Source organism: Osmerus eperlanus, chromosome 3 (assembly GCF_963692335.1).
Source record: "Osmerus eperlanus chromosome 3, fOsmEpe2.1, whole genome shotgun sequence".
In the NCBI taxonomy this organism is placed as follows: Eukaryota; Metazoa; Chordata; class Actinopteri; order Osmeriformes; family Osmeridae; genus Osmerus; species Osmerus eperlanus.
Window position 1 is genome coordinate 13,461,569 of NC_085020.1, and position 72,089 is coordinate 13,533,657.

Here is a 72,089-nt window from a genome sequence, read left to right on the forward strand (position 1 = left end):
AAAGTATAAAAGTGAGAAATACCAAAAGTCATAGCCATCATCTCCTGAAGGAGCTGAACGTTTTGATACAAAAGTTGTAGGAATCAGTTAAAGTATGCAGAACGAGTTAAAGGCCAAAAAACGGCGGAAGAACTAAGAAGTTGAAAAACAATAGTGAGAATGCTGAACAGCATTCTCACAATAAAGAGAAACAGGAAAACAATAGTGAGAATGCTTAACAGCATTCTCACAATAAAGAGAAACAGGAAAACAATAGTGAGAATGCTTAACAGCATTCTCACAATAACTAGAAAGGTACATTTCCTGAAGAAAATGTGTGTGTTTTCTGAAAGCAGTTGAAACGATTGTTTTGATGGCTTGAATAGTGAAGGTTTTACAAAATGTTTAAAAGAGGTATGTGCTTTAAAAAGAAAATGGTGAGAAAAAGTGTTAAAAGTATATCTGTCATTGTTATGCATTGCGATTTTTTCTTACTGCTGAAAATGGAGAAAAAACTGTGATGAAAAGAGTATCTTATTGACTTTCATACATTTTTAAGCATTAAAAGTATTAAAGAATGAAAGATTGAGAAACAGAAAAAAGTTTGAAGTTAGAAAAATGAGCAAATATAGTGATGAAGAGTATATTGCATAACAGTTATCAATATCATAGCAGACAAAAGTATGTCAGCAGTATGAAGGTGAAAAAAAGTGTTGCTTTGAAACCAAAATGGTGAGACAGTGTTAAAAGTATATCTGTCATTGTTATGCATTGTAATATTTTCTCACGGTTGAAAAAGGAGAAAAAAGAGTGATGAAAAGGGTATCTTATTTAATTTCATAAATGTTAAAGCGTTATGTTAGAGCCATTTTATATTTTATTTCATTCTAAACCTTTTACATTGTTAAACCCTTAGTATTAGTTAGACTTGTACACTTCTTATTTAAGATTCTTATATGTTTAATGTGTGCACCTTCCTGCCACAGTAAATTCCTTGTCTGTGTGATGTTTCTTGGCGAATAAAACCCATTCTGAAAAGTATTAATAATTGAAAGATGTAGAAACAGAAAAAAGTTTGAACAGTGAAGAGCGTTGGCCAATCGGATTGGTTCCTTGTTTCTTGTAACGTAGCAACTGTTGGTCATTGTCAACATTTCTAACCTAGAATCTAGGTTTTAGGTTCAAGATGAAGGAGAAATTTATCATGTGTGCCTGCACAACCAGTCCTGTTCAGACACTTAATTTAAAGATGACATCAACATAATAATCCATAGTGCAGGGTTGCCGATGTTGTCGTTGTCCCTGGTGAGTTTTTTAAATTCAATCTCGTCACATTATGTGACTTTGTTGTGCAACTGGAAAAGCTAGCTACTCTAACTCAGAATGCTGCTGCAAAAAAAGCAGAACTATTGTGGGTGGTAAATAAGATCATGCTACATCTAGCCAGCGGATAATTTCTTGCAAGTGTGTCAAAGTGGTATTTTTACAGACTGTATTAACACCGTAGGCGTGAATAATGCATGCATCGTCATTGTCATCCATCTTTAGCCGAAGAAGCTAGAGAGGATGCAATGGGAGATTTCCGACAGTAAGGTAGATACTGCTTCAAATTGAAAACGGAGACGATCTTTTGATTAAAGACAAGTTCCTTAACCTCTGTTGTCAATATCGCCGATAAAAAGTAAATACTGTTACGAAGCATTTGTTTGTAGGTAACGAACGATAGACGTAGCTAGTTTCGCCGTTCTATGGCAGCTAGTACAGTACTGTATGATGACAGTCGTAGCTAGAGTTGTAAGCACTCGTCACTAGAATGACCAGAACTTTAAAACAAAAGATCATATTTCAAATCTGTCTGCTGTTCTACATTGCCCACACAATTTATGTATATATATAAACTCTAACATGGCCTGTATCTTGTATTGAAAGTGCTCGAAAATTAGCTCGTCTAATGTATGGTGGACTGAGAAAACATATTTGTCAAAGCAGAGCGAGCGGATGTCGTGGGAGAATTCCTAATGTGTTAGATTTACTGCTTCAAATTGAAAACGGAGAAGATATTTAGAGTAAAGACAAGTTTCTTAACGTCTGTGTTCAATATCGTCAACTAAAAGTAAAAAGCTTTCAGTTACGAAGCTTTTGTTCGTAGTAATGCCAGTTGCAGTAAACCTTTCGTGACCCCGGTTTAACTGTTCGTGACAGTCGGCTATGACAGTGTTGAGCCTCAATTTTTGCAGATTTCTGTGAAAGTTTCTTAAAGAAAAATAATCTAGCTAGATTATGTACACTTTAAGATCAATATACATACCTTGTTTGGCCAATTTGGTCGATTGTGGAAAATAGTAGAACCGTTTTTAGTTATGGAGAGCCATCGCGCTAGCTTGGAATTGCGTTATCCCACTCATCACTTCAGTGGTCATAACTTTTAAACAAAATAGTCTATCTTAAATCTGTCTGCTGTTCTGAATTCACGACAAACGTACGCACATTTCATACGCTCTAACATATCCTCTATCTTGTAGTGAAAGTGGTTAAGAATGAGGTTTTCTAAAAAAGTAATGCAGACGGAGAAGATTTTTGTCAGAATGGCTCTGTGAAATCGTCTTGATAAAGGATGATTTGCCTAACATGATCATATAAATATTTACATCATTAGAAAGCCCTAAATCTTGTCTTCAAAATGGTATAAACAGTTCAGGTATATTATTTGAAAAAGTCTGCATATTCAGGCAGGAAAGTGTTAAACAGTGTCAAAAATTGACGCGGTGAGAAACAGTCAGTGCATGACGTCACATTTGAATTTGACTTGAACATTCTGAACCATTGAAACCCATTCATTTTTTTTTTAGCACTTTAAACTTTAATACCTTAAAAACTTTAAAAGTTATCAATGAGAAAAGTAATAGCACACTAGAGCAGTTCAGACTTTATCAAATGAAGTTTGAATGGTGTTTCTAGCTTAAACGGTGTGAAAGGAGTAGGCGACGGAAAAAAGTGGGAGGAAAAAAATAAAAATAAAATAATAAAAAATAATAATAATAATAATAAGTATGCAGAATAACAATAGTGTTTTTGCTTGCAGCAAACACACACACACAAAAAAAAAAAGTATGCAGAATAACAATAGTGTTTTTGCTTGCAGCAAACACACTAATAATAATAACTAGAGAGGCTACAATTTCTGGGGAAATTGTAGGGTGTGCTTGCTTGCGTCGGTTGCACAGGGGTCCATTTTTGAATGACATTTTTACAACTGATATTTCTGTATATTTTATATAAAAATGCATAGGGCCTACTTATTATTTATAAAGATTACATAGATTTAAAAGCATATTTTTTTTGCTGCTCATTTACAACTCAAAATACGAGTGAAGTGTAGAATGAAATATGATGTCTTCTCATTTCCCCTGCAAGAGGCAGCCTCGTGATATTTTCAGGCATTTAGCCTACTGCATTCATTCATTAATAAAGAACCCCCTTTGAAGATTATTCTACGACGTTACCGGCAGTAGAAGATGGAATCGCGATTCAAACAGTAGCCTACCATCTGCTAACTGAAAATATGGCCCCAAAAACGTAAATAAGCTTGACATTTATTTAGTGGAAAATCGCTCATTCATAAAAAGCTCACTGGTAGCGATCATTGTCAGTAACAACGCCAAATGCGATATAGCCCTGTGTGGAGAAGCTGCCCCGGTAAATTCTACTACAGTACAGTACTAGACTACTGCTGTGTTCGTCTTGGTAGCGATTGCGTTGGTTGAATTCGATTGAACGTTCCGTTGTACGGTTTAGGCTGAAATGAATTATTTTCATGAACAGATTGACAAAGTTTAGGCTGTGGCAATGAAGTTCAGGTTAGTAGTCCGATAGTTTCACCTATTGAAAGACTTTTGATTTAAGTAAGGGGAGTGCCGAACATGTTCTGTCGCCGTTTGACTTCCTAAACAGCTGTGTACTGTAGATGTTTTTGTAGTGTGTCTCGCGTAAGCTACAGCGTTGCAGTGAGCAACACTGGTTTGAAACCACAGGTAATGATAATTTCACCAACAAATCGTTTACTTGTAATGTAATGTCATAATAAATCCTACAACGAAAATGTATTTGTGAGGAATGTTTATTTTAACGATTGAAAACAGATGCATCATAGACCACTGTAGTAGCTATGTGTTGCCCGGGCAACAGAGGCTAATGTCATGCTAATGCTTCAGTGAAATAGTAGACTACCGTTTCCGAAAGTAGATGTGGGCCTACTTCCTTAATAATATCAGCTAATATTGTACGTTACATTTCACAATTGTGTTTCACTTCACAAAGTAAAATGAGTAAATAGTTATCACCCTGGCCTCTTTGCTTGTGGCGTTTCTGCAGCTGCCTTGCAGTAAAGCTATAGTTAGCCTAGCTATCCCCCAAGTTAACAGATGCGAAACGAATGTTCTGCTACAGGTAGTCACGCGTGTTTTCGTGACGTTAGTAACGTCAGTGACTGTGGCTAGCAAATTAGCCACCGTTAGCTTCACTTTTCGCCACAAAAACTTAACTTGAGCCTAAACCATGCAACGGAACGTAAATAAAAATACAAGCAACTCAATCGCAACTTTTGACACCTAGGTTGTCTATGTAGGCCAAATATTGACAAAGATTTAGGGGGGCAAAAATAAATAATAATAATAAATATATATGTGAGAGAACAAAGGTTGTGCTCTCGCCGAAGGCTTGAGCACACCCAATAACTAGAAAAGGCATTTCCTGCTGAAAATGCGTTGGAATGCTGAAATCTGAAATTATTCTTTTTAAATGGCTGAAAATACAGAAATGAGAAAATACCCGCAAGCTGAAAGCTGAAATTAATTTTAAAAATGTGTGATTCACACAAAAGAGGGAGTGTGGAAGCTGAACTGCATCATCTAACAAAGCTAAGAGCTTAAATAGCCTACAATGCGGGAGCAGCTGAAAGCTGAACTGTTAAACAGAAGAAGTAGGCTAGCTAGTCATAACAAGAATATTATAGTTTTAACAGCTGAAATTATAGTTGGGGTAGTAATAGCTGCCTATCATTGAGTGTGTTTACTCAGCTTTCTTAGTAGGATTCAATGTGTTGATTGAATGAAACATACAGTAGTAGGGCCGATACAGGAAGACACGGCGACACTTTGTTGCAGAAGGATGATGGTGCAAGTTTTGTCCATGGAGCATACAACGATTAATAAAAAGAATCATGTAGACGCGTTTATTGAGTAATCGCATAACTAATTACACATGTAAACGGAGTAATCGTATTATTGGCATAAACCGACAATTGCTAGTAATCGGGTTTCTCTTGGTCAAGTAAACGCACCAATCACCTGTGTGAGAGACTGAGTGGTGCATGTCTGTCGTTGCCACGGTGATGGTGTAGCTATGATTGCTAACGAGCTGAGGGCAGAGAATAACAGAAATGTAGCTAGAATCCACACCTCAAACAAGTTAACCTAAACGCAAAACTGTACGTCCAATCCCAAAAATAAGGATATTTTCCGAGACCCAAGACTCTGCCGAAACCAGAGATATTCTTTATATGTCTGTGCAGTCAGAAATACGACACTACCTGCAGTTTCAAAAACGTGTTCCTTCTGCTTTCCTGGTGCGTGTTTGTTTGGTTGCCAGGGCGATGGAGCAGCTGTGATCGCTAACGAGCTGGGCAGAGAGAATAACTAATGTAGCTAGAATCCACACCTCAAACAAGTTAACCTAGACGCAAAACTGTACGTCCAATCCAAAAAATAAGGATATTTTCCGAGACCCAAGACTCTGCCGAAACCAGAGATGTCCTTTATATGTCTGTGCGGTCAGAAATACGACTCTACCGGCAGTTTCAAAATCTTGTTCTTTTTGCTTTCTCTGACGATTTTGTCACCAGATTTGCATTGGTCTCTATGGGGCGAGAGTTGGACTTTGTCTCGCTTTCGTGGGGCTCTGAACAAATGTGTACGTCTGTTGGATTCAACAGACAACTGTCTACGACCAGCACAAAATTAGCTATCTATTGATCCAAAAATGAAGCACGAAGAGCGAAAATTGTGGCAATGCTGGCAAACTAGAAATATTTTTTCAACGACATCCGAAGCTGCCCTCCACTCTAAGCGTTTCAGTCTGCACTCTAGGGTTTCACGTAAACACCCATGTAAATCTCAGAAACGGCTTGAAAAAGTCATGAAACATAATCAGTGATATTGAAAAAAGTTGAATAGATATCAATAAGCTGAATTAATTTTAAAATAGTTTAGGGTTTTGTCAACATTTTAAAGTTTAAATTGTGGCTCTAGCTGAAAGATTGAGGAAGAAGAAGGATTTGGAAGTTGAAGAAGTTTAAAGAAGTTTGAGAGGATTTGAAAACTCCATTGGAAACCCATTTTAAAAATATTATGAATATTGATTTATATTAATTCAAGCATAAGAGGTACAAAGCTGAAAAGTCATAGCAGGAATGGCCTGAAACTGCTGAATTTTTTGATAGCTGAACGGTTTTAATAGCTGAAGATTTGAAGGCGCTGAAACGTGCCACGGAAGAAATAGAATAAGAAGAACTAGAAAAGGCATTTCCTGCTGAAAATGCGTTGGAATGCTGAAATCTGAAATTCTTTTTTTCAAATGGCTGAAAATACAGAAATGAGAAAATACCCGCAAGCTGAAAGCTGAAATTAATTTTAAAAATGTGTGATTCACACAAAAGAGGGAGTGTGGAAGCTGAACTGCATTATCTAACAAAGCTACCCAGCTAACACATGACGTTGCGGCAACGTTGCCAGTAAGTGCTCAGTTGGTAACCCGCGACGTTACCTTCTGGCAACGTCGTGGCAACGTCGTAGCAACGTTATAAAGGGAATGTTGCCAGTTGTTCCCATGGACAACGTTGCCACAACGTCGTACCTTGGTCAGCTGGTTACGTTATTTTTTGGTCCCCTGGACAACGTTGCCGCAACGTTGTACCTTGGTCGGCTGGTTACGTTATTTTTAGACCCGTGGACAACGTTGAGCGACGTCGTACCTTGGTCGGCTGGTTACTTTATTTTTTGGTCCCCTGGACAACGTTGCCGCGACGTCGTACCTTGGTCGGCTGGTTACGTTATTTTTTGGTCCCCTGGACAACGTTGCCGCGACGTCGTACCTTGGTCGGCTGGTTACGTTATTTTTAGACCCGTGGGCAACGTTGCCGCGACGTCGTACCTTGGTCGGCTGGTTACGTTATTTTTAGACCCGTGGGCAACGTTGCCGCGACGTCGTACCTTGGTCGGCTGGTTACGTTATTTTTTGGTCCCCTGGACAACGTTGACGCAACGTCGTACCTTGGTCGGCTGGTTACGTTATTTTTTGGTCCCCTGGACAACGTTGCCGCGACGTCGTACCTTGGTCGGCTGGTTACGTTATTTTTTTGGTCCCCTGGACAACGTTGCCGCGACGTCGTACCTTGGTCGGCTGGTTACGTTATTTTTTGGTCCCCTGGACAACGTTGCCGCGACGTCGTACCTTGGTCGGCTGGTTACGTTATTTTTGGTTCCCCGTTACGTCCCCGTTACGTTATTTTTTGGTCCCCGTTACGTTATTTTTAGACCCGTGGGCAACGTTGCCGCGACGTTGTACCTTGGTCGGCTGGATACATTAATTTTGGTACCATGGGTTAAATGCGGTTAAGTCGCTCTTTGGTCGCAGGACAACGGATCTCGAGTGCAATATAGTGGTTTATCCAGAGATGGAGAGATCACACTGGACTGCTCTCAGTTCTGACACTTTTGCAATGTAGCCATAGTCTACATGAATTTCAATCACACACAATATTAAATGTTGCACCCAGCACGTATAAATGTAGACAATGCATGTAATTCATGTGCAGCTCAGCCCCAGCATGTCATTGGTCATCAATTTTCTCATATGCAGAAACATAGCTTTAATAAATAAAAGACTGAATTTGGAATATAATTTAGTCTTTCATTCTTTACTATAAACATGTACAAAAGCAATCAATGTGTGATGTGTAACATGATTAAGCAAACATTCTTTGTATAGCACACCAAAGCTGTATGACACACAATGCAAATTTGTGCTCCAATAATTTTTGTGATACAAAATTGTTAAATGTGACCAAAAGGTAAGCAACTCTTAAGAGTTTCATTTCCAAAGACAAGTCATCACAGAATATTACAATTCTTCCTTAGCAAACCTGCCCCTCAGTCTGCCCCTGAGCAACAACTTTGCGCATGCCCATTTCAACGCATTGCTGAAACTGGGGTTTCAGAAGAGATTTTGCAGGGGTTCAACACCGTCTTGTACGCATTGGATTTCAACTGGAAATTAGCTACTTCAAAGGTGAGTTTCTTTACAGAAATAGTTTAAATATATAAACATATTTTCAGAAATTGGATGGGGCATGCTAATACGTATATGTTTGAAATTTAGGCCATTTAGCCTGTTAATGTGCTATCAGATTCACATTGTTTACGTTAGGATTTCGCTAGCTACAGTACAGTAGAGCTTAAACCCTCCAGAAAGTTATGTTGAAATACTGAAAATGCATAGGGCCTACATGTTATCAAAGTTTAGCGTCTCACAAATCACCCACAAAAGAATCAGTGAAAATAAACGTTCAGAACTGTTAAAAAACCTTGTCCCAAAATAGTTTATTTAGCCCGGAATTTTCAAAGACTGTGGAGCTAGCGTGGCTGATCAGGTTTTAATCACAGTCGGTCATGGCATGCACAGCAATGGCGTCTATAAAAGTATCATGTCACTAATTTTTCCAATTTGTACATGACATCTGTTTTTGGATAAGTTTATTCGTTTTAACCTTTAGATGCGTGAGTTCTAAATATTTCCGACGCTTCCACCAGTTATTTTTCCAAAACAGCAGCTAGGTAGCTTTAATTAGCTTCCGTTACCTAGCAACCTAGCATAATACTTGTAGCAATGCTACTACCTGCTAGTGTTACTTGTTAGCCTACTAATTGTAAATTTTGAAGCCATACTATAGCGTTTGTCATATAGTTTTTGTCTATCGGATAACAGTCGGTTGGAATGTTCAGAATCACACATGTGCGACGCTACGATGTGGGGCCCTGCTTTCGAACGATCACATATGTGCAATGCTACTCCTTTTATATCAATATGCTATAACTATGTACATAAACTACATTCCATTTTGATTTCTGTAGATTATCCTACCACCGTCACACGGCCTAGCACTGTGTCCCTGGGAAATGATGGTAAAGTAATGAATGACCGTTTAAAACAGTGACAATAATTGTATGAGCCATGGCAACCTAAAGGCTATGTTTTGAAGCAAAAGCATGACTTAAAACTTTTGCATCACCAGATTCCATACCCCTAGATGTCAACTCTGGTCTGGTGGAGGTGAACCAATTGGGGGCCCAGGAAACAGCTGGCAGCCAGGCAAGTGCAAATATAAGACACTCAAAAAAATATATGCTTTGTATACAACCATTCAAGGTAACATTTGTTATTTACATCAATGTTACAGCTAATCTAGAAGAACCACAGTGTATGCCAATCATGTTAACTCTTGTAAACTTGTTTTACTTGTCTTTAATGACAGACACATTACAGGTTATTCTCCGGAAGATGGAGACATTGGAGGAGAACCAGCGAGAGGCTCTCCTATTCAGGCGACTACAGGGCAGACACACTGAAGAGGTGCCAGTGATGGACCTACAGGTGGCCCAAACACAGGCTGAACTCCAAGACGCCTTAAGCGAGGAGCGCCTTAAGGTGCTGGAGTTGCGAAAGAGAGTGGTAAGTGTTTGGAGATGCCATGAACTATGGCTTACACGCAGCGTTCAACGTTCACATGGGTGCTTACAATAAGTTCATGACTTCTAATTCCAGACGCTGTGATGAAGTGGAAGACGGGACTGGGAGAGAAAGCTGTGGAGCTCCTCATAGAGGAGACACTCAAACACACCCCGGCAGCCCATTCAAAACAAGCCAGGTGAATGAATCATGATTGCAGCTTCCATATCCAACCTTTCACATGGCTATGTGACAAAAATCTAGAATCACATGTTTTTTTGATGATGTATATTATTTTAGATGTGATTTTTTTATGACTTGTATAGCGCCTTTTTACACGTGCAATTATGTTGATAGAATACTAACTTATTTTGTGCTTCATTGTCAGGGCCAACAGACAGGACCTGTAGCGGGGACTGGCAGAAGATTTTAATTCACTGTTTGGCACTTTGTTTGAAATAAAATGACAATGTTACATGGAAATGCTGCCTTGTTTATGATTAGCAGGAGTTAGGCTACACATCACACAAACCTCCTAAAGTTGGCTACCATGTAGCCTATTATACAAGAACAAGTAGCATTTTGGGCAAATGAGGTCTGCATATGAACCGCCCCAATATAAGCAGTAGAATTGAGAAATATAGGTTACTTAGTTAACGTTGCAGTTACGGACTGGCAACGTCACAAAATTACGTTGCTAGGAGGTCGCGGTTACGGACTGGCAACGTCGGAAAATGACGTTGCTAGGAGGTCGCGGTTACAGACTGGCAACGTCGGAAAATTACGTTGCTAGGAGGTCGCGGTCACAGACTGGCAACGTCGGAAAATAACGTTTCCACGACGTCGCGGTTACGGACTGACAACGTCACAAGATTACGTTGCGGTTACGTTCTGGCGTCCCACAGATGCACGGTCCCGCAACGTCGCCAAAGACGTTGCGGCAACGTATGTTTGGTCATCGAGTGACGTTGCGGCAACGTAAGGGCAACGTAACTGTGTTAGCTGGGTATGGGGCGAGAGTTGGACTTTGTCTCGCTTTCGTGGGGCTCTGAACAAATGTGTACGTCTGTTGGATTCAACAGACAACTGTCTACGACCAGCACAAAATTAGCTATCTATTGATCCAAAAACGAAGCATTAAGAGCGAAAATTGTGGCAATGCTGGCAAACTAGAAATATTTTTTCAACGACATCCGAAGCTGCCCTCCACTCTAGGGTTTCACGTAAACACCCATGTAAATCTCAGAAACGGCTTGAAAAAGTCATGAAACATAATCAGTGATATTGAAAAAAGTTGAATAGAAATCAAAAAGCTGAATTATTTAAAAATAGTTTAGGGTTTTGTCAACATTTTAAAGTTTAAATGGTGGCTCTAGCTGAAAGATTGAGGAAGAAGAAGGATTTGGAAGTTGAAGAAGTTTAAAGAAGTTTGAGAGGATTTGAAAGAAAACTCCATTGGAAACCCATGTTAAAAATATTATGAATATTGATTTATATTAATTCAAGCATAAGAGGTACAAAGCTGAAAAGTCATGGCCTGAAACTGCTGAATTTTTTGATAGCTGAACGGTTTTAATAGCTGAAGATTTGAAGGCGCTGAAAGGTGCCACGGAAGAAATAGAAGATAAATAATAATAATAAAAATAAGTTGAATAAAGATTCAAAGAACAATACTTGGAATGCTGAAGCAGCATTCCAACAATAAAGATTCAAAGAACAATACTTGGAATGCTGAAGCAGCATTCCAACAACTAGAAAGGCATTTCCTGCTGAAAATGCGTTGGAATGCTGAAAGATGAAATTATTTTTCTTAAATTGCAGAAAATACAGAAATGAGAAAATACCCGCAAGCTGAAATGAATGTCAAGAAATGTGTGAGTCACACAAAAGAGGCAGTGTGGAAACTGAACTGCATCATCTAACAACGCTAAGAGCTGAAATACAATGCGGGAGAAGCTGAAAGCTGAACTGTTAAACAAAAGAAGTAGGCCTAGGCTAGCTAGTCATAAAAATAATATTATAGTCTTATCAGCTGAAATTATAGTTGGGATAGTAATAGCAGTAGCAGATGTGTGCATTGAGTGCGTTTACTCGGCTTTCTTAGTAGGATTCAATGTGTTGATGGAATGAAACATACAGCAGTAGGGCCGATACAGGAAGACACGGCGACACTTTGTTGCAGAAGGATGATGGTGCAAGTTTTGTCCGTGGAGCATACAACGATTAAGAAAAAGAATCATGTAGACGCGTTTATTGAGTAATCGCATAACTAATTACACATGTAAACGGAGTAATCGTATTATTGGCATAAACCGACAATTGCTAGTAATCGGGTTTCTCATGGTCAAGTAAACGCACCAATCACCTGTGTGAGAGACTGAGTGGTGTGTGTCTGTCTTTGCCACGGTGATGGTGTAGCTATGATTGCTAACGCGCTGAGGGCAGAGAATAACAGAAATGTAGCTTCTGCTTTCCTGGTGCGTGTTTGTTTGGTTGCCAGAGCGATGGAGCAGCTGTGATCGCTAACGAGCTGGGCAGAGAGAATAACTAATGTAGCTAGAATCCACACCTCAAACAAGTTAACCTAGACGCAATGTTATATATTAACATATTTACATATGCATTTCAATATTTTCTTACTGTTGAAAAAGGAGTGATGAAAAGAGTATCTAATTTACTTTCATCAGTTTAAAAGCGTTAAAAGTATTCAAGCAAATATATTGATGTTAAAAGTATAAAGCAGACGGTGACCTCATCAAAAACAGGTTTTATTTGTTTACATTTAGAAAACATTTTGTGAATCGACAATTTTGAAATAATTAGTAGCAGTAGTATCAGCATGTCAAAACTAACATGCAGACAAGCCTCATATATTGCACATACAAACAAAAAATCATCACCATCTCTCCATGAGAAAAAAACAATAGTAAATATTTGTAAATAAATGACACAATTGTATGTATTTCGTGGCTAAAAAATTCATTTTTGCCAGAGTGACAAATTTATCAACACAGAGTTTTCTGAACATTGGGCCCTTTGTTTGATATTTATGAATAAATATATTAGAATTTCAATAGTTTACAATATTGTTCATTTCCTACAATCAAAGGCTTTTCACATTGTTTCCAGACCTAGGTTAATACTCACAGAAGTTCAAGACTTCAAGGACCAGTAGCCCTGGACTTACAGTCTTATCAACATTGTCATTTAACCCTTGTGTTATCTTTGGGTCATTCTGACCCATCAGTCATTGTGACCCACCGTCGTATTGCGACAGATTTACTGCATACAAAGACAAAGTGAAGCATTTTCTTTTAACAGCTAGGCTGTCTCAGACCCCCCACATTGCAAAGGTTAAAAGAAAATTATTTTAATTTGTTTTTGTATTGGGTAAAATTGGGTAAACACAACGATGGTTCATTATGAATCTTTGGGTCATGTGACCCGAAGGCAGCACGAGGGTTAAACTATACCAACATTAAGCTCAGTTTACTGAGGCTCACTGAAACACTTGGTTTTCCTTACTTTGATGGAACATTGGGTTAGAATCACTAGTTGACTCAAGATTAGAAGACGAGTTTTTGTTTTTCTTGCAGCAAACACACTAATAAGTATGCAGAATAACAATAGTGTTTTTGCTGGCAGCAAACACACTAAAAATAATAAGTATGCAGAAAAACAATAGTGTTTTTGCTTGCAGCAAACACACTAATAAACTAGAGAGGGCACAATTTCTGGGGAAATTGTAGGGTGTGCTCGCTTGCGTCGGTTGCAGGTGGGTCCGTCCCCTTAAGTTTTTCCCATCTAGTGATATTTTCAAGCATTTAGCCTACAAAAGAACCCCCTTTGAAACAAGCTACTGTAACAACGTTGTCACCGGCAGTATTTCAGATGGAATTGCGATTCAAACAGTACCGTCTGATAACTAAAACGTAAACAAGTTTGACATTAATTTAGGGGGAAATGGCTAATTCAAAAGAAGTTTGCTACGAGCAAGCTAGCTGCTGTTGCTAGCCAAACGTCAATGAGGGGATTGTTTGAAAGCGCCAGAAATGAGAATGTTTTTTTTTACATAAAGTTTAGGCTGTGGCATTGAAGACAGCGACGCACCACACAAGCTTGAGTTTAAATACATTATTTAATGTGACGTTACTTACTGTACATGCAAGTCTTGATTTGCTTAAATGTACATGTGCTGCTAGTACACCACAGCACGATACTGGCTGTGCAACTGCACATCAATCTATGTGTCGTTGCTAACGTGTGCTGATGTGGTGACGTAGCTAGCACTGAGTACCCTTCGTTGACTAAAGGCACTTTTTGACACAAAAACGTTGTAACCTCCTAAACCGTGCAACGGAATGTAAATAAAAATACAAGCAACACAATCGAGACCAAGACGAACATTTTGACACAGGCGTTGTCTATGTAGTCCAAATATTGATTGATCCTTAGGGGGGCGAAAATAAACAATAAAAATAAATAATAAATATATATGTGAGAGAACAATGGTTGTGCTCATGACAACCATTGTTTTGCACACCCAATTATCTGGCGCCGCCCCTGATGACTAGTGAAGGCTAACTACTTACTAACTGAGAGTGAGTTCATGCCGGGAAATATCAAACTGAGGCTTTAACATATCGACCAAGCTTTAACAAGGTTGATACACCGAAACCGAAGTTAGATATGGATAGTAAAACTCAGACTGATCGCTTTCGCTCATTTTGAAATTTTCGTCGGAGGGCACTATGGATCCGTATTGAGCTGTGAGTAGGTCACCACGCGGATGGCATGACTGCGCATCAGCCAATTGGAACGCTTGTACTCGTAACTTTTTGGAGTCTTTTGTTTTTAACTCAAGTGTTGTCTCATGTGAGGCAGTTGTTTTTGTTTGTAATAAATAATCGAGTGTGATGATGAAGTATGGTATGGTTATTTTGTACCATTTCTTAATTGAATTTACAGAACAATTACTATACCGTGATATATACCGTAACCGTGATATAAAATGACTCATACCGTGATAGAAGATTTTGGCCATATCGCCCACCCCTAGTAGCCAGTAGTCTGTGGTATTAACCTGTTGGCTTAATGTCCATAGTGAAATAAGCTAACTAGCTACAGACCAGTGTTAACCTACATTTCATTAACATTTATTCAGTACAGGGAAACGTTTAGCAAGATATTCCTATTAAATCATTGTCCCGTCTCCCCATAACTGTACTCCTCCCTGTGAAAAAGGTGAGCAACATTGTGTTAACGACATGCCAGTTAGCATCATTCCAGGGAGTCTGTGGATTTCTCTGTCTCTCTTGCTCTTTTTACCATAACAAAAATGAAAAAGAAATATTTATTAATGACAGAAATTCAAACAAATTCTTTTCTCACATAACGATCATTATGAAAAAATGAACTACTGTCTGTACTGGATGATGGACAGTTGGAAACAGTGAGTAGTTTACTTCAGCCTGCATGTAAGTTACAGACATTTAAAATAATACAGTATGATACGTTCATTTAGATTGAATTATGGTTGTTAAATGACATCTATAGATACAGATACAGATTATTCCCATCATGAAGGGCAATTCATTTGAGAAGCTTGCACACACACACACACACCAAAAAACTATTAGATCTAATGTATGTAATCAAGTGGTGGTGATACCGAACTGTACGTAATTTGGGTCAATGTTCTGTAGTGTCAGTGTCATTTATTGGTATATGGCATATTTTTATATATACTGTATATATGCATATATCACATGCATTGTGTAGATCCTACAGAGCCAGGGCCCTCAGGTAGAGCTAGAAGGAGGAAGAAGTGTGGAAGCACAGGAAGAAGGGAAAGAAAGTTACAGTGATGATGAGGGTGAGAGATGCATGGTGGAAGAAGACAGAAGTCATAAAAAGGATGTTGACCCAGGTTTGTGGCCAGCAGGTTTGACTGACAGGGACAGGGAGGCTTTTGTGAGGGCACTGGCCTGCAGAGATGATGATGATGTACGTACACATACAGACTTGCATTTACAAATCACCAGCAGTAAATATTGTGCTAGTACTAGTATTGAACTACAAGAAGCAAGACAGTTGCAAGCCTTTAATTAGAGTTATGTAAAGCTTTTGATGGGACAGTTAGGTCCTAGATTTGTGGTGACAACAGCTGCGCAGAGGGGGCCCAATTAGATTGTTTTGTCATGGGGCCCAAAATTCCAGGCAGTGCCCCTGGGTGCATGTAATTACTTCTGTTATGCACTTAATGTTTAGACGTTTGTGCTGGTAAGACAATTTAACAGAAAACCAATATAGTACATTTTTATCAACAAAACATAAAATATTTATAACATCTCAAGTCGGACAAATAGTCTGCCGACTGTCGGCCCCGCCGGCGCTGCATGAAGTCGAATACACCTATTGTCAACTTGTACGTCATATCCAGAGAGCCCGGAAGACGGAAAAGAGTGCGATGTTTTGTGCGATCAGCTGTCAAATGCGATCAAGTTGACCAACATTGTCAGAATGTTAAAAACTGTGATCCTAATCGGAGGCCCCCAGAAAGGTGAGAATACGATAAGATAAACAATACGCATGACGACGAGTTGTCAGCCAACGTGCTATGATGAGCTAGTTCTGTGTTTCTGTAAACGGTACTAGAGCTACACGGACACAGTTGAACTAGCTACTAGTTGTAATGAATGACGTGGCATGCAACACACCCGTACACCTAGCTGTACAGCTCGAATTCTATTTTCAAGAAAAGCAGAACAACGTGCAAGCTTAAATATAAGTATTTAGCTGCAAGTTATCCAAATACACGTTGTCTCAACGTGCAGTAACTAACGCATAACCGCGTAACAGCACTTATGAAATGACTTGGCACGTATGAAATGGCCTATCTCTCGAAACATCTTGCATGATGTCTTATCTTGTAACAAGTATTTAATACACCACTGTCTTGTGCAGGTACACGTTTTCGTCCACTGTCTTTTGAGGTACCCAAACCACTTTTTCCAGTTGCTGGTGTGCCTATGCTACAACATCACATTGAAGCATGTGCACAGGTGGGTACCAGGTACTCAGGAGAAACTATTGTTTTCTTAAACTTTTCAGAATAATAACTGACTGGGTAGAGTTGGTTATCCATTTTCCTACCGTTTTGTGACAAATAAATAATTAATGCATTATCCAAAGAACAGGACATGTTTCATTAATTTTCTAGGTCTCCAATATGAAGGAAATTTTGCTCATTGGCTTTTACCAGCCCAATGAAGAACTTACCAGATTCCTGACTTATGCACAGCAGGAATTCAAAATCTCAATCAGGTAACTGACTACACAAAATACACAGGAGTATAATAAGATCAGTAGAAAGTACAGTAGCAGTATTGATTGCATTGGATCTGTGCAGGTATTTGCAGGAGTATGCAGCCTTGGGCACAGGGGGAGGCATATATCACTTTAGAGACCAGATCCTGTCTGGAGGTCCTGAGGCCTTCTTTATAATGAACGCAGATGTCTGCGCAGAGTTCCCCCTGCCAGAAATGCTCAGCTTCCAAAAGGAACATGGAGACCCCAGCAGCTTTGTCATCTTGGCAACAACTGTAAGGCCCCGTCCTTTGAAATATAGAGCAGTGAAACGATTGATGGTGTTACAATACATGGTCATTACAATACAGTTTTAATGTTTCAATTTTAATGTTTCATTAACTGGTTTATTTTTAATGTGAAAATTGGTAATGTGAATGACAACAGTTGAGAAATATCCTACATTATTGTAAAAATAATGTAAATTGACAACCAGGTCCCCTCAGACCTGCGATGGAGGAATGAATGATGAACTGTATCTGAAATGTACTTTATTATATTTGAATTGTATTATTTACATTGTAGGCAAACAGAAAGCAGTCTATGAACTATGGCTGCATAGTAGAAAATCAGGAAACTAATGAGGTAATGTTGAACTCTTTTAGTTATTCTGTCACCTCACTGCCACCTTGCCCAGCTGAATACCCAGTTTATGTCAACCTCTCCATTCAGGTTTTGCATTACGTGGAGAAGCCTAGCACCTTTGTGAGTGACATCATCAACTGTGGAATCTACTTGTTTACTCCAGACATCTTCCAGCACATTGGAGCGGTGTTCCAGAAGAACCAGCAGGACCTGCTGTTGTGAGTGGGAAGGTTTCCCCTACGATCTGGGCCTGGGATTGCATGGCAATACAATCATTTTCCCCCTTTCTTTTTTGTTCTCTTCATTTGTATTTCTTTCCCCCTTTTCTCAACTTCCTGTCATCATTTCTGTTTCCTGCTCTCCCCCCTTCCTCTCCCATCACCAGATATCCATACGAGGGGTAAGTTAATACTATAAAGAGGAGAGTATGGTTGTAGAGTAGTCTTGTCCTGGTTAGCCTCCACAACGAGTGTCTTTCTAAGGGGGGGTCAACCTTGACAGGGTTGGTTGTGATGTAGAGTTGATGATGTTGATTTGTCACAAACATTTAAGTGTTGTTAGTGTTTTATGGGTGTGTTATTGTGTTGCAGACTTGCTGTTTCATAATGACTGAAGCCCCAATGAATTTGTATTGTTGGATTATAGGAAGGAGGGTAATGTTATACAATTTGTAAATCACAAAAGTTTACGTGCATTCGGACTAGACATTAGGAGTTCCATATTCCAGGGTCTCTCTAGTCTTTGCCTCCAACCACACTGTCTTGGTTGCCTCTTCCATCTAACTTGTACTGTGAGTGTAACAGACGTGGTCTTGCAAGCTCCGTCAGAGGTATCGGGCAAATCGTCCCGCACTGGGTTCGAACTTACCACCTCTGGCTTCCCAAGCGCCACCACTACCAACTACGCCAACGAAAAGCTAGCAATTCGTTGATGCGGGTGGCCTGTTACATACCTGAGGAGTGAGTTTCACCGATACACACCGGCTACATTCACCCCTCAAACTCACTCCGGCCTATTAGCTGATGCTAACCTAGCGATCCGGGTCACGGCACCAGTGTAACAGACGTGGTCTTGCAAGCTCCGTCAGAGGTATCGGGCAAATCGTCCCGCACTGGGTTCGAACTTACCACCTCTGGCTTCCCAAGCGCCACCACTACCAACTACGCCAACGAAAAGCTAGCAATTCGTTGATGCGGGTGGCCGGTTACATACCTGAGGAGTGAGTTTCACCGATACACACCGGCTACATGAGCACATATCTTTTTAATGAGGTGCTTGTTCATTTTTTAACACTCCTCTCCATCTTGGACCACTCACAAACCCATCCCTTGGGAAGTACTTTACTAAAGGAGTAGTAAAGATCGTAGCTCTGCCAGCTTTTCTTCTAATCCAGCCACCAGTACATGACATTTCAGAGACAATTATCTTGAGTATGTTTAGCAGCAGTGCTAGTGCTGGGCTGGAGTATAATCCTGCATCCTACTAGTGGCTCTGGTCAGCGTGGGTGATGTTTAGGTGTGTATCTTTCAGAGACGAGCAGACCAATAGCACCAACGGCAATGGCTGGCACCGTGCTGAGGTGATCCGCTTGGAGCAGGACATCTTCACGGCCCTGGCCGGCCAGGGCAAACTCTACGTCTACAAAACCCCCAGCTTCTGGAGCCAGATCAAGTCTGCAGGGTAAGCAGACAGTTATCTACTATTAATTTGTTGTTGTCATGTTGGAAACAGAAAAACAACAAAATGTGAACATGAAAGTTGTCTTTGTCAACTGTATTCATATATATTGTTTCCCACAGATCTGCAATTTATGCCAGTCGCTTGTACCTCAACCAGTACCACACGACCCATCCTGAGAGACTGGCTTCCAACGAGAAGGGAGGACCCAGAATAAGTGGTACGCATGTTTGGTAGGATAGGATAAAATTTGTTAGGATTGCGGTTTGATGATTTTACCTTTGTTTTTTGTAAATCAATTCACACATCTGATTTTTGTGTTTGTGTCCCAGGAAATGTTTACATCCATCCAACAGCCAATATTGACCCAACTGCAGTGGTAAGACATCTCCATTCTATTTCACCACACACCATCTCCGTCTGAAAGTTACAAAGTTAAAGAAAACATAAATATAAACACAACCCTGATATCAGACCCTCACTGGTATGGAGCTAGAAAACTGACAAAAGTATCTGAATTTGAATATGAAAGATCTGAAATATTTGTATGTCGAATTTCATAAAACTGATATATTTTGCTGTTGAATATATCATATCTGAATTATTTGTATGCCGAATTCAATAAAACTGAATTCTTTTGATCCAGAAAATAGAAAATTCTGAAATTCAGATTGCGGGAATTCATATTATTGAAATTCAGATTGCTGAAATTCAGACTGCGAAAATTCAGATTTTGTCTGAACTAGGCCAAAGGTGAAACAGCTTGCTTTCACAGGGAAAAGTAGACGATTTCAGAACGACCAAACTTTACCTTAGAACAAAAAGTTGCTCGTTGGAGGAAGACCCAAATAGCACGGCCCGATGTATAGAAGATACGTCGTAAGATGTAGTATGAAGATCGTTTGCTAATTGGCAAGACGTCGGCATTTGATCGAAACTGACTTCCAGACGATGTGTGGACGATGAATCAAAGCTGCACCACCCGACCGCACTACAGATCCTGTTAACTACTACATTTATTTATTTAGTTCGGATCTCTCAGACAGAAAATATTTTACTATCCATAACCGATGTGAAATTTCACTTAGCAAATGAACATGTAGCCTATAGGCTGAACATTGACGTTGATAGGAATATAAGGAGACAATGAAAAACAATATGCTTGCCCACCCAAAATGGGCTATTAGTATTAGCAGTACATTTAGTCATTTAGCAGACGCTCTTATCCTGAGTGACTTACAGTAAGTACAGGGACATTCCCCCCGATGCAAGTAGGGTGAAGTGTCTTTCCCAAGGACACAACATCATTTGGTTGGCATAGCTGGGAATCGAACTAGCAACCTTCTGATTACTAGCCCGATTCCCTAACCACTCAGCCATCTTACTCCCAGTAGCTAGCTACTTGATCCAACCTGGATGTTTTGTGTGGGTATTATAATTAAGAGACACGATTCAAGTTAATGATTTTATATCAGGCTGGATGTTGATGCCGTCAAGCTCTTAAAAGAACTCCAACATAGAAAAGAGAGAACAACGGAACAGAGAAACATAAATATATACAGCTTTGCCAGTTCCGCGTCTTCCATTGGTCTCCGCCGCCCTTCGACTTTGTCTCGACTCCCTTGGTTACAGTAACTGACGATTTTGGCAGAGGAGAAGACACAGGTTTTACAAGTTTCATAAGCACTTACCTCATTGGGCTCCATCCTCTTCCTCCAACGAGCAACTCTTAGTTTTTGTTCTGAGTTAAAGTTCGGTCGTTCTGAAATCGTCTACTTTTCCCTGTGAAAGCAAGCTGTTTCACCATTGGCCTAGTTCAGACAAAATCTGAATTTCCGCAGCCTGAATTTCAGCAATCTGAATTTCAATAATCTGAATTCCCGCAATCTGAATTTCAGAAATGTGTATTTCTGGATCAAAATAATTCAGTTTCATTAAATTCGGCATACAAATAATTCAGATATATTCAAATTCAGATACTTTTGTCAGCTTTATAGCTCCGTACACTGGGGGACACACAGTGACTTGAATGGTTTGTTTGATGTTCACTCATGTAGTTTACTATTTCTATTTTCCCTCCAGTTGGGTCCCAATGTCTCCATAGGCACAGGGGTGACCATCGGAGCAGGGGTTCGAGTCAGGGAGTCAATCATCCTTCATGGGGCTACTCTGCAGGTAAAGGAAGATCCCTCCCAGACTCATAGTTGTGGTTTTATCAGACCACCAAGCCTTGTACCACACCGGATTTAAAATAGGATCCACTCCTCTCCTAGTCTGTCATCTTGTCAAGAAAGTGTTATTGGTGGCCAAGCAGCGAAGCTGCGGAGCCACTTAAGTGTTTCTACCTTTTCTTATTGGGTGTGCTTTGCCTTCGGCAAGGGCACAACCTTTGTTCTCTCACATATATTATTATTATTTCTTTTTGCCCCCCTAAGCCTCAGTCAATATTTGGACTACATAAACAACCTAGGTGTCAAAAGTTTTGTCTTGGTAGCGATTGAGTTGCTTGTATTTTTATTTACGTTCCGTTGCACGGTTTAAGTAGAAATTAAGTTTTTGTGGCGAAAAGTGAATCTAACGGTGGCTAACTTGCTAGCCACAGTCACTGACGCTACTAACGTCACTAACGTCATGAAAACTCGTGACTATCTCTAGCAGAACATTTTGACACGTAGATTGTTTGGTATGCCTAAAATAATACTACTTACACTTTGCTGGCGAGCGCAAAGTTTGAATGGAAATCAGAACGGCGTAAAACAAAAAAGAAAATGGAATGATTTCTTCACCGACCTGTGTTTTCAACGGCCCCTTCAACTACAAATAAGAAACAGACATGTAAAATACAAAGAAAATATGATGACACCTTCCTTCAGTATGGATTTACTAGCATAACAGAAAACAACGAGGAGAAGCCTAAATGTCTGTTGTGTGGTAATGTCTTGTCGACAGAGAGCATGAAACCCAACAAGCTCAAAAGACATTTTGAGACAACACATAAATAATATGTGGGCAAACCTACATCTTTCTTTGAAAAGAAACATGCCAAACTGAATAAGCAGCGAGTCTATTTCATAAAGGCAATGACTGTCAATGAGCGAGCCTTAAAAGCATCTTTTGAGGTGAGCTATCTTGTTGCAAAGGCTATGAAGCCGCATACCATTGTAGAAACTTTAGTTTTGCCAGCAGCTATGGAAATGGTAAAAATGATGTGTGGGGAGGGAGAAGCACAAAAACTGAAGGCAATACCAGTGTCTGATAATACAATAAAAAGAAGAATCGATGCGATCCAGGGCTCGACAATAACGATAATAATTATGATAATGATAATAACTGTAATTCTCTAATCTCAATACATTTTTTAACAACTGGCGCGAGACAATAAAGTGAAGATGGCAGCAAAGTAGAGCTACGAGCTCAAACGGAAGAAACTTTTTTATGGAACGAAGATGCACTGTTTCGTCTGTCGTATGTTCCCGTCTAAAGCAGACAAAAGTGGATATTTTTACAGAGGCACCGACAATTTTGGAAAACAATACCTGACCAGCCATGCTAGCAGACAGCACCTGGTTTGCGTGACAGCTAAGCGGATGGTTGACAATCCATCTTCGAGGCCGTTAACTATGCTGGTCAGGAATTTAAATGTAGATGCCCATCGTGTTATTGCACAACTTATAACAACGTCATATCACGTAATTAAGACTGACTAGCCGTTCGTCTCGTTCCCCCAGGCTATTGAACTGCAGCAGAAGAATGGTGTCGACTTGGGTACTTAGTATCATACTGATTAAATGCTATGGAAGCTTTTATATATTAGCATTGAGGGACCAGAGGTTTCAGTTTCAGCCAGCCAGAGTTGTGCAGAGATGGCTGTCAGCAGGGAAGAGAGCACGTCATGTTTGAGGTTAAAAGTCAATTGTTTTGCTGACTATTACCTTTTAATTTTTTATCACTAGAAATGTGATTTCATTTTTGTTCTTTTTATATCCCGGATGTGTTTAATAAATGGTTAAACATGTTAACAGAATAACACAATTTATAAGTCTTTGGTTTTGTTGTAACAATGATAAATTACAACTTTTGGAGGGGGGGCCAGTAAAAACTGTCTTGGGGCCAGTAAGTTTCAAACCCAAAAAATGTTTATGTTGAGCCCTGCGATCGCTAACGATCAAGAGAGCATGCTAACGGAACGGTTGCGAAATTCCCCCGCCTATGCTCTACAAATGGATTTTAGCACAGAAGGGAAAAATGCCCATGTTTTGACATTTGTTCATTACATGCAGCATAATGCTATTCACGAGGATATTTTGTACTGTCTCCCTCTTCCTGAGAATGAGACTGCCAAGGCCATGTATGATGTCCTCCACAGCTATATGGAGAAAAACAACATTCCATGCGAGTGTATGGTAGGATTTTGCACAGACGGGGCTCCGTCTATGGCGGGATGGCGAGCAGGCTTACGGACGTTAATCGTGGAACTGGCCCCCTCTGCAGTATGGAATCAAGGCATGATTCATCGTGAGCAACTGGCATCTAAGGAACTGAGTGTGCCCATCGCAAACATATTGCAGCAGGTTGTAACCATGGTTAACTACATCAAGCCACATCCACTGCGTGCACGTCTGTTTGCTAAATTATGCGGTGATATGGGATCTGAACACGACAATTTGCTCTTTCACACAGAAGCACGGTGGTTATCCAGAGGTAGGGTGCTGCAGCGATTTTTCAAGCTGAGAAATGAACTTTTAGCGTTTTCCATGGATGTGAAAAATACAGATTTTGTCAACTTTTTGTGTGACCAGCAGAAAATGTGCCTCCTCGCATATGTTTACGTTTACATTTTTAGTCATTTAGCAGACGCTCTTATCCAGAGCGACTTACAGTAAGTACAGGGACATTCCCCCTGAGGCAAGCAGGGTGAAGTACCTTGCCCAAGGACACAACGTCATTTGGCACAGCCAGGAATCGAACTGGCAACCTTATGATTACTGGCCCGATTCCCTCACCGCTCAGCCACCTGACTCCATATGTAACGGATATCTTTGGAAAACTTAATGAACTTAACGTAAGCATGCAGGGGAAAAACAAGAGTATCCTGCAGATGAGTGACCGTATTGATGGATTCAGGGGGAAACTTTCATTCTGGAGAGAAAACCTTTCAAAAGCAAACTTTACCCCTTTTCAGCTGAATAAGTTTCTGACAGACAACAACATCGATGACCAGTGCTCCACAAAGGTAATGTGTGACCACCTGAAACGCCTAGAAGAACACTTTGCCACCTACTTTCCAGACTTGGATATGTCAAAGTTTGACTGGGTGAGGGACCCATTCCACTGTGATGCAAGCTCAGTGGATCTGCCTGTCATCGCTGTTGAACAGCTGATTGAACTATCATGTGATAGAACGCAACAGGGCCTGCATTCGCGAGTGGCGGTGGAAGAATTCTGGTTTGGAGCAAGGGAAGAGTACCCAAATATCTCACAGTGTGCTTTAAAGATTTTGGTACCTTTCGGAAGCACATATTTGTGTGAAGCTGGATTTAGTGCTCTTGTGTGCATGAAATCAAAATACCGTTCGCGGCTGGATGTAACTGCAGAGATGAGATGCGCTCTGTCAACTACATCACCTGACTTTGAAAGGCTGCAGCGAGATGCGCAAGCTCAACCGTCCCATTAAGTGTGGACATAATAAAGACATAATACAATTAAATAATAGAAAAGTATTTCTGCAGTAAGGTAGTGTCTGTTTATGAACTAAGTTAAACTGAATGGGATCCAAAATTAAAAATTCACTTTGATCACCAATGTGTCTGTGTCCTGGCTACACAATAATCATAAAATAACTTAAATGCGTTTCATTCGTTTTTTAATTTTACAATTAACATTTACTTAAATATATCATTACAAGTTATATTACATGATCAAAAACACTTCTGTAATAGATTCTGTTCTGAATGTTTGGGGTCACTTGAGTTTTGTGACATCAAATTGGGGTCACAAGCCAAAAAAGGTTGGGAACAGCTGTTTAGGAAGTCAAACGGCGACAGAACATGTTCGGTACTCCCCTTACTTAAATCAAAAGTCTTTCAATATGTGAAACTATCTGACTACTAACCTGAACTTCATTGCCACAGCCTACACTTTGTCAATCTGTCATGAAAATAATTCATTTCAGCCTAAACCGTACAACGGCATGTTAAATCGAATTCAATCAACCGCTACCAAGACGAACCCAGCAGTAGGCTAGTACTGTACTGTAGTAGTACAATTTACCGGGGCAGCTTCTCAACACGGCTATATCGCATTTTGCCTTGTTACTGACAATGATCGCTACCAGTGAGCTTTTTATGAATGAGCGATTTTCCACTAAATAAATGTCAAGCTTATTTACGTTTTTGGGGGCATATTTTCAGTTAGCAGATGGTACTGTTTGAATCGCGATTCCATCTTCTACTGCCGGTAACGTCGTAGAATAATCTTCAAAGGGGGTTCTTTATTAATGAATGAATGCAATATGAGTAGGCTAAATGCCTGAAAATATCACGAGAAGGGAAAAACTTAAAAGGACGTTTAAGTCATAGAGATTAGGTCAATTTTAACACCGGTCTGGCAAATGTATTCGTTTTGATTCAACTATGAGGCTGCCTCTTGCAGGGGAAATGAGAAGACATCTATTTCGTTCTACACTTCACTCGTATTTTGAGTTGTAAATGAGCAGCAAAAAAAATATGCTTTTAACCCTTGTGTTATCTTCGGGTCATTCTGACATTGTGACCCACCGTCGTATTGCAACAACTTTACCGCATACAAAAACAAAGTGAAGCATTTTCTTTTAACCGTTGGGCTGTCTCAGACCCCCCACATTGCAAAGGTTAAAATAAAATTATTTTTATTTGTTTTTGTATTGGGTAAACACAACGATGGTTCGTTATGAACCTTTGGGTCATGTGACCCGAAGGCAGCACAAGGGTTAAATCTATGTAATCTTTATAAATAATAAGTAGGCCCAATGCATTTTATATAAAATATACAGAAATATCAGTTGTAAAAATGTCATTAAAAAACGGACCCCTGTGCAACCGACGCAAGCAAGCACACCCTACAATTTCCCCAGAAATTGTACCCTCTAGTTTCAGCTGTTAAAACTATAATATACTTGTAACGACTAGCTAGCCTACTTCTTCTGTTTAACAGTTCAGCTTTCAGCTTCTCCCGCATTGTAGGCTATTTAAGCTTTTAGCTTTGTTTAGCCAAGTTAGCCAAGTTTCATGTCTCCCATTAGACCACTCTAGTGCCACCAACGGGTCAAAGTTGGACTTGTGTTTACACACGCAACTTTTGAACCGTATGACCGATTTTCTAAAATGAGGTACCGTTGGATTACCTGGATCAAGACGAGTTCAACACACCCTATGACGTCAATTTCCGGTTATATAGATTTTCCGCCATTTTGAATTTTAAGGAAAAACGTTTTTTCGCTTCTCCTCCTTCAATTCTTGTCAAATCTTCCCCAGAATTGGCACACATCATCGTCACAGCAACCCTCACTAAGAATTTCCGAATTGATGCGGCCGCCATTTTGAATTACTGAAACTACCGTTTTTTCTTTACTCCTCCTACAAATGTTTTCCAATCTTCACCAAATTTGGCAGAGATCATCTTCAGACCAAGCCTCACAAAAGCCATCATATGTTTTTGGGATTTTCAAAACCGTTTGCCCGGTACGGCCAATCAAAATGTGCCGTTAAGACAGCAAACAGGAAGTTGGGTCGTATCTCAGCAAATCTTTGATGGATTCACACCAAACTTGTTGCGTGTACTCGTAACCCTCTTCTGAGGATGTCTAACATGTTTTATGGGTCATTTGACTCCTTGGCCACCTCATTGCTGCTTGCAGCTATATTTATTATTATTGGTGGCCAAGCCGCGAAGCGGCAAAGCCACTTAAGTGTTTCTACCTTTTATTATTATTATTATTAACTCTCCCATTGGAGTCTATGGCAGCCCCTAGAACTGTATGGTAAAAAGTTGTGAAATTTGGCACACTCATTAAGCACAGTCCCCTCTTTATTTTCACTAAGTTTCATGTCTCCCATTCGAGCACTCTAGCGCCACCAACGGGTCAAAGTTGGACTTGTGTTTACACACGTAACTTTTGAACCGTATGACCGATTTTCAAAAATGAGGTACCGTTGGATTCCCTGGGTCAAGACGAGTTCAACACACCCTATGACGTCAATTTCCGGTTATATAGATTGTCCGCCATTTTGAATTTTAAGAAATAAAATATTTGCTTCTCCTCCTTCAATTTTTGCCCAATCTACCCCAGAATTGGCACAAATCATCGTCACAGCAACCCTCACTAAAAATTTCAAAAGGATTTTTGATTTTCAAAACCGTTTGTCCGGTACAGCCAATCAAAATCGGCAACCAAACAGGAAGTTGGGTCATATCTCAGCAAATCTTTGAGAAGTCAACACCAAACTTGGTATCTCGACTCGGAACCCTCTTCTGAGGATGTCCAAACAATTTGCTGTCATGTGATCACTGAGGGTGGCCGCAGGAAGCAAAAATGTGTTTTGGCCAATAACTGTTGATTTATTTGCCTTTATTAAGTGATTCCTTTCTCTCATGATATCTTGGGTGACATATGATCAATTGTGATAACAGCCGAATTGATGCGGCCGCCATTTTGAATTACTGAAAACATTTCTATACTCCTCCTACAAATGTTGTCCAATCTTCACCAAATTTGGCAGAGATTATCTTCAGACCAAGCCTCACAAATGTTTTTTTTGATTTACAAAACCGTTTGCCCGGTACAGCCAATCAAAATGTGCCGTTAAGCCAGCAAACAGGAAGTTGGGTCGTATCTCAGCAAATCTTTGATGGATTCACACCAAAATGCTGCATGCGCTCGGATCCTGTTCTGAGGATGTCTAAAATGCTTTCTGGGTCATTTGACTGCTTGGCCACCTCATTGCTGCTTGCAGCTATATTGTTTTTATTATTTTAGTTTCTAAGTTTCTAGTTTTTTCTTTTTAAAGGATCACAGTTGTGTTCTGAACTGCATTGTGGGATGGGACAGCACCATCGGCAAATGGGCACGTGTTGAAGGAACCCCCAGCGACCCGAACCCTAACGACCCCCATGCCAAGATCGACAGCGAGACGCTATTCAGGGATGGCAAACTCACCCCATCAATTACTATTCTAGGTTTGTTAACCATGTCTCTTAATGTCCTAGATTGAGAATTATGAAATAATTTCAGTTGACTTTTCTTTGGTTTGTACAGAAACTTTTCCAAGACACAAATTACATTCCAGAAGTCTGTCCATCTCAATGTCGTCCCTGTATGTTGTTTCTAGGTTGTAATGTGACTATACCGTCGGAGGTGATAATACTGAACTCCATCGTCCTCCCGCACAAAGACCTCAACCGGAGCTTTAAAAACCAGATTATACTCTAGTTCAGCTTCTGTCAGCGGTTTGAGCGTCATATATATGAAGGATGGACAACGTGGCCACTGCCTTTTGAGTTACTGTATATAAGATGTCAAAGAGGATGGATATGAGATGTGGATGTAGTTATTTTGTAAGAGATTTCATATATTGTTTGTGCTGACTTGTCATCTACACAGCTTCTGGATAACAGTGTTGCATTTAATCATGTGTGTTGGTTTATTTTGAAATGCCAGTATAACTATTTTCTATTTGATTCACTGATTTGTTGAATTACTGCAAATGCCTGTGTATATTTTGTGTATTGAATTATTGGCCTTGTAAGTGAAATGGTCAAAATAAATTTCTAGGAACACTTTAGTCCATGGTAGCACAATTATTTGGAGAAAGAATTGCCATCAATGTGAGACTTGATTTCACGTAAAATAAATAATTGGCAACAAACTGTTCTTAATTGTGGGTGTAATTCTTTTGCCTTTTACAGTGATTAAAAATGAACTTTAAATGGTAAATGTGTACTCCAGTTTTTAAACCTGTGACTTTCTTATTTCCTGTTTGTTTAGTAGAAATCAACCTGCAGGGGGTTTGGGGACAGACCATTGTGTGATTTAGCATTGTGGCGCTGGAGCCATTGGTCAACAAGTGCTTACTCATTCAAGCACTCATGGTTCAGCATGTTTTGAAATATGTTAGTCATTTTGAAAAAAAGCATTTGTCACGTATTAGTAAGTATATTTCAGCATAAAACACAGTGCTTCTCAACATTACCTAACCTGCCTTTAATTCAGATATGAAGGAAAAAAAACAGGTGGAGACGAATGCCCAAAGCATGTTTTATCCTTTGGGAGAAATTGGGATTTCTTGTGTGCTTACATTATTCACTAATCAATAGAACTAGTCATTGGATACTAGTTAGTACGTTCGCTATTTAAGCTTGCTATTAATAAGAGCATATTGTGTCTATGTCAGGGTTAATAGGTGTTTGGGGTCAGGAGAAAGTACTGGCTAAACGTTCCTTGTCATGACTACAAGGAGAGCTCCAACTATGAACTCTCTAGTCTGAGAGTTGTCATGTGTTGGGAGCTGTGAATCTCTTCCTCTGAGACTGTTGTAACATCATTACTGCCTGACTGTCACAATCTATGTTTACATTCTTGGGCCCTATAAAAGATGGTCCTCCGGCTTTCAGAGCTGAGACATGATTGAGACCTAAGCCTGGTGTCGTGTTGTCATTTTATTGTCACGGGTCTGGTTTTCTCTCCCAATCTGCAGATAATACTTATTAAAATCCAGAACTCAACTGAACTTAGTCACTCCGTTTATAAAGAGACGGACAAAACACTTTCTTCATCAATCCTTACATGGAAATGATGAGATGAGCAGGATGGTTAAGTTGAGACATCCATGTAAACCTTGGGTTTCACATTTCAGAGTGCAGATCATGCTACCTCACCAATGTACTCAAAGATCAGACTTCAGCTGTTTCATTCCATGAATGCAGTTTATTTTACATAATTGTGAGTGCTTTTCGTTGATTAGAGTGCCTCGAGTGTTTACAATTCCACCCCGTCACCAACCCTTCATCACACTGTACTTAGAGAGAAAAGGGCGACACTTCAGGAACAGTGGGTTCTACAGAGTGCATCGCTGACATTCACTTCCCTGTCCCTAGACTCACTCAATTATATTTCCTATTGAACAGCATACTTACACATACGTAGACCTACAAACATTTGACAAGAAATGCACAAATACAAGAAATTACGAAAAAACGATCGCTATACTAGGCAATCACTTGAACAACAACCAAAATATATAGGAGGAACACAAAAATGCCATCAACATGGTGACGTGAAGAATTTCTTTTTGCCTGAGTCAGTCTTTGCCTTGTTTCTGTGGGGAAAAGGGCAACCCATTTTTGTAGTTACTTTACAAGTTACTTTGCCATTTGCGGCAAGTACTGTACATGTACACTGGAAACCATGGTCCATGTATTATATTATTATGGGTCATGTATAATGCATGGAGCTACCTACTGCTGAACGAGTCTAAGAAACCTAATCATTTGAAAGAGGATGTTGTGAAGCGTGGTCTTACGTGTTGTTGAAGGCATGGCCCAGGGTTTTGATCTTGCACTTTAAAGAGCCACTGGTAGGGGTCTTCTGATATTTACTCATCTCAGGGGAGGTCAACGGTTTAAACAGACGATCTGGAGATATAATAGAACAGTGGACAAAGTAGTGATCAAGCATCTGGGCCTTACAACACACAAACACCACAACTTGAAAATGACAAGCCTGGGTATAATTTGGCACAGCTACAATACCTATGAGTTGGTGGCTGGCTTGTTTACCTCGGTCTGTGCTGTGGCGGTCAGTATTGATGTTGGCATCGATGACAGAGGATATGACATGGTCTCTCTCGTTAATGAGCAGGCTCTTCCAGTACTCGGCAGGCAAGGACAGCATGCAGGTGATCACCTGAAACGCTCAGGAAATGCTGATCTTATTTTAATTTATTCTACTTTTCTTGGTGGTATTTCTGTTTCAGGCCTTTAGCATGTGGCACAACAGGGTCCAGAGGTGGCTACCTTGTGTTGGATGTTTGTGTCTCTCACGATGGTCAATGGAGATGGTTCGGAGGTTCCATGCCCCACTATAGTAGGTCCAAACACCCGGGCCAAATTGTTCTGGTCCATCTGGCAAAGTGGACTTTGCATGACTCTATAGAAGAGGTGGAGAAATACAATGAATGACATTTAAGGAATTGCCTAGGAAAATGTATTTAAAGTGTATTGGGGTTACACATAAAACATGATGATAAAATTGAATTTTATGTGAAGGGGTAACTACTATTGGCTTTACTTCTGCAGATGCAGCATGAGGAAAGCCAGTGTCTCTTTGTTGGATTTTGGTAGGTCCCCTATGGTCTGGCACATGGTAGCTGCACTGTTGTCCTCATCAGGAATCTCTGGAACACATATACAATACAAGTCAACTCTAGCTAGAATTACTTCAGAATTAGGTTGGAAGGCACCGTTGAGAAATCTATTCTAATTTAAGAAGAAGACATCTCCCTGACAGTGAAGCTGGTTTTCTGCACCACAGAGGTAGAATGAATATGATCATTCCAGGCACGCCAACCCATCCCACTTGTCCCTTAATGTACTTTCACTTACCCTTCGCTCAAGGTCACGGTCGAGATTGAAGTTAATTTACTGAAAGGAGACAACGGAGTGCCGGGAGAAATATTGGGTGTCGATTGTCTCTGAAGTCATCAGGGAATTGTAAAATATTACAGTGAGGAAATAACCTCATTCATTTAGGGACGATGGTTAAGTAAATTAATTTCCATGCCTGGGGCCATTGATGTTCGCAGGTAAAGGGAGGCATTTAATGATGGTGGAAGCTTGTTAGAAGCCCATCATGCCAAGCAGCCAGATGAGCTTCATAATTGAAAATGGTTGTGAATACTACATGGAATGTAACGTTTTCAGCTCCTTCACGGGAGAAAAAAAAGAAGTCCTTTTTGCATTTATTTGATCGGTCAGCTGTAATATATATATGCTCCTTGTTTCCCTTGGCATTTGCAATGCACTATGGGAGTTGCAGTGTTTTTGTGTGGGTCAGAGGGGTGGTTTGTTCATGATGTCCATTTAAGTGAGACAACATACCTGCTGCGTCCATGAACGATTTATGGAGCCTGAAGGTGATGAGAGGCTCCTTGAGCTTCCTCAGAAAGTCCTTGAGTAGTCCACAAACAACGTGGATCTCGTCCACTTTTGCAAGCATTAGGGGTTCTTTTCCATGAATGTACTTTTCCCTCAACTCCCTCACCAAGCGCTCCCCTCCAGGAACTCGGTACACACCTCTCTGAGATACCAGAGGGGAAAGGCTTAGGATAAGCTCTGATGTGATGGATAAACATAGGCCATTCTATTCATATACAGAAGTAGGACATACCTCCTCCAATCCTCTCTTCTCAATTTCATTCACACACTGAATTATTAAGAGGGGTATTCTGGGTTGGGTAGCTGGGGAAAAACTTTCCAATGCATCCTGAAGAGGAACATAAAAAGTGAGAGGTGACTTCGAAATTCAGTCCTGCTGCACTTAATTTCAATGAAATGTTCTGTATCTTTTTTTTCTCCTCCCCACATTAACAGCAGTATTTCAGCTGAATTTACCTTCATTTCAGGAGGACCTGTAAATCTGGAAGGAGAGCAGCAATCGTGACACTTAAATTTGCACTCTGGGTGGGTGACTACCCGACAGTCCTTGCACTTCAACGCCATCTTCCCAAACCGGATCCTCTTCCCGCATGGCACACAGGTCTCTGGTCTGATCACCTCAACACATAAACAAGCACGTTACATAATGCAACCAGCCTGCTAGAACCCTTATAACAGATGGAAGCACATTACATCACCCTTCCAGTCTGTTCCAACAGCATTTTCAATCAGTATGAAGTGGGTGTTGATCTACTAAGCCGTTGGTCCTTACTGTTTTTGAGAGAAAGATGTGCCTGAGGGTTTTTTCAACTGTGGGAGTGAACACCGGGGTGAAGCTGGGTTCCATGGTGGTGGGGGTCTCCCCCTGCTCCTCTAGCTCCATAACAGTGTCAGTCTCTGTCATAGTTTCATCATCAGGAACCCATACAGACGTTTGGTCTGGGCAAGGTTTAAAAATAAATAAATAAAAATAAACATATTTTAATGAAATACAATCAGCACAAGCAATTAGCAGTAGGGAGAGGCCCATTAAAATGGATGATTCAGTGTTGCATTTGTAAGCGTCAAGTGTTCCACTTGTTCTGTAACCGGCACATCCTGGGGGAGCTAATAAAGTTTTATTGTGTTGCAAGGTGGAGCCACAGGGGTGGTGTACACCAGCCTCACCGCAGATGGAGGGCAAGATGTGCTCCTGTCGGAATGTCCTAGGAGGCTTTTCTGGGGTCTCCTGGGTGATGTCTATCACCATGAGAATCTGACCGCCGCTCTCCGGTGTGGTGACAGACGCCTTTACAATTGTAGTCTCCATTTCCTTGGAGAAAAAAACAGTAACTGCAGATGCATAAGAGGGATTCATGTTAAGTAATCTTGTTTTGGTTATTTAATTCCCGCTTCTGGAGTTTGAAGACAGATAACTGGAGTCTGAAATCTCAGGTGTTTGGCCTTTGTTACACTCTGAGTCATGTCTTCTGTGGAGAGGACAGGAAGTCTCAGAGGACGACGGCATGGCTGTGATCCAATAACAGGAAGTCTCAGAGGATGGCAGCATGGCTGTGCTCGAGTACTGTTTCCACCAGACAGAGCAGGTGTGCAGATCTGGAGACAGAGCATGAGACCCAGTAGACAGCCTGGGGACTGATGGATGAACCATCTCATAGGAAGTGACATCATGCCCAAATTAAGGGGCGGACATAAGATACTAACACGCTGACCATATTGAACAAGTGACGGTCATTACAACTGTGTAAAATATTTGCTTTGAGAAGTCATGGATGCATGACAACAATAGGCGAGTTAAGAGGTCTCTTTTAAATCCTTGACAAAGTGGCTGGTAGCGTCCTCCTCAAACAAAGGCCCGTTGATAAAACGTATATATTATTGTAACCCAGAGGCAATTCATTTTTCTGTGCCTTTGAGTACATCCTCTGAAGGGTTTAAGATAGAAAAGCTGAGCCCATGTAACCGTCCCCCAAGTGAAAAGGCCTCTTAGTTCCACTCCAGCTGGTTCAAATGACTTCCATAATACTTGGCAGCTATTTCACAGGAGAGCCAAAACCATCTTAGCAGAAGATTTGAAGAGAAAATATAAAGGGGGCAATGTTGGAAACAATGGAGGACCATCAAATATCCCATTATTTTCAACTTGAACAATTCAGTCCCTTTGTTTCATATGGCTGGAACAGAAACCAGGTGAATATGGTGTTATCTGTGATTGCCATTTCATAGGCACCAGTTGAAAAGACTGCTGCAGCCTCAAGTTATCTACATACTGTATATGTTTTTCAAATGTAGTGCGGTGGTTGGAAAATGTGTTCAAATACTTCATAACAGGTCAGAAATTAAATCCGCCATTTAAAAGTGGAATCTTATTTTTACTATATATGCAAAAACAAGTTGCCCAGCATAACAAAAAGTAGTTTCTCTCTCCCTAGCTACTGTGCCAGCAGGTCAAAAAGACATAAGCTATGTAGATACGTGTCTATTCAAGACAGGTCAATGGTAGGCTAAGCTCTGCTTAACCTCTAGCCACCTTCTCTATGGGTCTTCCTCCCAGAAGATCTCCTGACTGGCCTCCCACTCGTACTCGCTTTCCTCCAGGAGCAAGGGCAATGGGTCCCATTGAGGAACGCTGGGAATTATAGGAAGAAAATATAAAAATAGGGAAAATGAAGAATCACATAGATGGAAAACAAATGTAAACTAAATTAATTCCTCATAATAACAAAAACCTTTTAGTAATTTAGTTTTCCTGTCTGAAAAATGTGGATATTACTCACCCTTTTTTCCCTGGCCCTAGACTTCAGTGGTTTGACCACAGTTGTGTCCAGGTCCTATTCCCAATTATAAATCAAATGACCAACATGAATGCAATATCATTTGATAGCCAACATCCATACCACAGCCGGTTTCCACCAATACAGATCTGTTTTGGTGCTGTCAATCTTGATATAATTATCTTACCATGTCATCATCTGTTCTGTCATAGCTAATATCAGAGTGGGACAGGAACGAGGACTCATCAATGACAGATAATCTATCCGGAAACAAAACAATCTTTACACTTCAATCAACCATGGCTTATATGACAACTAAATAATTACAGATTATGGTGTGAGAGAGTATAGGGTTAGGTTTAGTCTCTATACAGTACTGTATCCATCCATCTATATATAAACAGTACTGTATAATATATAAACTCCTCAAAAAAAGTTTGGAAACGTTATTTCGTGCAGGATCGTGCATTCGTGGAAATGAGCAACCTGCAATATTCTTCTGCTGGTATTCACTCTCGTTTTGAGCTTCAAGTGGAATCAGCTTGGGCGTGCTGTACGTGCCAGAGTGACCAACGCACACATGTTGGCTGACTTGCGACAAATCCTGGTTGAGGAATGGGATGCCATCCCACAGCAGTGTGTGACCAGGCTGGTGACCAGCATGAGGAGGAGGTGCCAAGCTGTTGTGGCTGAGTATGGATCTTCCACACGCTACGGTGACCCCTTCATCCTCTGCCAGGAACCTCAGGGTTACCATGGATGACAAGCTCTCCCTCACAGCCCACATTGCTGCAGTCTCCCGGTCGTGTAGATTCACCCTCTACAACATCCGGAAGATCACGAGATACCCGTCTGAGCATTCCACCCAGCTGATAGTCCAAGCACTTGTTCTCTCAAAGTTGGACTACTGCAACTCGCTGCTCGCCGGTCTCCCGGCATGCGCAACCCGCCCACTCCAGAGGATTCAAAACACAGCATCCCGCCTGGTCTTCAACCTACCCAGACGCTCCCATGTTACCCCGCTCCTCATTTCCCTTCACTGGCTACCCATCACGGCCCGTATCAGATTCAAGACCCTGGTACTGACCTTCCGAGCGGTGAACGGGACTGCACCCGACTATATCAAGTCTCTCCTCCAGCCTTACACCCCCACCCGCCACCTACGGTCTTCTTCTGACAACCGTCTGGTAGCCCCACCGCTCAAGAGCGCCCGGTCCCAACACAAGCTCTTCTCTGTCTGGCCCCCCAATGGTGGAATCAACTCCCCACCTCCATTAGAGACACTGACTGTCTCCCCACCTTCAAGAAAAGGCTTAAGGCGCACTTGTTTCCGGGAGTACAACGGTAGCAAACGGAATGATTTGCTGGACCTGACGCTAGTTTCCTCCAGGATCACAATGAGAGACTTGTTGCTCTTGTTGGTTAGTTGTAACGGATTTAAAATTATTGTACTCGCTGTGAAATATTTTACTGTTGATTCCTTTTCTACAGGTACACTCTTGCACTTTTGAGGTTCATGTTGTCTAATTGTAACTTGTTTAACTACATGCTCTTATAGTTCTTATATCTCGTTGTTATGATCAGTGACCTATGCACTTTTGTAAAGCTCTCTCTTGGAAGTCGCTTTGGATTAAAGCGTCTGCTAAATGCATACATTACATTTATGCATTTAGCAGACACTTTTATCTAAAGCGACTCCACGAGAGAGCTTTACAAAAGTGCATAGAACCCCAACATTGCGAGCAACCAAAACATGAAGCATACATTGTTAAAAACCAAATAAGTGCCAAAGGGAAGAACCATAAGAGCATGAATGTAAATGTACGGAAGTCCCTGACAGTGTAAAATGAATAGTGTAAAAATGGCCAATATGTGTTGTTATTTCCTTATTACTGTGGAAGAGTGCAATCATCCAATCCACCAAGCAACTCAAAAGGAGAGTGAATACCAACAGAGAATATTGCAGGGGATTTTGGCATTTTTTTTGGGGCCGCTACCCACGCGATTAGCTGTGTTGCTCATTCCACGAATGCACAATCCTTAAAAGTTGTACCTTGTTGTAAAGGTGACTAATCAGGCTTTCCAACGATATAAAATACAAAACCAATTGGGATTATTGAAGGGGAGGAATAATCGACTGAAATAACGTTTCTGAACTTTTTTTGAGGAGTTTACATAGTGGATTTTCCTTGCCCATATACGTATACTTTAAGTCTTACCGTTTACTCTTGTGCATTTTGACATTGGCTGCCCTGGGATTGAAATTGGCCAGCATTGATCTCTGCTCATCATTCAGACATGCGCTGGACTTGCTGTCATGGACCAGAATATCACACATCAGCTGCATCTGCCTCTGCTGTGGAGCCACAGGAAGACATGGATGTGCTAGTCCCTAATCACAACACACAAGCTGCAAAGCACAAGTGTCCTCATGTTAACCAATATCAAAACTGCATCTCCTTGTGTAATTAATCAAACAAATTGGAAGTCAATAGGAAATATAGGCATTTTTAGGGTCTATTTTAAACAACTCCCAGGTGATGAACTTACTGGTCCATCTACCTATGTACAAGTATACTGGTCTATCTGCCAGTGTGCAAGCCTACTGGTCTCTCTACCAGTATACAAGGCTATTATCTGCCAGCGTACAAGGCTACCATCTGCCAGTGTACAAGGATATTATCTGCCAGTGTACAATGCTATTGTTCTGAGCCTGCTTGATCATCTGCTAGCCTACTGTACCAGGCACTTGAAGTCAGACAGTCTGCTGTACCAGGTACTGGAAGTCAGCCTCTGCCTTGAGGCGCTTCTTGATCTCCACGTCCACCTGGTTACGAGCGTGCTTGAGCTTGACCTCCAGAGCAGCCTGTGCCACGTCTGACTTCACCAACAGCTCCTTGTTCTTCTTCAGCTCCAGCTCGGCATGGAGCCATTTCTTCCTTGTGGCCTCGAAGTTCTTCACCACCTCAATGAATTCTAGAAGGACGAGTGGAGGGGGGACAGTGAGAAGCAAGCAAGTCAGGAGTAAAGACCATGTGGTCCTGAAGACAAACAGGCTTGTGCTCGATGGATGTCACATACAACAGGCAACCACGCATGCCGTCCCCCCCAATGTTGACTCCATGGCTATGGCCTTGTCCTCTAGTGCTGCAATGATTATTTGAGGAGTTGGGATTCTATGCCATTTGACAGTATTTCTGACATGAATGTCTAAAATGATTATACTGCATAAGACCCAAACACCATCAAGGTATTCTCTAGGATGCCTGCAGGCAAACAAGTCATAACATTTTCGTAACGTTTTTGCCCTGTAGCCTACAAATCTCTCCCTAAACCTCCAACAGCGACATTGGAGTTTCATCTTAAACCGGAAAACACAAAAAAATAAAACTTACCGACTTCAGTATTAAGTGCGTTTCCTTCTGCTGCTATCCTGTCGAGGCAGAGGGAGAGTATTTCCCGGATCAACGCCTCTTCCATTATCGTCTATGGAGGGACGTAACGTTTCCGTTACGATTGTAACCTTCCTTATCGATTAATTTATTTACATACATTCATTCATTTTCAAACGGTTGCATTTTCGAACGTGACCTAGGCCTATATCCTACCTGTCAGCGGCCTGCAGCGTTCCAAGTCCTAGTCAATTAGACTACTTGATTTAAATATTCTGTGCCTGAACACGTGGTAGGCGACCGAGGCTACACAGGTGAAGTGAAATGAGAATGTTTTAGGAAGATTGTAACACATTGGCATAGTAAAACCCTGCACTGTGCTACAGCACGGCCACCGAACCAAGATTTCATTACCATGCGGAAGATGTTTATTATGGTGTATGTTACATTGTTTGCGGTTATGCAGATTATGCAGTTATTGCCGAGCTCAAATTGCCCATGTCACATAAAAAGAATGCCATAATGTTGGAATTAAGATTTCAGCAACGTAACATGCATGGTAGTTTCTTGCTAGCTGCGTGCCAAGTTTAGCCCGGATAATGCTAGGGTTGGGCTTTATGCAATAGCGACGGTCCAAATGTATCCTGCTGCAATATGTATAAGACCAGCGCGCCATCATTCCGAAGAAAGCCATGGTGGGTGATGTAGATGGAATGCTATTAATTTCATAGCCTAATATCGGCCTGTCACATTTATAGGGGATGGCAGGGTGATTATTCGCATCGTTTCCATTGGGGTCTCATTTGCGCATTCTGTGCGTAGTATTGCCGAAACCTCCTGTCCAAGGTGATGTATGTTTCTGCTTTGCTGGCAGCAGCTGTCAGACAGGTTCGGTATGGTAAGTGTCGTATTGATGTGTTGTCAAACTATAGTAATGTTCCCTCAACAAATCTCAGCTCCCCCTCCTCCGAATCAGTGTTTCCGCGTACAATGTTAGAAGCGAGGTGAAGTTAGGGACCGGGTGAAAATTACCCATACAATTTTGAAAAATTATGACTTATAATATTTTTATAGAAATAAAAACCAAACTGTCACCAGATTATTCTAATAATGTCTGGCCTACTTCCACACCCTTTATTTTTTCAATAAAGTTTTGAATAAAATTCCAATTAATCGCTAATCTATGAAAATAGCATGAAATCCTCGCTAATCTCAATATCTTTTTCAAAATTGTTTAAAAAAAATCTCAAATATACACCAGATTATTCTAATAATGTCTGGCCTACTTCCACACCCTATACTTTTCCAATAAAGTTTTTAATAAAATTCCAATTAATCGCTAATCTCTGAAAATAGCATGAAATCCTCGCTAATCTCAATATATTTTTCAAGTAAGGAAAAGTAAAGGATGTGAAAGTAGGCCAGACATTATTAGAATAATCTGGTGTATATTTGAGATTTTTGGACACAAGTTTGAAAAATATATTGAGATTAGCGAGGATTTCATGCTATTTTCAGATATTTGAGATTTTCTATCATTTAAAAAAAGGTTTTATTGAAAAATTAAAGGGTGTGGAAGTAGGCCAGACATTATTAGAATAATCTGGTGTGTATTTGAGATTTTTTGAAACAAGTTTGAAAAAGATATTGAGATTAGCGAGGATTTCATGCTATTTTCAGAGATTAGCAATTAATTGCGATTTTCTATCATTTTTTCTAAAACATTATCGAAAAAGTAAAGGGTGTGGAAGTAGGCCAGACATTATTAGAATAATCTGGTGTATATTTGAGATTTATTGACACAAATTTGAAAAAGATATTGAGATTAGTGAAGATTTCATGCTATTTTCAGAGATTAGCGATTTTTTATCATTCTTTTAAAAACATTATTGAAAAAGTAAAGGCTGTGGAAGTAGGCCAGACATTATTAGAATAATCTGGTGTATATTTGAGATTTATTGACACAAGTTTGAAAAAGATATTGAGATTAGTGAAGATTTCATGCTATTTTCAGAGATTAGCGATTTTTTATCATTCTTTTAAAAACATTATTGAAAAAGTAAAGGCTGTGGAAGTAGGCCAGACATTATTAGAATAATCTGGTGTATATTTGAGATTTTTTGACACAAGTTTGAAAAATATATTGAGATTAGCGAGGGTTTCATGCTATTTTCAGAGATTTGCGATTTTCTATCATTTAAAAAAAAGTTTTATTGAAAAAGTAAAGGGTGTGGAAGTAGGCCAGACAATATTAGAATAATCTGGTGTGTATTTGAGATTTTTTGAAACAAGTTTGAAAAAGATATTGAGATTAGCGAGGATTTCATGCTATTTTCAGAGATTAGCAATTAATTGCGATTTTATATAATTTTTTCTAAAACATTATTGAAAAAGTAAAGGGTGTGGAAGTAGGCCAGACATTATTAGAATAATCTGATGTATATTTGAGATTTATTGACACAAGTTTGAAAAAGATATTGAGATTTGTGAAGATTTCATGCTATTTTCAGAGATTAGCGATTATCATTCTTTTAAAAACATTATTGAAAAAGTAAAGGCTGTGGAAGTATACCAGACATTGTTAGAATACTCTGCTGTTTGTTTGAGGTTTTATAGTCATAAAATCATTATAAAAGTCATTTTTCAAAATTGTATGGGTAATTTTCACCCGGTCCCTAACTCGACGCTGCAAAGTAGCGTCTTCTGAATGTGAGACGAATGTCGAATATTAAACTAACTTCACCTCAGTAATGTTAGAATCGGAAGCAGCTTGACTATTTTGCAATACTGAAACAGCTATAAAGTAATGTTGATGTTCAATAAATTAGAGATTCAACGTGCCTTACCAGTTTCTACTTCTAATCTTCTTCACTGTTTGTTCAAACAGTTTGTTCTGAATGAGCAGAAAACTTACCTACGTAGCCTTTCTCAGCGTGAGAAATACAAGGTGTTGCGTGAGAAAATGGCTTAAATGCGTCAGTCTCACGGCGAATACGTGAGACTTGAGAGCCCTGTGTTCAAGTCGGTACTGAGAGAAGAAGTTTGTAAGACAAACCAGTTATGTTACTGGAAACTGCCTCTCTGGAAATCTCTTCATAAAAGCAGACTCTTATGTATTTTATTGTTTAGACTGTTAAACCACCTTCAGGGGTTTTACAAGTTTACAACCTTTTGGCTTGCCAGCACTTCTCTTAATTGTTATTTAACAATGTGCGTTGGATGTGGTTTTGTTCCACTAGAGGGCACTGTGCCCATTCATTCAAGGGCAGCCAGGTGCTGTCTCGGATGGGTGTGTGGCCTCTGATTAGGAAGACTGTATTTGAGCAAAGCTTTGTTGTGTCTGGTTTACTCAGTGCAATGGTAAATAAGCAGTCTGGACATATCAAAGGCTTTATTTCATAAAATATTTGAATCACTGAGGTCATGAAATCACATAATTAATAATTTATCAAAAATGTTGCTCACATTGGTGTTGTGTCAGTTTACTGCTCAAACACAGTGAAATCATAGATGGTTTTGCCTTCGCCTCACTATCACTGTGCTACTCTTATCAGAGACAGACTACTGAAGTGCTGTTAATCGATTTTGGACTGAATGCACCAGCAAAACATTGTTTTGTTTTTGTTAACCCTTGTGTTATCTTCGGGTCATTCTGACCCATCAGTCATTGTGACCCACCGTCGTATTGCGACAGATTTACCGCATACAAAGACAAAGTGAAGCATTTTCTTTTAACCGTTGGGCTGTCTCAGACCCCCCACATTGCAAAGGTTAAAAGAAAATTATTTTAATTTGTTTTTGTATTGGGTAAAATTGGGTAAACACAACGATGGTTCGTTATGAACCTTTGGGTCATGTGACCCGAAGGCAGCACGAGGGTTAAGGAAGGGTAGATAAATTGTACCGCCTCAGATGCAAATATACATCCAGGTGGATGATAATGTGAAGTATTTCAGGTGAGCTTTCTCCCTCACCACCACCTCCACTGTCACCATCAAACATTCCTTATAACAGAGCTCCTATTTGAATGAAAATGGACCAAAGGTATTTTTAATGAATCCTTTTGTATAAAGCAATTTCTGATTCATCTTGCTCTTTTACTCACCTCTCTATCTTCCACTCCTCTCTCTCTGTCATCTCTCTTATACACACTTTTATTCTTTCCTTGTGCTGCTCGCACCCCCTCCACCCCCGCCCTCCTCCCACATGCATATAATTCCACATTTTTAAGAAATGGAGGTTTGCTCTCTAAATTAAACACTCTCACCATGCCATGTTGATAAAAATGGTATTCCAGTAGTGCGAGTTGTGTAGAATACACAATATGTTATTCTCGCAAACACATTGCTATATGCATTGTTTATTAAACCCTAAAATAATCAGCAGGCGATAAGACATTTGATTCATTTGGCACATTAATTTACAGTAAACATTTAGTTATGAAAGGCATCATTTGGGGATTGATTGACATTGCAAATGATTGTCCTCGTATTAACACTTTTAACGGACTCTAATGTCGGTGGAAAGAAAATGCTTTTTGCAACATCACCTCTTTATGCAAACCATATTAAAGTGCATATGATTTTGGTCTGAGTTCCACTCCTGTTGATTAGTTTTGTTGAAATGAAAGCATTTGACATTCAGCAAGATTTTGTATGTTGATGTTTATTAGTCCCATGGAAACACAATAAGCTAATGCACTGATAAGGCTGGAATTAAGTTTGCCTGAACTGCAACATCAATACAATGGAATTCAAATTAACATTTGCAAAATTACGTGTCAAACTCATGCATAATTATACAAATGTCAATCCAAACTGGTGTGCATATACTGTAGGCCTACAACTAAGACTGAGGTCAGATGCCATGAGGAAGCACTGTGTATATGTACATGCTCCATATTACATGAGGGCTTTAATGGTTTAGGGGTAATGTTTTGGGTAAAGAAGGGATAAGTTGTTAGAGATTTTGCATCAAAAACTAAAAACCTCCATCCTATCAAACTCCAAACAGCAGTGCAATGTCATCTCAGTTTGTCAGAGCCCCTGGATTCTTCCGCATTGCAACAATTAGCATATATCCCCAGCTGCTGACTGCTTCCTTTCTGGGTGTTTATTTCTTTGAGATCTTAAAGGTTTGTTTGGCCTCTTCCCAGGTTGTGTTAATCACTAGCTCACCAGCACATGCATATTTCTCCTTCTTTATCTTGTTGCATATAAGATTAGTTCTATGAAGCTGAGAACCTCACATGACCTTATTACTTGGCAAAAAAGAGAGTGCAAATTCTCAATGTTTATATAATTTGACCCCCAGTATAAGCCGTCTGTATTGTTAGTGAAGAGATGTGCTTGAAATGTAATGAGGTGCCACTGAGAGTCAAGGTGGTTTAGCTGAGGGATGTACACCACTGGCTTTGCTCACTGTTTAGATTCACATCATATGCAATTATGGCTTTGGTGGTTTCCCTCCCAGTGATTTTACAGTGTTGACCTCCTCTTCCTGCCTGCTGCTGCTTGTCCTCATAATTCATTCATATTGGTGTCATAGTCAAGAACACACATGGCCCACATGTGGCTGGTGATAAAAAGCACTGTGGCTGAACAAGATCAGAGTACCGTATTTTTCGGAAATAAAACCGCAGCTTGTACCCCGATTTTACAGTTTTCTTGTGGTTGTACGGCTTGTATTTCGAAGCAGCATATTCACCTTATTCCGGAAGTCATGATGGACGCGGCCATCCGCGTAATCTCATTTCCGGTTTAGTTACTTTCTGGTTTATAACGGTACTAATTTAAGGCTAATAGAGATGGACAGCGTCAACTGTGCAGTTTGTGGCTGCCATAACAGCTGGAGAAAACGTAATCTGACCCTGTCTTATCATTGTTTTGAGCATGGAAAGAAGAGGTCCGAGTGTTGTGGGCCGACATACTTTGCACCGACCTCCAACCAAAGTTGAGGATCTGCGTCCCTGGCTGAAGGCGCTGAATTAAAAAAACCCACCGAAGTTTCCTTTTGTCTGCTCGTATTACACACTTTATGTTGCAAGTGATGAGATAAACTATCTATATTTGGGTGTGCTTTGCCTTCGGCAAGGGCACAACCTTTGTTCTCTCACATATATATTATTATTGTTTTTTTTGCCCCCCTAAAACTCAGTCAATATTTGGCCTACATAGACAACGTAGGTGTCAAAAGTTTCGTCTTGTTAGCGATTGAGTTGCTTCTATTGGAATTTACGTTCCGTTGCATGGTTTAGGCTCAAGTTAAGTTTTTGTGGCGAAACGTGAAGCTAACGGTGGCTAATTTGCTAGCCACAGTCACTGACGTTACTAACGTCACTAACGTCACGAAAACACGCGTGACTACCTTTGGCAGAACATTCGTTTCGCATCTGTTAACTTGGGGGATAGCTAGGCTAACTATAGCTTTACTGCAAGGCAGCTGCAGAAACGCCACAAGCAAAGAGGCCAGGGTGATAACTATTTACTCATTTTACTTTGTGATATGACACACAATTGTGATGTGTAATGTACAGTATAAGCTGATATTATTAAGGAAGTACATCTACTTTCGGAAACAGTAGTCTACTATTTCACTGACGTATTAGCATCATGACATTAGCCTGTGTTGCCCGGGCAACACATACTACAGTGGTCTATGATGTAGCGTTATCTGTTTTCAATCGTTAAAATAAACATTCCTCACATATACATTTTCGTTGTAGGATTTATTCTGACATTAGTAAACGATTTGTTGGTGAAATTACCATTACCTGTGGTATCACACCAGTGTAGCTCACTGCAACGCTGTAGCTTACGCGAGACACACTACAAAAACATCTACACTACACAGCTGTTTAGGAAGTCAAACGGCGACAGAACATGTTCGGCACTCCCCTTACTTAAATCAAAAGTCTATCTAACTACTAACCTGAACTTCATTGCCACAGCCTAAACGTTGTCAATCTGTTCATGAAAATAATTAATTTCAGCCTAAACCGTACAACGGAACGTTTAATCGAATTCAACCAACGCAATCGCTACCAAGACGAACACAGCAGTAGTCTAGTACTGTACTGTAGTAGTAGAATTTACCGGGGCAGCTTCTCCACACAGGGCTATATCGCATTTTGCGTTGTTACTGACAATGATCGCTACCAGTGATCTTTTTATGAATGAGCGATTTTCCACTAAATAAATGTCAAGCTTATTTACGTTTTTGGGGGCATATTTTCAGTTAGCAGATGGTACTGTTTGAATCGCGATTCTATCTTCTGCCGGTAACGTCGTAGAATAATCTTCAAAGGGGGTTCTTTATTAATGAATGAATGCAATATGAGTAGGCTAAATGCCTGAAAATATCACGAGAAGGGAAAACTTAAAAGGACGTTTAAGTCATAGAGATTAGGTCCATTTTTACACTGGTCTGCCAAATGTATTCGTTTTGATTCAGCTATGAGGCTGCGTCTTGCAGGGGAAATGAGAAGACATCATATTTCATTCTACACTTCACTCGTATTTTGAGTTGTAAATGAGCAGCAAAAAAAAGATGCTTTTAAATCTATGTAATATTTATACATAAGAAGTAGTCCCTATGCATTTTTATATAAAATATACAGGAATATCAGTTGTAAAAATGGCATTAAAATCCCTGTACAACCGACGCAAGCAAGCACACCCTACAATTTCCCCAGAAATTGTACCCTCTCTAGTTGTTGGAATGCTGCTTCAGCATTCCAAGTATTGTTCTTTGAATCTTTATTCAACTTATTTTTATTATTATTATTTATCTTCTATTTCTTCCGTGGCACCTTTCAGCGCCTTCAAATCTTCAGCTATTAAAACCGTTCAGCTATCAAAAAATTCAGCAGTTTCAGGCCATGGGTGCTATGACTTTTCAGCTTTGTACCTCTTATGCTTGAATTAATATAAATCAATATTCATAATATTTTTAAGATGGGTTTCCAATGGAGTTTTCTTTCAAATCCTCTCAAACTTCTTTAAACTTCTTCAACTTCCAAATCCTTCTTCTTCCTCAATCTTTCAGCTAGAGCCACCATTTAACCCTTGTGTTATCTTCGGGTCATTCTGACCCATCAGTCATTGTGACCCACCGTCGTATTGCGACAAATTTACCGCATACAAAGACAAAGTGAAGCATTTTCTTTTAACAGCTAGGCTGTCTCAGACCCCCCACATTGCGATGGTTAAAAGAAAATTATTTTAATTTGTTTTTGTATTGGGTGAAATTGGGTAAACACAACGATGGTTCGTTATGAACCTTTGGGTCATGTGACCCGAAGGCAGCACGAGGGTTAAACTTTAAAATGTTGACAAAACCCTAAACTATTTTTAAATAATTCAGCTTTTTGATATCTATTCAACTTTTTTCAATATCACTGATTATGTTTCATGACTTTTTCAAGACGTTTCTGAGATTTACATGGGTGTTTACGTGAAACCCTAGAGTGCAGACTGAAACGCTTAGAGTGGAGGGCAGCTTCGGATGTCGTTGAAAAAATATTTCTAGTTTGCCAGCATTGCCACAATTTTCGCTCTTCATGCTTCATTTTTGGATCAATAGATAGCTAATTTTGTGCTGGTCGTAGACAGTTGTCTATTGAATCCAACAGAAGTACACATTTGTTCAGAGCCCCACGAAAGCGAGACAAAGTCCAACTCTCGCCCCATAGAGACCAATGCAAATCTGGTGACAAAATCGTCAGAGAAAGCAAAAAGAACAAGATTTTGAAACTGCCGGTAGAGTCGTATTTCTGACTGCACAGAAATATGAAGGACATCTCTGGTTTGGGCAGAGTCTTGGGTCTCGGAAAATATCCTTATTTTTTGGATTGGACGTATAGTTTTGCGTCTAGGTCAACTTGTTTGATGTGTGGATGCTAGGTAAATGTTCGTCGATCGGCGATATTGACAACAGAGGTTAAGGAACTTGTCTTTAATCAAAAGATTGTCTACGTTTTCAATTTGAAGCAGTATCTACCTTACTGTAGGAAATCTCCCATTGCATCCTCTCTAGCTTCGTCGGCTAAAGATGGACGACAATGACGATGCATGCATTATTCACGCCTACGGTGTTAATACAGTCTGTAAAAATACCACTTTGACACACTTGCAAGAAATGATCCGCTGGCTAGATGTAGCATGATCTTATTTACCACCCACAATAGTTCTGCTTTTTTTGCAGCAGCAGCATTCTGAGTTAGAGTAGCTAGCTTTTCCAGTTGCACAACAAAGTCACATAATGTGACGAGATTGAATTTAAAAAGCTCACCAGGGACAACGACAACATCGGCAACCCTGCACTATGGATTATTATTTTGATGTCATCTTTAAATTAAGTGTCTGAACAGGACTGGTTGCGCAGGCACACATGATTAGTTTCTCCTTCATCTTGAACCTAAAACCTAGATTCTAGGTTAGAAATGTTGACAATGACCAACAGTTGCTACGTTACAAGAAACAAGGAACCAATCCGATTGGCCAACGCTCTTCACTGTTCAAACTTTTTTCTGTTTCTACATCTTTCAATTATTAATACTTTTCAGAATGGGTTTTATTCGCCAAGAAACATCACACAGACAAGGAATTTACTGTGGCAGGAAGGTGCACACATTAAACATATAAGAATCTTAAATAAGAAGTGTACAAGTCTAACTAATACTAAGGGTTTAAAAATGTAAAAGGTTTAGAATGAAATAAAACGGCTCTAACATAACGCTTTAACATTTATGAAATTAAATAAGATACCCTTTTCATCACTCTTTTTTCTCCTTTTTCAACCGTGAGAAAATATTACAATGCATAACAATGACAGATATACTTTTAACACTGTCTCACCATTTTGGTTTCAAAGCAACACTTTTTTTCACCTTCATACTGCTGACATACTTTTGTCTGCTATGATATTGATAACTGTTATGCAATATACTCTTCATCACTATATTTGCTCATTTTTCTAACTTCAAACTTTTTTCTGTTTCTCAATCTTTCATTCTTTAATACTTTTAACGCTTAAAAATGTATGAAAGTCAATAAGATACTCTTTTCATCACTGTTTTTTCTCAATTTTCAACAGTAAGAAAATATCGCAATGCATAACAATGACAGATAAACTTTTAACACTTTTTCTCACCATTTTGTTTTTAAAGCACATACCTCTTTAAAGATGTTTGTAAAACCTTCTTCACTATTCAAGCCATCAAAACAATCGTTTCAACTGCTTTCAGCAAACACACATTTTCTTCAGGAAATGTACATTTACATTTTACATTTACATTTAGTCATTTATCAGACGCTCTTATCCAGAGCGACTTACAGTAAGTACAGGGACATTCCCCCCGAGGCAAGTAGGGTGAAGTGCCTTGCCCAAGGACACAACGTCAGTTGGCATGACCGGGAATCGAACTGGCAACCTTCGGATTACTAGCCCGATTCCCTCACCGCTCAGCCACCTGACTGCCTGTGTGTAAATGTACCTTTCTAGTTTAATCTAATTTCTCCTCCTGGCTGGCTCGCCAAATTATGTAAGGGGCACTTATTATAAGACAAAGTGAAGTGCTGCCTTTCTAAGGAACTTTTCAAAAAGAAGAGAGAGAAGAACAAATATAGAATAGTTTACTCAGATTATTATTATTATATTTCACGAGTTCAGTAATCACACCATAGATTGAATAGATAGCTTTTATTGAAGCAGAGCTGGTAGCAGAGCCAAGCCCGATGGTGGAGGAGGCCGGTAGCAGAGCCGGGCCTGGTGTCCGGGCATGGACTCGGGGTGTGGCGGAGAGTCCTAATGGGTCACGGCCGAGCAGCAGCTCAAGCAGATCCCCTGGGAAGCCTGGATAGATGACAGGGAGAAGCAGAGAAGGAAGGGTGGGAGGGTGACAACAACATGCTAGCACAGGGACCAGAGGAATGGAAGATACTTTATACAGAACTCTTAATTGACCAAAGGGAGTTTGGTCGCATTCTTCTGTGCTTTACTGGGCTGATGCGTATTAGTTTGATTGGAGAAGGAGGAGTCTTGGTGTGCCACCTTCCTCCCGAACTTTAGTTAACCCTTTCAGGCCTAACTCCATTTCACATAAGTTGAGTAAATAAAGAAAATACAATGACCTCAGAGCTCTGATGAAATAACCCCAAAATAATAAACCAAAGTGCATCTACCCGGGTAGTATGTTTTTGTGTGGTGAGATCTCGTGCTTATCTGTATGATGCAATGAAGGAATGGTGAGTAGAAAACAGTCCGTGTTGCAGGCAAGATGACCATGCACGCCCTCTGCTCTTCTGCTGCCCGTGTCCAATGGCGAACTCATCCAATGGAACCAACCCTCAAATCATGCACCCAGAAAAACAACAACCTGCATAGCAGGGCAATATTCAATTAATCTCTCAATAACTTTACCAGATCTGGGAATATAACTCTTATTAAATCTTTGCATTCACTACATACATGAAACTCAAGCACTAGCATATCACGTAGTAACATAGCTTCAACATAGCATGGAATGGCTTCAAATCATTAAACTCACGTTCAACTCCGATTGGTTTTTGTTTCTAACTTATGCAGTACACATCATCAATACATTTTCACACAATGCATTAAACAACTGAATTAACAACAGAATAGAAATATAGAGAACTTCACGTGCTTGACTCACTAAACACATCTATCATGCTGTCTGCTAGTAACACAATGACGAACACGTGTAAAACGCTCACCGGAGAAAAAGAATAGTAGAGGAAAGTAAACTCCTTGTCGTAATTTCGACCCGTTGTTCTGCTATTTCTTCCTTAGAAGTAGGTTTGGTGGGAAAACCCTTTTAACTAGCTCTTCAATGTTATCTTTAACTTATCTTAATATCTTTAATATAGCTTCAGCTCACGATCGTTCTGCTGTAAAACGGTTTTCTTCTTCTTTCCAAAATCAGTGGCAGTTTCCCCTCTATACAGCACCACCACTGCTACTGCCACCTACTGGACAAATATGGTGTGCAGAGGAACATAACTAAGTAGGCTATTTTCGAGTGGGTTACATATGTAGCCTACGAAGGTGTCCGTGGCAGAGACTCAAGAGAGAGAGAGACTCAAAAATGTCCGAACCAAGCACCAGCGAGGAGGTTGGTAGCTAGGAAGATTAGCCAGCCATTGTAATGCTGCCAGATTTGCAGCATTACAATACTTATAGGCAACTAGTCATCATATCTCCCGCTCCATGAAACACATGTTAATGCTTAGTAGTAGGCTACATATATATGGCTCTTTAATGTATTTGCATTGTGCTAAAATGCGTTCATTTTCAATGGGCATAAACTGGTGCAGCCCACATTTTTCAACATTAAAGATCCTGTAAAGTGGACCTGAAAACGAGTTTTAAGTTCGCCACACCACAGAATAATGTGTTATTAACTACCCATCCAAATTCGAATGAAAAAATAACACCGACAAGTATGTTAAATTAGGCTTTGAAATAGTGAAAAAATCAGCAGTCTTCTCTGCTTGAGACTGGGGGGGCGTGTCGCCTGAAGGAGCTGAAGCTCCGCCCCTCGCTGCCTAGTGCCTACCTCCGACCCAGATAATAGACGATATGTCAAGCCGAAACAAAACCATATAGAATTTGAATTTATTTGTTCAATGAGTGAAACATACAGATGCATATAAATGAAATGTTCCCCTGAGCTGTAACAGTAAAAATGGACACCAGAGACAGCAGACAGTGAGCTCTCCAACTAGGCTACTTCTAACACATTAGCTACCATTTCACCAAAATACCATCATTCTACACCGAGTAGCCTAATATCAATTTAGCGGTTTGCACTAACTCATAGCAGAGATACCTCTGGAAAAGTTATCTAGTATAATTATAACAAGCACACAGAACAGAGTGATGAACTGCTGGCAGTGGTGGATTGTCCAGGTGCGACCGGGAGGAGGAACGGCCGGGAGAGCGATGCTCGGTACGGCTCCGCGCTGCAAGAGAAGCCGTGTGTCCGCGAACCCCGCCTGTGTCTGGTCCATGTTAAAACTATCCGTTGTGAAATGGTCACTGCATTTAGTCATTTAGCAGACTCTCTTATCCACTGCAGAGGCGGCTGTTGGAGTTTATCCGAAGCTTTCCATCAGCGTGGCTCTTCACAAAATCTATCCACCTATTTTTCCTTTTATTATCAATAGGGAATTTAAATGGCGTTGCAGCGCAGCTGGAGTTCTTGCATCCAGGGAAGATGCAGTTGCGGTTGGTGGGAGACATCCTGAAGCTAGCTAGCTAGCTGATGTAGGCTACAATAACAGTACAGCAGGAGGAGCCATTCAGTGATCTGACGTAGATAGGGCGAAATGAGTAGATAGGGCATTTTTTGGCTCCGCCCATTAAAACCTGAAAACTGAAGAGAAACTTTTCTTCGGTCTAACTCCACATTTCAGTGCGACAAAGTTTTAGCGCTTTGCACATGCTTTCAGGAACTCATTTCACACGTATATAATGTACTTAGAAGCAAAACATGGAATTTACTTTACAGGATCTTTAACATTTCAATATAACAAGTCATTATGGCCTTTGGAAAAATGTTTTTTTTGGGGGGGAGGTGGGGTCGTGCATTATAGACCCCTGTGCCTAAGCTTTTGTCCTTAATGAAATGGAATGGAAGAGAAACTGTTCTTCGGTCTAACTCCACATTTCAGTGCGACAAAGTTTTAGCGCTTTGCACATGCTTTCAGGAACTAATTTCACACGTATATAATGTACTTAAAACATGGAATTTACTTTACAGGATCTTTAACATAGCCCAATACATAAATTGACAAATTTCAGTGCACTGGTTAGTGCAAGTTCTAATGCTAAAACAATAAAATTCGCAACCATGCAGTTCGTCAGCGATGAAGTAAGCAAACAGCGCTTGATCGGCCATGACTGACGTCAACGCAGGAAACCACGAGAAGCTGGAATGTCCGACTTTAAGGAGGCGTTTTTAACTCCTCCCCGACTGCAAGCGGCAACTCTCGCCGGTCGTTTCATGCAGCCGCAGTGGATGTCGAACGCACCTGATCACCATGCCTTCTGTAAGCTCTGTCGCATTGATACATTAGTCCAGGGGTTCCTAATCCTGGTCCTCGGGCCTCTCTGTCCTGCATGTTTTAGATGTTTCCCTGCTCCAACACACCTGATTCAAATGAATGGTCGTTCACAGGAATGGTCGAAGCCTGATAACGACCATTCATTTGAATCAGGTGTGTTCTGCCAGGCACTCTTCCTTAACATCATTTTTTGCTCCGAACACAACAACAGCGAATGATAAAACAACCGCTGCTGAGCTGACCAAATTATATATTTTCATTTTTATTACAATTGAAATAGTTTGGGGAATGGTACTGTCTTATTTTCTTATTTATCTTTTGACTAAACTTGTCTCACCAAAGACAACTGAAAATCAGTGCACTTGTATTGGATTTGTATTCAAATTTCAAATGTTAACATAAATTATGTTTTTGAAAAAACAATATTTATTTATTTCATGGGACTTTTATTTGCTCAATTTTCTTTACTCAACGTTGTCCTGAGGGCAGACACGTTTGTGATTGGTTTAATATGAGAGCCAATCGCAAGAGAGGAGAGAATTGCAGAGGCAGGGCCACCATTTTCAATCTTTCAACTGTCTCCTCTGGTCTCAGGGCAGGTTGTCTGAGGGCAGGTGAATCTCCTGGTCTCAGGGCAGGTTGTCTGAGGGCAGGTAAGTCTCTTCTGGTCTCAGGGCAGAAGTCGTATTTTTCTGTTCTCAGGGCAGGGAGTCAACTGTCTCCTCTGGTCTCAGGGCAGGTTGTCTGAGGGCAGGTGAATCTCCTGGTCTCAGGGCAGGTTGTCTGAGGGCAGGTGAATCTTCTGGTCTCAGGGCAGAAGTCGGGTTTAGGGGGTTAGGATTAAGGTTGTGCCGTGCACTGCAGGGAGCGCTGCCTGGAAGGCGCCATTGAGGGCTCAAATTTCCATCAAGCGAAAAAGAAGTCAGGGGAGAGATAAATGCAGCCAAGACTTGTAAATAGGAAAGAGCAAGATGAAAGGACATGTTAGTTTTCTTATTATTATTAAACTATGTTACCCCATTTTGATGCCTGTTTACTTCACCCTCCAGTGTTGTTAGACATGCTGAAGTCAGTATACAGTGTCTTTTTCTAATTTCAGAATATGGCGACACACTGGGTGAATGGGGTTAAAAGACAGTTGAAGAAGCCACGTGACTCCAGTGTCCACCAAGATGTTGTTATTATTAGTGGGGATGCCAAGGAGTTCATGGAAGGTTATATCAACCAAGTGCAGGAGAAGGAGCATTGCTACTTCAGACCCCTGTGGAAGAAATTGCGATTTCCGGTATGTCTGCCCCCGGCAGGACTATTATCACTATGGCTGTGACCGTGGGAATCATTCTACTGGCAAAAGCAATGGGGAAGCCACAAAAACCCGGGCCAATTCTTGCAAGGCATACATCTCTTTCAAAGTCATCACGGACGCCGGAATATCAGGTGCCATAATCCAAAAGATGCTACAGCACACTGGTCATGACGAGGATAATTCTAAAGAGAAGAACTGCATCCACCCAGACCTGCATTCCCTGGTCGAAATATGGCTTCAACAGGGTTGGTCTACTTCTGAGATCTTAATAAAAAGCCATGATTGGGCTCAACAAAATGGGCATGTGGATAAAAAAGACCACTGGTTTTACTTGACCCCTTATGACATTCGGCTTTTAAAGAAAAACCTCAGAGGTGTGACTGACAGTGACTCTGTCAGTGTGGACCATTTGTTTTCCACAGAACACAGAGACAACATCTGTTTTTATCAGCCACTTCACAATGAACAACCATTCATTGTAGTTGTACAAACACCATTCCAAAAGCAACTGTAGGAAGAGAACCCCCATCCAATGGTTTTCATGGATGCCTCATACAAAGGCATAACAGCCTACGGGTATGCATTTTATGCACTGTTATTGATAAACAAAACTGGAAGAGGCGTGCCATTTGCCTATTTTATCCTGAGCAAGGAAACCACTGCAACAGTAAAGGCCGAATTATACTTCTTCGACTCCGTTACGGACGGACGGAGTCGGACGGATTGGTTGAATTTATAGTACTCCGAAGGGTGTGGGTGCTGAAAACACTTCACTGCCAGAAGAGTAGGTGGCGCTGCACTGCGATGCTAGCTAGGTTATCGAAAAGTCTGAGCAAATTTACAATTTAGCCGTTTCATCAATAAAACAAGAACATTTTCAGCAACTACACTGCCCATTTCTCGTCACATTTTAATTCAGATGCTTATTTACATGTACTGTTTAGCTGAAATAGGAATTGTAAACTTACAGCAATGGCGGTCAAAGGATTCTGTTCCGTCTTGTTGGTCACTGCAAACCCGCCCCTGACGCAAGTGGTTCTTAACCCTCGTGCTGCCTTCGGGTCACATGACCCAAAGGTTCATAACGAACCATCGTTGTGTTTACCCAATTTTACCCAATACAAAAACAAATTAAAATAATTTTCTTTTAACCTTTGCAATGTGGGGGGTCTGAGACAGCCTAGCTGTTAAAAGAAAATGCTTCACTTTGTCTTTGTATGCGGTAAATTTGTCGCAATACGACGGTGGGTCACAATGACTGATGGGTCAGAATGACCCGAAGATAACACAAGGGTTAATACGGACCAATCACAGCCAAGGGGTATCCGTAAAATGACGGACGGACGGATGGATAGTCAGGAAAATCAGGAGGTGCACGTCGAGCTCTCCGAGGGGCTCGGAGAGGGAGTTCCTTGTCGGAGAGGGCGTTCCCTGTGTCCGTCTCCGTAAAAACGGAGAAGTATAAATCGGCCTTAAGCCTCTGCCTACAGAAGCTTCAATTGAGTAACCCAAGCTTCTATCCAAGGTCAGACAAAAGTTAACAACATTGTTATGCTGTTTTTGTTATTTTCTTTGTAATTAGAACGACAGGAAATATGCATGTTTGAATCTGAAAATACTACTGCACTGAGCAACAGCTTTTGAATTTTGGGTCTCACTAGGTTCTTAACTCTCTATTCTGAATTGTCTTGATACAATGTTTACACTGTATACTATACACTATGCTTTTGGGTGTGGTGCAACTTTTTCTCTTTATTTTCTTTCTTTGTTAATGTTACAGGTCAGTGATGATGGACCGTGACTTGAGAGTGCTTAGCCATCAAAAGCGTTTTCCCAAATGCAAAGCTTCTCCTTTGCTGGTTCCATGTGCTTCAGGTAAGTCGATGATTATACGATATCACAATTTTAATGGAAACTGCCATGTGACAGGCTGACACAACATATATCCCTAATGTGCATCTGAAGCAATTTATGATGTTATAGGCTGTCAACCGGTGGCTTGTGAAGACAGATGGAGGTCACCTGACACCTGAACAAAGAAATGTGGTCATTCATGCAATGGCATCATGAAAGCCTGCCTGACGGTACTATATTTAGGGTTCCTCCGGTAGGAGGAACCTAATAATTAGGGTTCCTCCGGTAGGAGAACCCTATTGTTATTAGGGTTCCTCCGGTAGGAGAACCCTATTGTTATTGGTGGTATTATTATTTTTTACCCATGGGAGTCAATGGCAGCCCCTAGACCAGTACCGTAAAAAGTTGTGAAATTTGGCATGTTGAAACTGCAGACCATTAGTAACTACCATACCAAACATGGGCCGTGTGAGACAATAGGTGGCGCTACAGGCCACGCCCCAATATGTCAATTTTCAAATTGATGCCATTTGCAGGCCATAAGTCCCAAAATTCTGAAATTCATTACATATGCCTTATTTCTCATGAGGAATAAAAAAGCCTCAAGAAGCTATAACGGCCGCCATATTGGATTTTTCTGTACAATAAAGATTAAGGAAACGCGTTTTTTCCCTACTCCTCCTACATTTTTGGTCGAATTTTCTTCAAAATTGCCATAGATGATATCCAGACTGAGCCTCACAAAAGTTATCGTAGGGATTTCTGATTTTCAAAACCGTTTGTCCGGTAGAGCCAATCAAAATCTGCAACAAAGCAACCAAACAAGACGTTTGGTCAAATCTCAGCAAATCTTTGAGATATCAACACCAAACTTGGTATGTCACGTGGAAGACACTACAACATGTTACCATGTGCAAAGGCAACTTCATACCTCAAAAAATGATTGATATAAAGCAAATTGAATTTATTGCTAATGCTAAAATAATGCTTTACACATCCGCCGGCCAAAAACTGATACTCTGATTCAATCACTAGTTCATATGAAGACTCTTGAGAATGTTGAGTACACAAATCTGAGAAAAAGTTGACTGTAACATGAAAACTCGATTTTTAGTGAATATTTGAAACATGCATGCTTGGCTAATTTCTAGGGCTGTTTCCCCAAATCCTCTCTCCCTTTGCTCCTGTGCGCGCGTGCTCCACATTCTCACACACAAAAGGGGCCAGAGCCCCTTGACACACGCGCGAGCTTGGTACGACGCACAAGAAGAAGGCCATTTTATAGTTGGAGAAGACTTGAAGACAACGACTGACGAGACTCCTGCAGCCCTCAGAGATTTTCATTGTTACATTTGACAGTGAGTAATAAGAGCCTACAACGGCAGTACAAAACATGTATTTTAGCGTTTGTATTCGTATGATAACTTGAAGACTTTTATACTGTCGTAAACAGGATAGCAGCTAATCTATCTACTGTAGGCTAGCTGAGCTAAGAATATCTCTTTGTACAGACAGTATTACAGGCTAGCAAGTCGTAAAATCTTTAACATTATACTTGCTTCTGTGAGACGCGTTTGAAATTTGTATACTGTGCGTAACTATGCGGTTGGGTTGTTCTATTTCTACGGTCTTCACATCGTAAGTTATTCTTTTCCAAACTGTAGCTAGGTAGCCTAGTTTGCTGCACAGATAGAGCTACCTAGCATTAACCTGTTTACGCTCCTGTTTCGCCCGCGAGACAAAAATGCTGCCTCCCCCTTCCTCAGTTACGACGCACTAAATTCTAACAAATATATTTTTTAGACGCTACACATGTTATACATCGTTGGAAAGCTACGATTCTTGTGCTTCCATTGAAATAAACCAATTCAAGATCAAGTCACAATAGCAAGCAAAGTCAACGTCTTTTTCCGGTGAACATTCCTTCAACAATGCCAAAGAAAAAAGTTGTACTCACCCTAAGTTGTTCAAATAGGTCCAGGTGTGCAAATCATGCCATCAAAACTTGATCTGCGTAAGTCCCAAGGGTTCAAAGTATCTAACCATGTAAAGTAATTCGTCCAAATACAATGTTTTACGTTCATGAATAGCCATTATCCTTTGTTTCATTATGCAAGTTAGCCGACGGAAGAAACAACTTGTTCACATAAAAGTGTTATTTTGTCCGGTTTATCAACGGAGTATTTACAAAATGAAGGTCTCAAAATGTCCGTTGAACCCTCCCCTTTTGATTGACACCTTGTTCGACCCAATAGGAGCTTCCATGCCCCGTTGACAGCCCTCTAAAGCCAACTAGGTCTGTGCGTCCTGCCCCGCCCCCCCCCCCCCCCCCACACTCGTTCTAAACAAATTTCTCGAACTGGCTTCGACTGGCTCTGAAATTAGCTCGTTAGCCTTGTAGCTGACAGCTAGCTGAAAATGCCAATACCTCATTTGTATGCGTCTGTGGAGCCTTCAAAATAACAGTCGATTGCGCAATATGGTTGACAGAATCAGTGTTCTTTGTGCGCCAATCCTTGGAATCAGATAAAGCACTCCAATGTGTTCATGCTTCAGTTTTTGTGTTTCAGTATTACTAATTAGGGATTTAGCTATTATATATGATATTTCTAAGTACCAGAGATGGGCCAGAGATAACAATTATGAAAAATAATACCTTTTTATTTGACCTTGACCTTGGTTACAAAGGGTCATTTTGGAGTCTCCAAAAGACCCTTTTAGAAAATTCCTGGATGTATTCTTATAAAAACATGTGTCAAATATGAATATATTGTGGTATTATGTTTGACTTTTGATTTGAATTGGGTAAGGCTTCAACCTGTGGTCCAATTTAGTCTTCCAGATAATACCTACCACCTCTAGGCCTCTTCAGGCCTCTGTTTTCAAAACAAAATCTAGGCGGAAATATAAATTTTCACTTTCCTTGTGTTCAAGCTTCTATTACTCAACACTAGAAGGACTGACAGGGGTCCTGACAACAGGGGACATAACTTCAGAGTGTCAGCTTTCAAAAGAGATCATTTACATGCATGTACTCCAAATGGTTCAAGAACAGCTTCCAATTTACTTTGGGTATGCTGTTTAGGCGTTTTCAGGCAAATTTAACAGGAACATGAAAAGGTTAAACAAGTAGCAATGGTACCATGGTTGTTTTGCTTGCTAGCTTTGTTTGGGTTCATGGTTTGATCGTTTAGGAGTTCCATTGAAAGCCTATAGAGCTACAATACGTTTGTAATCGGCATGTTGTACTATGCTGCACGATTTCCCATCTCTTGATAACATTTTATATTTGTATCAATTTTATACACTAAATTGCCAAAGTATTCGCTCGGTTGCCTTTACACGCTCATGAACGTGAGTGACATCTCATTCTTAAACCATAGGATATGATGTCGGACCACCCTTTGTAGCTATAATAGTTTCAACTCGTCTAGGAAGGCTTTCCACAAGGTTTAAGAGGTTTATGGAAATGTTTTACCATTCTTCCAGAAGTGCATTTGTGAGGTCCAACATTGATGTGGAACAAGAAGGTTTGGCTCGCAGTCCCTGCTCTAATTCATCCCAAAGGTGTTGTATTGGGTTGAGGTCAGGACTGTGTGCAGGCCACTCAAGTTCGTCCACACCAATCTCGCTCATCCATGTGTTTATGGGCCTTGCTTTGTGCACTGTTGCACAGTCATGTTAGAACAGGAAGGGGCCATCTCCAAACTGTTCCCACAAAGTTTGGAGCATGAAATTGTCAAAATGTTGGTGAATTATTGCATTTCAGGAAATTAACTTATGGGTAGGAAATATTTAATGGATTGGGCTCGGCGGGGTATTTTGTCATCCATCCATTCCTACTCCATGCTCTTGATTATGTAATTGACCTACAGGTACATCTTCTAGGCTATGTTTATTTGTTTTAATTTTCTAATGTGAGTCAGTGGCTTGGCAGTATTTTAACAGTAAGGTTTGGTTATTTGTGTTAGACTGTGATGAACATGAATTTAAAGTAAAAACCATTTGCAAGATAAATTGTTCTCAATTGGTCTTAATTTGTATTTATAGTCGAGTCCGTTTCTCTGTTTACATTTTACAGACTTAAATTTGAATGTAGACAGTGTAAATTGAATAAAGGTAAATAATGGATGTCTAAATATTTTTAAGTACAGAGATTGGTGTTTTGAGAATCCTAACCATTTCAATATTTTCTTAAAGGTCTGTATACTAGAACTGTTGAGTATGAAGTTATGATAATGTAAGACTATGAAATTGTTAAGCAGTAGTGTGGTATGTTACATTTCATAGTTTTTGATGGTTTTTCTATGTGTTTTTTAGATGCCATGTTCCAGCAAGAGATCCAGGGACCAAGGATCCACTGTTGAGGTTAGACTTCCTTGTGGGAAAAAATGCTAAACCAGTGTGTTTAAGTGATAAGATTAATTGAGAAAAATGAATGTGAATGAGCATTTTTAACAATGTCTTTGTTACGGACCCATGTTTAAAATGTCCTAATTCAGTCTGTATAGTTGTGGTTGTGTGTTTTTTCTTTTCTCCCTTCTTTCTTTCTATTCGCTGCATGCAGGTATGGTCTAGTCAGCGTTTGTTGGCGGTTGGCTATCAGTCTCCCTATCTCGTGATTGGCAATCAGCTGCGCACTTCCAATCAGCGGTTTAGTTGTCAACATAAAATTACCACACTGGTCAGAGATTGCTTTTTGCTTTGGAAAGTTGCTTGTTTAGAGAGTTGTCAAGTCAGAGAGACTTCTTGTTGAAATCATTGTAAATGTTGTTATTATTTTGTTAGAATGGTTTGCTTCATAGTGAACCCTTTTAATAGAGCAGTTAGTGGTGCAGCGTTTATTCGAGGGTGGCGTTCATTCAAGGGCAACGTTTAATTGGTAAGAGAGATTCAGTGAATTGTAGCTGCAGTGCAGCCATAGACAAATACAGAATAGACAAGGAAGTCAAACAAAAGCCCAGTGTAAAATGTATGCCGCGCGTGTCTCTACTTTGTGTACAAATCTGACGCAGCATGCCGTAACATTCTTACAGCTTTCAAACAGAAACCTGTGCAGAAAGCACTCACCACCAGCAACAGATCTATAGCACGCAAACTTGGTGTTGATGAAAAGCACATTCAGGAATGGTTAAGTCAGCTACCTCCCCATATTGTATACAATATGTATAACTATCTATAGGCCTGAATGCAATTGTCGCAATTGCATTATAATAATGTATAATTTTTTTTCAAGCAATGTCTTAATTTAGAATTATATAATTGTATTCAGAATTATTACGTGACTTTATTTTGAAGGCCTTTTGGGACGCTCATGAGTGAGAGAGTCGACAACAGCAAGCGAAGCACAGACAATTTAAAGCTCTGATAAAAGTTTCAAGTTCAAGTTTATTATCATATACTCATAAACAGCATTTATAAGTAATGAAATTCTTTGTGCTCAATGTCCGTTCAACTTGCAGAATAAAAAAATTAAATACTAAAGAATGGAGAAAAAGGGTAGAAAAAATAAGAAAAATTGTAGTGCAAAAAGATATTTCAAGGACAGTTCAGCATCCTGATGGCATGTGTGAGAAAACTATCCCTGTATCTGCTGGTACAGGACCTTATACTCTTGTATCGCCTTCCAGAAGGCAGGAGGGAGAAAAGACTGTGGCAGGGATGACTAGGGTCAGAAATGATCCACTTGGCCTTTCTCCTGCACCGCTGGCTGTAAAGGTCCTGAATGGATGGTAATGCAGTCCTTGTAATACGCTGTGCAGATTTGACCACTCTTTGTAGTGTCTTCCTGTCCTGGGCAGTGCTGTTGCCAAACCATGTTGTAATGCCAGTATGCTCTCAATGGTGCACCGGTAAAAATTGGTCAGTATAGTGCAGTCCATGCCAAATTTCCACAGTCGCCGCTGAAAAAAGAGCCTCTGTTTCGCTGTCCTTGTAACCACACCAATATGGTGTCCAGCTCAGATCCTCACTGATGTTGATACCAAAAAATCTGAAACTTTTGACTCTCCACAGCTGTGCCCGCGATGTGAATGGGTGCATGTTCTCCCTGCAGCCGCCAGTAGTCCACTATCAACTCCTTGGTTTTTGCTACATTAAGCAACAGGCTGTTATGCTGACACCAGGATGTCATTGTTGTCAACTCTGCTCTGTAGGCAGACTCATCACCATTCTTGATGCAGCCGATAATGGTGGTGTCATCAGCAAACATAATGATAGTGTTGGACCTTTTTGTGGCTGCACAACCATAGGTGAACAGAGAGTACAACAGTGGGCTTAACACACAACTCTGTGGGGCACCAGTGCTGAGTGTTAGACTGGTGGGGTGATGTTACCTAACCGTACTGCCTGTGTCCTGTCCAGCTGCACATGGAAGGACTGATGTTCGGTCCTGTAGTTTTATGATGAGCCTGGATGGTACTATGGTGTTGAAAACGGAGCTGAAGTCGATGAAGAGCATCCGCACGTATATGTTGTTCTGATCCAAGTGAAAGAGAGCAGTGTTCAAGGCCAAAGCTACAACATCATCTGTAGACCTGTTCGGCCTATATGCAAACTGGAGTGGGTCTAATGCAGGTGACAGGCAGGATGTAATGTGGTCTTTGACTAAAGTCTCAAAGCATTTCATCACAACAGGGCAACAGGGCGGTAATCATTGAGACAGCTCACTGATGGTTTCTTAGAGACTGGGATGATGGTGGCCCCCTTGAACCTATTGGGGACGACAGACTGCGACAGGGAGAGGTTAAAGATGTCAGTGAACACCTCTGCCAGTTCAGGAGCACAGGCCTTGAGAACACAGCCAGGGATGTTGTCAGGTCCTGGAGCTTTATGCACATTCACTGTAAGTGATAAGTTTAAGGTTGTTATAGAGGTTGTTAGCAATCTAAGGAAACCTCTATTCCCTTGTGTAGGCTACAGCATGCAGCCAACAAAGTATGTTGTTTTGTGTCTGTATTTGACTTTGGTGAATGTTATTTACATGCTGCGCATGTCATTGCATGTTCATATTAAGCTAAAGTGGTCTTTATTTTCTCATTACAGCGTGAGTTTAGTTTTAACGGTGGATTTGGAGAAAAAGCTTCAAATAAATCTGTAGCAAGAAAGACACTTGTGCCTGCCAGTGTTTCATGGGATAATAGTATGCTACACTTGTAAATTACTTGTGTAATAAATACTGTGTTTTAATTTAACCAATTAAATAACCGTTTTCTGATTTTTTGGGGGAGGCGTTTAATCGAAGGTGCCATTTATTACACAATGTTCATTTTTGGTGCAGCGTTTATTCAAGGTCAACGTTTAATCAAAGAAAAACTGTAGTTTTCTTCCCAGCATGGGAAGGCCAAAGGATGTTTACAATTGTAGTAGGCCATTGATATGTTTTAAAAGTTCAGGGATGTAATTTGTTGGATAAGAAGCCCCCATCCCCCACTCCAGAGACAATTGATGACAGAGAGGTGCTGACATTAAGTTAAACATAGTCATGCGTTAAAGAGTAGAGTAAAAAATAGAGACAAAATGTGTACATGGATGTTGAAACTCAGTGCTCTGAGTTTGTGCATGTCAGTTTAGACAAACGTAGCCTTTTCAACCTCTAGGTTTAATTCTCTCTTTTATACATTTAAAGTTGGATTTGACATTTAACAGACATTTAATCATTTAGCAAGTTGTTTGACTCAAAAACCATAACGAAGTACATATGGTGTAAAAAATCTGCAGTCAAATTTGGCGAAATTGCTAGCTTGGATGTTATCTTTACATATAGATGGGTTGGTGGTTACAAACAATGAGGATGCGCACGCAGCTTCAAGGCAGAACAATGCCTACCATTTCACCTCTAGTTTATATGTTCCCACCCCCCCCCCCCTTCTGAATAAAGTTAGATTGATCTGATTTGTTGATATCTGTTGCTATGAAAACCATTTTAGCCAAGCTAACTAACATTGTTTTTAGCTAGCTGACATTACCATTCAATCACTAACAAAACACGAATAGAAATACTTTGCTAACAGTCCTCACGTGTAATCAAAAGCTTGTAGTGAGATCACATGCATGACCCCCCGAGACAAGCTTTCATGTTTGCATCGCTAGCATCTCGTCATATTACACAGCCGGAAGACAGCTAGATAATAAATATTGTAGCGTCACCGCCCTTGGGTACCCAGCATGCAGTGCACACCAAAAACGCAAATAGCTGTGGAAAATAGTTTGGTTACAACAGCTGTGCAAGGGATTTCAGTTGTTGTGTTCGTTCACTTAAATGTGTGTAATGTTATTGTTTTTTACTTAAGTTAATACTGTTGGTCACCCTGATTGTGCATGTTGTGTAGTTTAATGGGATCAGAGAGTCTGACCATGACAAAGTATTGTTAAGCTGCTGTACCGTCACAAGGTACACTTGCTAACAGCTGGACATTAGCTATACCTTGGTCCAGTTCCCTACATGACTCTTGACAGTTGTTTGACTGAGACTCTAGAGAGAGCTCAATTCAGGTAGAGTTCTAATAGCCATGGTCTTCTAACCAGTTTCAGTTTTGAAAACAGTGTGACTGTGTATGGTATGTTTTTTGGGCTACTTCTAATACTCATATGGCTGCCGCATTTATGCCTTGGCATGACCTGCGCTGGGATAGAGGGAAACAGCATGGATGGGGAAAGTGTGTGGGCAGAGCAAGCAGTAGTAGTACATAACCTACACACTTCCTTTAGTGAAGTGTATCCTCACTTTCATAAAGTTATTGTTGTAATCAAAGCTTTTAAAGAATGGATCTCTGCATGATGGGCCTGACCAGAGCACAGGTGGCCTGACACAACACGCTTCAAAGTTGTCACTTTCAAAAGGGTGGCATTTTAACCCTGTCAGTCCAACATGTCTAAAAGTTGGTACGCATGCCTTATTGCCAATGGGGAACAAATAAGTCTCAAGAACCCATAATGTCGGCAGCATGGATATTTCTCTACAGTGACAATTTGTGAAGAATTTCAAAAAATGACTTCAAATCAGCCATTGATCCAATTGTCTTGAAATGTTGTGTACATGTATGAAATACATGTCTGTGTCATGTCAATTTTGTAATGGTTTGCAATGCTGAGGAGGAACCCGCCATTGCTGCCTGCAGCTATATTTGGTGGTATTATTATGTTTTACCCATGGGAGTCAATGGCAGCCCCTAGACCAGTACCGTAAAAAGTTGTGAAATTTGGCATGTTGAAACTGCAGACCATTAGTAACTACCATACCAAACATGGGCCATGTGAGACAATAGGTGGCGCTACAGGCCACGCCCCAATATGTCAATTTTCAAATTGATGCCATTTGCAGGCCATAAGTCCCAAAATTCTGAAATTCATTACATATGCCTTATTTCTCATGAGGAATATAAAAGCCTCAAGAAGCTATAACGGCCGCCATATTGAATTTGTCTGTACAATAAAGATTAAGGAAACGCGTTTTTTCCCTACTCCTCCTACATTTTTGGTCGAATTTTCTTCAAAATTGCCATAGATGATATCCAGACTGAGCCTCACAAAAGTTATCGTAGGGATTTCTGATTTTCAAAACCGTTTGTCCGGTAGAGCCAATCAAAATCTGCAACAAAGCAACCAAACAAGACGTTTGGTCAAATCTCAGCAAATCTTTGAGATATCAACACCAAACTTGGTATGTCACGTGGAAGACACTACAACATGTTACCATGTGCAAAGGCAACTTCATACCTCTAAAAATGATTGATATAAAGCAAATTGAATTTATTGCTAATGCTAAAATAATGCTTTACACATCCGCCGGCCAAAAAAATGATACTCTGATTCAATCACTAGTTCATATGAAGACTCTTGAGAATGTTGAGTACACAAATCTGAGAAAAAGTTGACTGTAACATGAAAACTCGATTTTTAGTGAATATTTGAAACATGCATGCTTGGCTAATTTCTAGGGCTGTTTCCCCAAATCCTCTCTCCCTTTGCTCCTGTGCGCGCGTGCTCCACATTCTCACACACAAGGGGCCAGAGCCCCTTGACACACGCGCGAGCTTGGTACACGCACAAGAAGACGACCATTTTATTTTATCGTTGGAGAACTCCTGCAGCCCTCAGAGATTTTCATTGTTACATTTGACAGTGAGTAATACGATCCTACAATGGCAGTACAAAACATGTATTTTAGCGTTTGTATTCGTATGATAACTTGAAGACTTTTATACTGTCGTAAACAGGATAGCAGCTAATCTATCTAGGCTAGCTGAGCTAAGGATATCTCTTTGTACAGACAGTATTACAGGCTAGCAAGTCGTAAAATCTTTAACATTATACTTGCTTCTGTGAGACGCGTTTGAAATTTGTATACTGTGCGTAACTATGCGGTTGGGTTGTTCTATTTTTACATGTCATTGTTGATGTAATTTAAATTAGTACGGTGAGTTCCAAATGTGTCTTTCGATTAAACACTGCAGCGTGTATTACACAATGATCATTTGTGGTGCGGCGTTTATTCGAAGGCAACGTTTAATTAGTAAGACAGATTCAGTGAATTGTAGTTGCAGTGCGGCCATACACAAACAAATAGACAAGGAGGTCAAACAAATGCCGAGCAAGCTATAACCCTTAAGGCTAGTTTTTGCTTTTGTGGACGGCGTTTCAAATTTATGTACTGTACGTACCTACGGTTGGGTTATTCTATCTTTAGCTACATGTCATTGTTGATGTAATTTTGTTTGTTCGTTCCAAGTTTTTCTGACGGTCTTCACATCGTAAGTTATTCTTTTTGAAACTGTAGCTAGGTAGCCTAGTTTGCTGCACAGTTAGAGCTACCTAGCATAAGCAAGTAGCAATGGTACCATGGTTGTTTTGCTTGCTAGCTTTGTTTGGGTTCATGGTTTGATCGTTTAGGAGTTCCATTGAAAGCCTATAGACCTACAATACGTTTGTAATCGGCATTTTGTACCATGCTGCACGATTTCCTATCTCTTGATAACATTTTATATTTGTATCAATTTTATACACTAAATTGCCAAAGTATTCGCTCGGTTGCCTTTACACGCTCATGAACGTGAGTGACATCTCATTCTTAAACCATAGGATATGATGTCGGACCACCCTTTGTAGCTATAATAGTTTCAACTCGTCTAGGAAGGCTTTCCACAAGGTTTAAGAGGTTTATGGAAATGTTTTACCATTCTTCCAGAAGTGCATTTGTGAGGTCCAACATTGATGTGGAACAAGAAGGTTTGGCTCGCAGTCCCTGCTCTAATTCATCCCAAAGGTGTTGTATTGGGTTGAGGTCAGGACTGTGTGCAGGCCACTCAAGTTCGTCCACACCAATCTCGCTCATCCATGTGTTTATGGGCCTTGCTTTGTGCACTGTTGCACAGTCATGTTAGAACAGGAAGGGGCCATCTCCAAACTGTTCCCACAAAGTTTGGAGCATGAAATTGTCAAAATGTTGGTGAATTGCATTTCAGGAAATTAACTTATGGGTAGGAAATATTTAATGGATTGGGCTCGGCGGGGTATTTTGTCATCCATCCATTCCTACTCCATGCTCTTGATTATGTAATTGACCTACAGGTACATCTTCTAGGCTATGTTTATTTGTTTTAATTTTCTAATGTGAGTCAGTGGCTTGGCAGTATTTTAACAGTAAGGTTTGGTTATTTGTGTTAAACTGTGATGATTCTTTTGGTGAAACATGAATTTAAAGTAAAAACCATTTGCAAGATAAATTGTTCTCAATTGGTCTTAATTTGTATTTATAGTCGAGTCCGTTTCTCTGTTTACATTTTACAGACTTAAATTTGAATGTAGACAGTGTAAATTGAATAAAGGTAAATAATGGATGTCTAAATATTTTTTTTAAGTACAGAGATTGGTGTTTTGAGAATCCTAACCATTTCAATATTTTCTTAAAGGTCTGTATACTACAACTGTTGAGTATGAAGTTATGATAATGTAAGACTATGAAATTGTTAAGCAGTAGTGTGGTATGTTACATTTCATAGTTTTTGATGGTTTTTCTATGTGTTTTTTAGATGCCATGTTCCAGCAAGAGATCCAGGGACCAAGGATCCACTGTTGAGGTTAGACTTCCTTGTGGGAAAAAATGCTAAACCAGTGTGTTTAAGTGATAAGATTAATTGAGAAAAATGAATGTGAATGAGCATTTTTAACAACGTCTTTGTTACGGACCCATGTTTAAAATGTCCTAATTCAGTCTGTATAGTTGTGGTTGTGTGTTTTTTCTTTTCTCCCCTCTTTCTTTCTATTCGCTGCATGCAGGTATGGTCTAGTCAGCGTTTGTTGGCGGTTGGCTATCAGTCTCCCTATCTCGTGATTGGCAATCAGCCGCGCACTTCCAATCAGCGGTTTAGTTGTCAACATAAAATTACCACACTGGTCAGCTGTTTCAGAGATTGCTTTGGAAAGTTGCTTGTTTAGAGAGTTGTCAAGTCAGAGAGACTTCTTGTTGAAATCATTGTAAATGTTGTTATTATTTTGTTAGAATGGTTTGCTTCATAGTGAACCCTTTTAATAGAGCAGTTAGTGGTGCAGCGTTTATTCGAGGGTGGCGTTCATTCAAGGGCAACGTTTAATTGGTAAGAGAGATTCAGTGAATTGTAGCTGCAGTGCAGCCATAGACAAACACAGAATAGACAAGGAAGTCAAACAAAAGCCCAGTGTAAAATGTATGCCGCGCGTGTCTCTACTTTGTGTACAAATCTGACGCAGCATGCCGTAACATTCTTACAGCTTTCAAACAGAAACCTGTGCAGAAAGCACTCACCACCAGCAACAGATCTATAGCACGCAAACTTGGTGTTGATGAAAAGCACATTCAGGAATGGTTAAGTCAACTACCTCGCCATATTGTATACAATATGTATAACTATCTATAGGCCTGAATGCAATTGTCGCAATTGCATTATAATAATGTATAATTTTTTTTCAAGCAATGTATTAATTTAGAATTATATAATTGTATTCAGAATTATTACGTGACTTTATTTTGAAGGCCTTTTGGGACGCTCATGAGTGAGAGAGTCGACAACAGCAAGCGAAGCACAGACAATTTAAAGCTCTGATAAAAGTTTCAAGTTCAAGTTTATTATCATATACTCATAAACAGCATTTATAAGTAATGAAATTCTTTGTGCTCAATGTCCGTTCAACTTGCAGAATAAAAAAATTAAATACTAAAGAATGGAGAAAAAGGGTAGAAAAAATAAGAAAAATTGTAGTGCAAAAAGATATTTCAAGGACAGTTCAGCATCCTGATGGCATGTGTGAGAAAACTATCCCTGTATCTGCTGGTACAGGACCTTATACTCTTGTATCGCCTTCCAGAAGGCAGGAGGGAGAAAAGACTGTGGCAGGGATGACTAGGGTCAGAAATGATCCACTTGGCCTTTCTCCTGCACCGCTGGCTGTAAAGGTCCTGAATGGATGGTAATGCAGTCCTTGTAATACGCTGTGCAGATTTGACCACTCTTTGTAGTGTCTTCCTGTCAGGGGCAGTGCTGTTGCCAAACCATGTTGTAATGCCACCAGTCAGTATGCTCTCAATGGTGCACCGGTAAAAATTGGTCAGTATAGTGCAGTCCATGCCAAATTTCCACAGTCGCCGCTGAAAAAAGAGCCTCTGTTTCGCTGTCCTTGTAACCACACCAATATGGTGGTCCAGCTCAGATCCTCACTGATGTTGATACCAAAAAATCTGAAACTTTTGACTCTCCACAGCTGTGCCCGCGATGTGAATGGGTGCATGTTCTCCCTGCAGCCGCCTGTAGTCCACTATCAACTCCTTGGTTTTTGCTACATTAAGCAACAGGCTGTTATGCTGACACCAGGATGTCATTGTTGCCACCTCTGCTCTGTAGGCAGACTCATCACCATTCTTGATGCAGCCGATAATGGTGGTGTCATCAGCAAACATAATGATAGTGTTGGACCTTTTTGTGGCTGCACAACCATAGGTGAACAGAGAGTACAACAGTGGGCTTAACACACAACTCTGTGGGGCACCAGTGCTGAGTGTTAGACTGGTGGGGTGATGTTACCTAGCCGTACTGCCTGTGTCCTGTCCAGCTGCACATGGAAGGACTGATGTTCCGGTCCTGTAGTTTTATGATGAGCCTGGATGGTACTATGGTGTTGAAAACGGAGCTGAAGTCGATGAAGAGCATCCGCACGTATATGTTGTTCTGATCCAAGTGAAAGAGAGCAGTGTTCAAGGCCAAAGCTACAACATCATCTGTAGACCTGTTCGGCCTATATGCAAACTGGAGTGGGTCTAATGCAGGTGACAGGCAGGATGTAATGTGGTCTTTGACTAATGTCTCAAAGCATTTCATCACAACAGGGCAACAGGGCGGTAATCATTGAGACAGCTCACTGATGGTTTCTTAGAGACTGGGATGATGGTGGCCCCCTTGAACCTATTGGGGACGACAGACTGCGACAGGGAGAGGTTAAAGATGTCAGTGAACACCTCTGCCAGTTCAGGAGCACAGGCCTTGAGAACACAGCCAGGGATGTTGTCAGGTCCTGGAGCTTTATGCACATTCACTCTAAGTGATAAGTTTAAGGTTGTTATAGAGGTTGTTAGCAATCTAAGGAAACCTCTATTCCCTTGTGTAGGCTACAGCATGCAGCCAACAAAGTATGTTGTTTTGTGTCTGTATTTGACTTTGGTGAATGTTATTTACATGCTGCGCATGTCATTGCATGTTCATATTAAGCTAATGTGGTCTTTATTTTCTCATTACAGCGTGAGTTTAGTTTTAACGGTGGATTTGGAGAAAAAGCTTCAAATAAATCTGTAGCAAGAAAGACACTTGTGCCTGCCAGTGTTTCATGGGATAATAGTATGCTACACTTGTAAATTACTTGTGTAATAAATACTGTGTTTTAATTTAACCAATTAAATAACCGTTTTCTGATTTTTTGGGGGAGGCGTTTAATCGAAGGTGCCATTTATTACACAATGTTCATTTTTGGTGTAGCGTTTATTCAAGGTCAACGTTTAATCAAAGAAAAACTGTAGTTTTCTTCCCAGCATGGGAAGGCCAAAGGATGTTTACAATTGTAGTAGGCCATTGATATGTTTTAAAAGTTCAGGGATGTAATTTGTTGGATAAGAAGCCCCCATCCCCCACTCCAGAGACAATTGATGACAGAGAGGTGCTGACATTAAGTTAAACATAGTCATGCGTTAAAGAGTAGAGTAAATAATAGAGACAAAATGTGTACATGGATGTTGAAACTCAGTGCTCTGAGTTTGTGCATGTCAGTTTAACGTAGCCTTTTCAACCTCTAGGTTTAATTCTCTCTTTTATACATTTAAAGTTGGATTTGACATTTAACATACATTTAATCATTTAGCAAGTTGTTTGACTCAAAAACCATAACGAAGTACATATGGTGTAAAAAATCTGCAGTCAAATTTGGCGAAATTGCTAGCTTGGATGTTATCTTTACATATAGATGGGTTGGTGGTTACAAACAATGAGGATGCGCACGCAGCTTCAAGGCAGAACAATGCCTACCATTTCACCTCTAGTTTATATGTTCCCCCCCCCCCCCCCCCCTTCTGAATAAAGTTAGATAGATCTGATTTGTTGATATCTGTTGCTATGAAAACCATTTTAGCCAAGCTAACTAACATTGTTTTTAGCTAGCTGACATTACCATTCAATCACTAACAAAACACGAATAGAAATACTTTGCTAACAGTCCTCACGTGTAATCAAAAGCTTGTAGTGAGATCACATGCATGACCCCCCGAGACAAGCTTTCATGTTTGCATCGCTAGCATCTCGTCATATTACACAGCCGGAAGACATCTAGATAATAAATATTGTAGCGTCAGCGCCCTTGGGTACCCAGCATGCAGTGCACACCAAAAACGCAAATAGCTGTGGAAAATAGTTTGGTTACAACAGCTGTGCAAGGGATTTCAGTTGTTGTGTTCGTTCACTTAAATGTGTGTAATGTTATTGTTTTTTACTTAAGATAATACTGTTGGTCACCCTGATTGTGCATGTTGTGTAGTTTAATGGGATCAGAGAGTCTGACCATGACAAAGTATTGTTAAGCTGCT

At 40.3% G+C, this 72,089-nt stretch overlaps 2 protein-coding genes and 2 long non-coding RNA genes across 14 annotated transcripts; 3 read left to right on the top strand and 1 right to left on the bottom strand.

Moving 5' to 3' along the window:
- Positions 1-8,262: 8,262 nt before the first annotated feature.
- Positions 8,263-9,405, top strand: LOC134016890 (uncharacterized). Its single transcript, XR_009929693.1, has 3 exons — positions 8,263-8,322; positions 9,165-9,215; positions 9,326-9,405. It is a non-coding gene; the product is annotated as an uncharacterized LOC134016890 (long non-coding RNA).
- A 163-nt stretch (positions 9,406-9,568) lies between these two features.
- LOC134016889 (uncharacterized) lies at positions 9,569-10,247 on the top strand. The gene is made up of 3 exons (XR_009929692.1): positions 9,569-9,762; positions 9,856-9,958; positions 10,148-10,247. It is a non-coding gene; the product is annotated as an uncharacterized LOC134016889 (long non-coding RNA).
- A 5,965-nt stretch (positions 10,248-16,212) lies between these two features.
- Positions 16,213-29,359, top strand: gmppaa (GDP-mannose pyrophosphorylase Aa). Of its 5 annotated transcripts, none has more exons than XR_009929764.1 (13): positions 16,213-16,321; positions 16,726-16,823; positions 16,982-17,085; positions 17,171-17,363; positions 17,653-17,712; positions 17,800-17,930; positions 18,098-18,112; positions 19,243-19,392; positions 19,512-19,609; positions 19,722-19,768; positions 21,472-21,564; positions 28,418-28,602; positions 28,755-29,359. XR_009929764.1 is itself a non-coding variant. In XM_062457341.1 (13 exons), the coding sequence occupies exons 1-13, from the start codon at positions 16,282-16,284 to the stop codon at positions 28,853-28,855; spliced, it is 1,299 nt and encodes a 432-aa protein (XP_062313325.1). In that variant the 5' UTR covers positions 16,213-16,281; the 3' UTR covers positions 28,856-29,359. The 5 variants fall into 5 exon arrangements, 3 of the variants coding, with proteins under 3 accessions (XP_062313325.1, XP_062313326.1, XP_062313327.1); XR_009929765.1 differs by having other exon boundaries at positions 19,722-19,765; XM_062457341.1 differs by having other exon boundaries at positions 28,434-28,602.
- Positions 29,360-30,339: 980 nt separating this feature from the next.
- si:ch1073-416j23.1 (rac GTPase-activating protein 1) lies at positions 30,340-41,774 on the bottom strand. Of its 7 annotated transcripts, none has more exons than XM_062457347.1 (18): positions 41,658-41,774; positions 38,960-39,049; positions 38,747-38,837; positions 38,125-38,327; positions 37,571-37,707; positions 35,539-35,611; positions 35,355-35,408; positions 35,108-35,206; positions 33,745-33,889; positions 33,350-33,516; positions 33,034-33,195; positions 32,810-32,905; positions 32,521-32,719; positions 31,712-31,817; positions 31,438-31,570; positions 31,201-31,327; positions 30,945-31,056; positions 30,340-30,740 (listed from the first exon to the last, which is right to left on the bottom strand). In XM_062457347.1, the coding sequence occupies exons 3-18, from the start codon at positions 38,829-38,831 to the stop codon at positions 30,686-30,688; spliced, it is 1,953 nt and encodes a 650-aa protein (XP_062313331.1). In that variant the 5' UTR covers positions 38,832-38,837; positions 38,960-39,049; positions 41,658-41,774; the 3' UTR covers positions 30,340-30,685. The 7 variants fall into 7 exon arrangements, 6 of the variants coding, with proteins under 6 accessions (XP_062313331.1, XP_062313330.1, XP_062313332.1 ...); XM_062457346.1 differs by lacking the exon at positions 41,658-41,774 and adding an exon at positions 41,590-41,637; XM_062457348.1 differs by lacking the exons at positions 38,960-39,049; positions 41,658-41,774 and adding an exon at positions 41,590-41,632.
- Between the last annotated feature and the right edge of the window lie 30,315 nt (positions 41,775-72,089).

What these genes read in the sequence shown, in the direction of transcription:
- si:ch1073-416j23.1 (XM_062457347.1), bottom strand. Translation starts at nt 38,831, where the DNA reads ATGGAAGAGGCGTTGATCCGGGAAATACTCTCCCTCTGCCTCGACAGG. An exon ending in CTAGGGCCAGGGAAAAAAGG is followed by an intron (nt 35,207 to 35,354) that starts GTGAGTAATATC and finishes TATAATTCCCAG; the next exon opens with CGTTCCTCAATGGGACCCAT. An exon ending in CCGCCACAGCACAGACCGAG is followed by an intron (nt 31,057 to 31,200) that starts GTAAACAAGCCA and finishes TTATATCTCCAG; the next exon opens with ATCGTCTGTTTAAACCGTTG.
- gmppaa (XM_062457341.1), top strand. Translation starts at nt 16,282, where the DNA reads ATGTTAAAAACTGTGATCCTAATCGGAGGCCCCCAGAAAG. An exon ending in ACATTGAAGCATGTGCACAG is followed by an intron (nt 16,824 to 16,981) that starts GTGGGTACCAGG and finishes TTAATTTTCTAG; the next exon opens with GTCTCCAATATGAAGGAAAT. An exon ending in GAATTCAAAATCTCAATCAG is followed by an intron (nt 17,086 to 17,170) that starts GTAACTGACTAC and finishes GGATCTGTGCAG; the next exon opens with GTATTTGCAGGAGTATGCAG.